This window comes from Schistocerca serialis, chromosome 6, assembly GCF_023864345.2.
Source record: "Schistocerca serialis cubense isolate TAMUIC-IGC-003099 chromosome 6, iqSchSeri2.2, whole genome shotgun sequence".
In the NCBI taxonomy this organism is placed as follows: domain Eukaryota; kingdom Metazoa; phylum Arthropoda; class Insecta; order Orthoptera; family Acrididae; genus Schistocerca; species Schistocerca serialis.
The window spans coordinates 351007406-351079494 of record NC_064643.1 but is presented as its reverse complement, the minus strand read 5'-3'; positions in this window follow the sequence as shown (position 1 = coordinate 351079494).

Genomic DNA, 72089 nt, shown 5'->3' with positions numbered 1-72089 from the left:
TTAATATAATCATTAGATAATGTAAAAATTTATTTATTGTAATTATTCTCCAACAAGTGCCCCAATAATAATTTTAATTTCAAAAGCATTTTTTCAAAAATTTTATTTTTTATTGAACTAAAGATTTCGTTGCACTTCCCATTTCATTCCACTTCTTTTGAAGAAAAATTTCAGTAAATTCACAGAAAAAAGGAATATTATTATTTGCAATGCAGTTCCTCCAAGCCGTGCGCAGAAATAAGAGCAGAAATTTGACATCCAGTTATTCTGAGGTAAGACTTTAATTCTGATTGTTTTTCACAGGGCCAAAGACCGATGTTTCGGTTTAATTGAATTTTCTTATCACTGAATAGACTTTAAATTTTTTGTGAGGAATTTATATTTGAGTCAGATTGCGAATTTCACATTTTTGTTGCCTTTGTCAGTACATTTCATTGTGGGCAGGTTACGCATAGAGCGATGTCCATTAGCATTTCTAAATAATATTGTCATTTCTGTTTATAAAATTTTTATGGGGAGGTTACGCTCGGCTCCCATTTGTATTAAGTATTGTCTTTTTCTTTTAAAATTACGGTGGGGAGGTTACAACATATATCGCAACCGACCATATCTGCAAATTACTAGGAACAGCAATAAATAAGAATTTAGAATTATAACTGAAACATGTTGCATCAATATACAAAAAGTTATTATAATAGTAATTTTTACTGTAACCACTGTAGTAAGCAATTAAAAAAATGGTTCAAATGGCTCCGAGCACTATGGGACTCAACATCTTAGGTCATAAGTCCCCTAGAACTTAGAACTACTTAAACCTAACTAACCTAAGGACATCACACACACCCATGCCCGAGGCGGGATTCGAACCTGCGACCGTAGCAGCCTCGCGGTTCCGGACTGCAGCGCCAGAACCGCACGGCCACCGCGGCCGGCAGTAAGCAATTACTTTAATGGTATTCATCAGTTTAATCACCTGTTTCTTATGCGATTTTGTATTCTGTTTAGCATTACTCTGCATGAAGTCATTTTATGGATACCAGGATTTTATTCGTTATGACATCCGTTCATGTTTCTTTCCTGTATTCATGGAATTTATGTCTGCTATTGTACCTGTTTTGCCGGCCGCGGTAACCGAGGGTTTCTAGGCGCTTCAGTCCGAAACCGCGCGACTGCTACGGTCGCAGATTCGAATCCTGCCTCGGGCATGGATGAGTGTGATGTCCTTAGGTTAGTTAGGCTTAAGTAGTTCTAAGTTCTAGGGGACTGATGACCTCAGATTTTAGGTCCCATAGTCCTCAGAGCCATTTAAACCATATGTAGCTGTTTTGACTGGTGTTCGACAGTGCACATGATTTCAATTCTTCTGCAAGATCCTCAATTCCTTGTGATTTACCATCAAATAAGAATAGCGTATCATCGCGTCTTCTATAACACAATATATTGATAAATTTTAGGGATTTTCAGTAAAAAATATACGTTCTACATTGTTAACTAAAACATCAGCAGTTAATGTGGCAAAGCAGTTGACTATAGGTAGATGTCCTGAAGGTCAATTTTATTAACAAAAATTAGTGATACAACTAGTGTTAAGAAATGAATGAACTCTTTTATTACTGATAGGATCATGTTTTTTGTTAATTAAGTTGTTTATAATTATTTATATTGTTTCGTTAACAGGAATGTTAGTGCAGAGAGACTTCGCTGTCTTGTAAATCTGAAGGTCCTTGATACGAGTACAATTAGTTAGTTTTAAACTAGTGTGTACTGAGTATGTATCTTTTTTATTAAGAGATAATGTACCACTTATGTAAATGAAACCTGTGTTTTAAAATACCTACAATCAAAGGATCGTCAAATGAAACTAAGACTTATTGTCATTTCATGGAGATAAACGACGATAACCACGGAAATATTGTCTTAAGAATATTTCTGACTGTACTGATACACATCCATCGTGCAAGTCACCTCAGCATTTGCTGACGTGACAACGTGACAGTCCATCGATAAAACTCATTACGACGCCACTACTGCCCACTGCAGCACATATTTTCCACCATATCTCAACTTCAATGGTTTTAAGAAGGTGGTGTTCCAGAGCTCATAAAAATTTGAGGAACGTCTGTTTCGCCATCAATAGCTGCTGTTAAAATTTTTTTATGAAACAAATTGTTTTGCTCCACGGACCTTCATCAGGTTAGTAAAACATTTGCACCCTAATACTAGGCGACAAAATCAATGCGTCAAGTAATATAATCAATGAATTCGACACTGTTATCGAATAGTGATTCATATCATATCGTAAGTCATGCAAATGTACCCATGTATGTGGAATGCTACGGTTAGTAAAATAAATGCAGACTGAGAATATAAACATGAAAAAGTGCACTGATCTGTACAATTTTTTGACTGACGTAATTTATATTAATGTATAAAAACAGTAATTGATTAATGGTTTTTATTATTTGACGCCATTGATTTCATTACCAAATATGATGTTGCAAGGGTTTTCTGATAAACTACATCTACATCTACATGATTACTCTGATATTCACATTAAAGTGCCGGGATGAGGGTTCAATGAACCACCTTCAAGCTGTCTCTACCGTTCCACTCTCGAAAGGCGCGCAGGAAAAACGAGCACTTACATTTTTCTCTTCGAGCCCTGATTTCTGTTATTTTATCATGATGACAATTTCTCCCGATGTAGGTGGGTGCCGATAGGAAGTTTTCGCAATCTGAGGAGAAAACTGGTGATTGAAATTTCATGAGAAGATCCCGTTGCAACGAAACACGCCTTTGTTTTAATGATTGCTACTCCAATTCACGTTTCATGACTGTGGCACTATCTCCCCTACTTCTAGATAATACAAAACGAGCTGCCCTTCTATGTACTTTATCGGTGTCATCAGTCAGTCCCATCTGATGCAGATCCCACATCGCACAGCAAAACTCCAGAATAGGGCGGACAAGCGTAGTGTAAGCAGTCTCTTTAGTAGACCTGTTGTACCTTCTAAGTGTTCTGCCAGTGAATCGCAGTCTTTGGTTGCCTCTACCCATAACATTATCGTTCCAATTTAGCGTATTTGTAATTGTAATCATTAAGTATTTAGTTGCATTTACAGCCTTAAGATTTGTGTGCCTTATGGCGTAATCGAAATTTAGCGGATTTCTGTTAGTACTCATCATCACGACGATGATCTGTCGACCGAAACTAGTTGTTCAATACAGGAACTTTAGCAGCAGCACTTAGCACTAAATCATGACATTCTTCAAACAGAGTCTTTGCTGGAAACAAATAATTCTGAAGCCTCTACCTGAAAACGAAGTTACCAAGGCATGCTCCAATTACCGGCCTAATTGCATTCTTTCGGCGCTGTCCAGAGCCTTAGAACATACAATCCACGACCAACTAGCCAACTACTTAATTACCAACAACGTACTAAACGAATAAGAATCAGGTTTCTGCAAATATCTGAGCACAAAATTTACTTTAATAAAGTATGCGACATCCTGAAGGCTGCCGTAGATGGACAAGAGGCGAATAACAAGTGCTTATTTATTTGTACATTTTGTTTAGCAAGGTTAGCAGTTCCAAGTTCAGTACAGGGTTTCGGCTCATATCTACCTTCTCGCCAGCACTACGTCATTTCCGCCGCGTACTCATTACTGACATAGGTGGTATCAGGTCAACCTCCCCCCCCCCCCCTTTCCCATGCCGCAGGTTCTGCATTAGCTCCTATACCCTTTCCACTGTATGTCAATGATGTATAGATATCTTGATTCGTTGGTGCTCCGCAGCTTTCAGATATTTATTAAAGGAAATCTTCAGCACGCCATGAGCTGCCCTACAAAACCGATTTTTGGGTTTATAGCCCACTATCACTGGTACACTACACTGAAGCGCCAAATAAACTAATATAGGTATGCATATTCAAATACAGTGATATGTAAACAGGCGGTGCGATCGGCAGCGCCTGTATAAGACAACAAGTGTCTGGCTCATTTGTAACATCGGTTACTGCTGCTACAGTGGCAGTTTACCAAGATTTAAGTGAGTTTGAACGGGTTGTTATAGTCGGTGCACGAGCGATGGGACACGGTATCTTCGAGATAGCGATGAAGTGGGGATTTTCCCGTACGACCATTTCACGATTGTGCCGTGAATATCAGGAATCTGAGCACTTCGCCCTTGGTTTTGGACTCTTTTTGTTCCCTCTTGGCACTTGTTCATATTGTATACCAGTCGTCTTTCCGTATAGCTTACCCATATTTTTCTTAGACTTTCGAACATTTTGTGCCATTCCAAACGCTATCTCCAGGTTCGAAAAGTCCTACGAACGTCTTCATTCTTTCTTAGTCCTTCTTTTGTAACGTCAGAACTGCCTCGCTGGTGATTTTACCTTTCCTAAAGCCAAACTTAAATTTGTGTGAATGACAATGTGCAAGAAGATCTTTTGCGTTAAAATATTTCGCAGTATTGTGATAAAATCTTAATTGGTTATTTTGAGAAAACTCAACTAAGTTTGTGGCAGACAATATTAAAATTAGAGGTGGGAGAGTGACTTGAAATAAACATTAACCCTTTTATTGGGAAGTAGACTTCATTATAACTTGAATTTTTGATACATTGACATTTTGGTTACGTAGGTCAGAGGAGATAGGTTTTAACGGCTATGAAGTGCTTATTATCTTTGGTTCTCTGGATTACGACAGTTGTTTTGTGAAGATGTTAAGTGCAATAAAAAGACTGTGCTACCGACTGTATATAAATCGAGACGATCAAACACATTTCTAGTATCTTATATTAATAAGGTAAACTAGGTGTGTAACAGAAAAGTATTATTTAATAGTTTTTCTGAACTGTTGCAAACGAATAACATTGCTTCTCAGAGATAGCAGTTGATAACGAAGAGGAAGGCTATAATATCTCTAGTGAACTGAAATTACGTCTACAGGTAAGCAAGTTAATTTTTACGTGAATTTAAAGGACGTGAATCATTATACTTCGATAGAGGACTGAATAAAATAGACTATTTAAAAGGGTTTACTATATCAATTAAACGTCGTCCAGTTACATATTAATTGTTAGTTTAGGAGACAGCACTGTTAGTTGTCATAGCAACGGGAATGAACGGAGTTCGAAGAGCAATGGACTGCTACAGTTTTTAACAACAGTTATCTGGTACTGACGTTGAGTTCATTTCTCACATTCAGATTTGCGGAGACAGATTTTACAACTTTGGGGCCATCCACTGTGAAATACATTCATAATGTGCTGTGAGTATAATATCTGTGGCGTGACCAGAGACCTCAGTAAGTTCCTAGCATCCATTATCAACAATGGCTTGTCTTTCAGATGATCAATATTCGCGAAAACAAAATTGACACTCGGCGCGGTGACTGATGCAAGCGACTGTAAACGGGAAATGCTTTTACGGTTGCTCCCATCAGCCACCGCGCCTCCATTCTCACACGCCTTTTGAAAATAGGCGAAATCCCGAAACAACTGCTCTAAACAAAATACGTAAAGAATTGGTTGGTTGCTGTATTTTTTAAAGTAAAGTAACATTTAATTTTCATTAGGAGAATCTTATGAACAGCACAGCCAAATAATTTGATTAGTTTGCATTATAATGTCATTTAAATTTTGTACAGTCTGATTCGCAAATTGGAAGCTAGCTGCGTTGCAGAGACACACTTCTGAAATCCAAAATAAACTCACTTTCCATTAACTTTGCGAAGTAGCAGTTATTGAAACAGAGTGTGTTATTAATGTATGTCTTTCTATCTTTCTTGTGAAAGAGTCTGAGAATAGCAGATTTCATTGTGTCGTGAAACCCTACCTGTAACGTATTGCATACGTGACTAAATGCCGTCTGCGTCTGTGAAGGACAGAAATTTAATACTTTGTTAGAGATGTTATTCATTCAGGAGAGTTACTGGATTTCAGAGACGTACTTACGTTTGTAATTTAGCCTGTTTGGTAGAGAGTGGCATGATTGTTCACTGCCTCTGCCTATCTGGCATTGTTTCATGGATTTATTCCATCGCTTAATAGCTTGAACTCCCGTATCAAACTTCTCAGCTACTTTATGGGAGTGATTACGAAATAATTTACCTGCTATAGTTTCTTATGTCGATTTTTCATTTAGGAACGGAGTCATCATATACCTTAACTTATTTCCTGAATTCTCTTTTAACTAATAGGTATAAACGTCTGATTTTATTGCGTGATTATTAATGTCAGTCATAATTCAGAAGCTGTTTTAAATTTTTAGTCACTTTCATTGGACACCTGTCGTACCTCATTTAATGTATTTTCAGTCTTACATCTCTATCTGTCCTATCTATTACAAGTTCCACTCCTATTCATGAGACATTTTGATTCCTTCTGTAATCCAAGACGTTTTTGGTGTGATTCATGTTTATGTGATCCACTTCCTTGTGATGGAAGAATAATCGATGCAAATATAATAGTATTGTTTACCGAAGTACTTTACGGCATTCATTTCTGGATTATATCCCTGATGCGCTGTAAAACTAGGATGCTTAGTGGGTGGTGATGAGGCTTCCCTCAACGTAGTTTGGCCAACAATTGCCAAAAGCAGGCCATACGCAGTTGCTGACTGCCGTCTAATGAGACACTGCTCGGGGTTAAAGTCCAAACCGATATCAATTTATTTTCCAAACTAATCAAAATAGGGATCATCATTTTCTGCTAATCGAGAGCAGTATCCTAAGTGAAGGAACGTGTTCCTTTCATACATCAACATTTTTTAATTATTATTATAAAATTGCCTATAATCACTACCATCTATCCCAAACAGTAATTAAAGTTCAGAGAGATCAAACTAATTCTGCAGAGAAGACGATGTGCACTTGAAAGATTTTTCTATGGAAATAAGAAGGGCAATAAATAATTGGCTGGTATGCACTTTTTAAGAGAAACATACATCGATATTCCGACTAGTTGCGAACCAAATTACGTGGATTACCAATTTCTATAATATTTAGTCGTCATCTCTTTGTTAGTATACACCTGTCTACCCTTGTAAACTTTTACCTCTCTTCCCATGTGGCGCATTTCTCAATTAGTCGCCCATATTTCAGGTAACGTTTCTTCATGGTCTTACAAGTTACTTTTGAATGCATACCACTGCAATGCTCATGGAATATTAATTCAGAGGATGCATAATTTTGAAAATAATTTCACTTTTCATTTGAGAACTAAATTTATTATCTTATCTTTCAGAATGAGATTTTCACTCTGCAGCGGAGTGTACGCTGTTATGAAACTTCCTGGCATATTAAAGCTTTGTGCCCGACCGAGACTCGAACTCGGGACCTTTGCCTTTCGCGGGCAAGTGCTCTACCAACTTTTTTTTCTTTTTCTTTTATCTTTTTTTTATTATTATTACTAAGAGTGTTCAGTTATGATTAGGTGGAGACAAGGCGGGCAGGGGTCGGAACCCGAGGCCTGGCCGCGATGTCTCCCCCCTCCCGTCCCTGAATCACTCCCTCAAAGTAGCTTTTATATTTATTTTTATTTTATTATCATAATTTTTTTTTACCAGGAACAGGGAAATTAGCAAAAGATCTTTATTGGTGCAAACTGAAATACAACAGAAATGCCATCCTTCCGGCGAAAATAACACAAGACATTATACTCGTACAAGGCGAGCAATTTTTTTTGTTTTTATTAACAAGGTGTAGGAAAAAAAGAATAATAATACTGATGTAAGCTAAGAGGTGTGAAGCAATATACGGTGGAGTGAGGGAAAAACCAGTGTGTTCTGGTATATTGCATAAAAGAAAGGAGGGGCGTGTCCACGCACCTACTCCACTGTGGGTTAGAATACAGAAAGTAGCGCGGGGAGTCTCAGATGTCAGCGGAGGGGGGGGGGGGGGGGGGGCGGGAGTGTTGTCGGCGTGTGGCACCATCCAACTGAGCGGGGGTGACGTAAAGATCGCATGTAGGTAATTGGCGAAGAAGGCGCGGTAGCGCGGTCGGTGTTCGACTTGACTGTGGGCGGTTTGTAAGTGCCAACTGAGCTACCGAAGCACGACTCACGCCCGGTACCCACAGCTTTACTTCTGCCAGTATCTAGTCTCCTACCTTCCAGACTTTACAGAAGCTCTCCAGCGAACTTCTTTATTCAGAAGTATTGAATGAAAATAGAATTTACACATCCCAGTACAATTATAACCATCCATAATTTTTCTAAGTGCCTTTTCGTGCCATTGTACAAATTATTCCACATCAATCTCTATTATATTGTTTTATTTTTCCCTGTTTAACACAAGTTACTATTGCACGTTCTTTCAGAGTAATCTCTGAATAACAACCGACAGTTGTCACTGGGAACGAGAGCATACTAATAGAATTTGACACAGGTACTTGCAAAGTCACAGGATTATATGGACGTGTAATATCGACTCAATAATACTGGAAGTGTGAGGAATTGTTTGAGATTATCTGAGAAAGCTAAATACAGGAAAGAAGGACACATCATTTCAATGTCGAGGGCACTAGAGAGACAAACGTAGATTTTGCTGGAATGGGGACAGCCGTGGCGTTATCCAGAGTAACATTTCTGACATCCCTTCACATGTTTGGGAAACCCACATTAAGAGATAAAAATTACGATGTTACAATTATTCATTTGATGTCAGGGGCTATAAGTAAGTAGATATTTAGAACTTTTAAAGGCAATCATGAATCATTAATTGTCAGTGCGTCACATATGACGTCTATGGATGAGTTATGAAATCATTTCAACGGCTTCCAAAAGAGTCAGTAATCGCGCTTTTTAATGTCAAGAGTCTCCTGAATGTTCAGTGAAACTGTTATCTTCGATATTTATCATCACAGAAGTAGTAAACATGGATCTGTAATGTTACAACAGAGCCGGTACGGACAGGATAGCCGCGAGCGCTAACGCGCTGCTTCGTGGGCACGGGTAGGCGCGCCGGTCCCGGATTGAATCCGCCCGGCGGATTAACGACGACGGCCAGTCTGGATGTGGTTTTTAGGCTGTTTTCCACATCCTACTAGGTGAATACTGGGCTGGTCCCCATGTCTCGCCTCAGCTACACGACTCGCAGACATTTGAAACACATTCCCCATTATTTCACGATTTACACTAGACGCAGACAGATGGGGTACACTGATTCCGTCCTGGCGGGTTATGGGGTGGCGGCAGGAAGGGCATCCGGCCACACCCTTAAAATTAACAGTGCCAAATCCTTACTTAACCCTGCCGACCCTGCGCACGTTGCGGGATAAAGGCAGTGGCAAAAGAAAGAAACAATACTGACACAGATCCTGTACGGCTCGCAATTTAAATTTTTGTTTTGTTTTGAAGTCACCCGCCTTCTCAGTACTCACCACGATGTCAATATCGAGATCGGATTGGAGTCTCTGGTCGCTGCATATCCTTGGGGACTTGGCTTCCCGCGCACCGCGAGGTGACAGAACGAGGAAGAAGCAGGTTGCTGGGTCTTGGCTCTGGACTGTGCGCGAAAGCGGCGTCGGTGTCGTAGGGCAAGGCCGCTTGGCTGGTGGGCGCCGTGGTCGCAGTCGGTTGGGCACGGAACGCCGTGGGCTCGAAGAAGATCCTAATGTGGAGGGCCGGTGTTGTCTCGATGGTGGTCATCGTGTGGTCATTCAAGGGCTGAGAAGGGATTTATTGGTTCTGCCCTTGGATTCCGACGGAGAATTACGGCAAGTTTGGTGTGTGAGGTTAACGTATGAATTCGGAAAAGGTGCACGTTGGTGACGTGTATATCAGACTTTTGTGAATGGTGTAAGCTTTGCTTCGGTACTGCAGTCTCCCGTTAGAGCGCTGCTTGGGAGGGGAGCGTTGATATAGGCATTGTCATCCATTTAGCTGCCTTAAAGTAAATGACTGTTTTGGATCGAAGGTGGCCACAAGTGAGGGACCAAATCATTGCTTGTTTTATTAAGAAATCTAAGTCGGTCCCCACCGTGTTAAACTCTGTTATCTACAATTATAACGAATAATTTGTCACTCTGTTAGTGTCCACGTGTACACTTTGGAGGTACTGTTAAGTTTTTGTAGTAATGGAAAGACTGACTGTGGAGCTCTTCAGTCGGACGCTTATGTATCGTGTTAATTGCAGTTCACTTCTTTTGGTATTTTACGGTTGTACTTGTCGTGGCGAAATCGCCTATAGTATTTTCATAATTTAGCTTGGGACATCATTCTGTGGTTTGATGTGGCCCTCCCAAGAGCTTAAAGTCCAAATATTTTCTTACTGCCTTTGCCTTGCAACAGTTACTGATTTGTCTCTTGTCTACCACACTGTACTGCTGTTTGGTGCGGTGCGGTATAGTCGAAGTGTTCAGTAGTACCGTATCTACTCCCACACCCGTTTTAAGATTAGCGAGCTGCGTCCGTGTCAAGGTATAATCAATCTTTCCCGTGCCGCATGTGATCATGAAGGACAGCACGGCGCACAATAGCGCATGACCACGACGAAGGCTAAAGATATGTACTGTATAAATATTTTGTAGCGGATGTAACCACTGAGCTTAAAAGCTGATTTGTGTGTTTTTTTTAATTTTTTTTATTTTGAAAGGTAAAGATTTACATACCTGGTCAATTATAACATCTACGCGTCATTATTTGTCATACTTCGTTGGGTGTCGTATGCCACACATACAGGGGGGAAATCACTTTGTGATACGGTGCGCACAGTACAGGCTACGGGGTTTGAGTGTCCACTTATCAGATTTTATTGCATTTAAGTTGTTGTTTTAACTTAAAATTTTGTGATTAATATTTTACTGCCTTTCGAGATCACAGGTGATATCTACGAAAGTTTAGGTATTGACATGTGGCGTTAGAATCTTTTATTTAAGCTTGAATTATGCAATTTGTATCTTTTTCCTTTGCTTAAAAAGAGATTTTGAGTTTTAAGCAATGTAAATTGGTTCTGAGAGCTGTTCTTTGACCTGTTATTATTCGACAGACAGTTGGTTAAATAATTCTTAAGGAACTTTCATTAAGAAACTATGTTGAGGATCTTACTGTCCATGATAACAAACGTTTACTTGCTATTTCAAAATAAACTTAATAAACTTGTACAATTTTAAAGGTAAGTGAAAACTTTTATTAGAGAAAGATAATCCCCACAACATCCACGTATTCAAGATATTGGCCTTCGAACGTTGTCTGATGTTTTCACCGTATCTACCCCCGCTAAGGCCTGCGGGGCTATGTCAACTACAAAAATCAGCCACTATTGTAGTCCTAGCTCTGTCTGATTGTTCAAATATTTATCGAACATTAAATAAGTAATTTCATACCTGCTAGTACTGTTCATTAGCTGTATCGCGCTCTTTCAGCTAACCGTGATGTTTGTTTTCACCATTAGGTTTTCTTTACATTTACAGCCATTCAGTCGTCAGATATCTTCCTTTTCTCTACCTTTGTTTATAGCGAAGTAAATAGCGACATCCTAAAGCCTTCATTAGTATTGAGGTTAAATGTCAGGCTTTTGTTCTCTGACGCCTTTTGTGCTGAGCGCTTATTTTGCGCCCTCTGGAGTGTCCATCTTCCTCTGTTGTACTGCTCTATCACTTCGTCAGAGAAAACATTAATTGCCTTGCTGCCAGATCCAGCCATAGCCTTTGTTTCGTGGGTCTGTGGGGCAGTGACATTCAAAGAGGTCTCATTGAAACTATAGGGGAAGTCTCCAAGCATATGTTAAACGTGCCGATGATATCTCTACCTTTGACATGACTCTTGCAATTTTCACATTTCCAGAAATACGATTGATTAATGTAAAAAAAGTTTTTCTTGGCATAATATTCCTTTTTTAATCATATGTGGCATATGTACTTTTAACTTCCACTGGAAAAAGGGAAGAACCTAATGGATATTCTACAACAACACATTGATTTCTGAATAGTGTGCCGTTACTCTTGTTAGTTTATTGATAATGAACAACACGTGATAGTTAGAAGCTATTTATACACTCGGCTAAAGCTATGCAACTCACGTTTGTCTCATACTATAGCTTCGATTCAGAAAACCTGACTAACATATTTGGTACTCTCATGTTTCTGAAAGTCCCTTCGCTAATAACACACTGTCCGCTGATTGTCATATCACGATCGTGGGGTCGATCGTGGAATGTGACCCTTACGAAAAAAAAAAATATGGCTAAAGAGCGAAATCTGCTATGCTGGATGTCAGATCTCTAATTGAAACAACGTAGGATCGCGTGTGGTTCAGGTAAGAGCAATGGAACACTTAAGCGGTCCGTGCACGACAGAGTATGGAATCAATGTGTTCAAAAAGACCCGTGCGAAAAAGTTATTTTCCAACGGGGTTCTACTGATCACAGAGATAAGGGGTCCAGTGTTTTGGGTAGCCGTTGGTACAGCAATCACTTTTATTACCATCGGAAGAACGAACATACTGTAGCTGTGCTACAGCATAGGGTAAAAAAAAAAGTGGTATACACTTCCTGCAGCGTAAGGAAATTGAGAAAATCAGTTGGTTCTTTTTCACAGATATGGTCTAGGTTGGGTTTTGAACGACTTCTAAAAGCAAAATTTGCTCGTCTTTGGTGTCTGAGAAAACCGCGAAACACTATGATTTTGCGTGACAAGAGTATCAATTGTAAGGTGGCCCATTCTGTAATTTCTACTTTTGGTAAATAATAGAAAATTTTACCCTGGGTTCTTAAGATGTTCTCGGGGAACCTTGAAACTTTTTTGTGTATCATTATCCGTTACCAAGACCCAATCGTTCAAGGATACTGTATTTATGCACGTAATACTCGATCTGAGGCATAAATGTAATTTTATCTCACGTAGTGAAAAGACAGCAAGGGTTCTAGGGTCATAGCAAGGGACTGAGGCCACAAAACTATGATTTTGGTCGCCATTTTTTCACCAATACAACTTTATGACGCGCTGTCTCAGTATAATGAGCGCTTCACGTCTATGCACACTGTCTTGGCCTGGAAATTATTCGATCGTGCCAACTGGTGGCGTACGTACCTTACAAAAAACTATTTAGTTGCATGAAATTCTTCTTACTTGCAAATTCTTCTTCGATGAGCTGTTGGCATAGCCTAAATACGTTGTGTATTTTTTGTAAAGTACTGTAAATTGAAGTTGCGTTGGACTGGAGCCGATTTTAAATTTATACAGTATTATGCCTACTTATTTGCTGTTTGTAGGTGTCAAGTCATACAAAGAAGCTGTAAAAATATTACTGACCTACAGAAATGCTTTTGTAATAGGGAAAAGACGGGAACCAGCTGAAAAATGATCTTGTCGGATCACCTGAAGGCGAATATTCTCATCCACCTCCTGCCTACCTCACTAAGAATTTTGGCATGCGCTTTTTTGTGCAGAAAGAGTGTAGCAGGGAAACACTGATGATGGGAGAGGAGACATTGCCAGTGGGAGTGAAAGGAGGAAGAGATAGAAACGGTGGGAGAGATTTAGTGGCAGTAAGGGAGATGGATGAAGATAATAGCAGTTGGAGTCAGAGACAGGAGATAGAGGTGGTCAGTGAGAGACAATGTCGATAGAAGAGAAAGAAATATGGGTGGAGATAGTAACAGTGGTATAAAAAGAGAGAGGAAACAATGGAAAATGGGGTTGGGACTGATTGGACCACCCCCATCCAGACCGGAGATTCTTAACTCGACAAAATTTGCCCATTTTCCCCCATCCGCTATACTCACGTATTAAAGTTTCCTTGTCTTGTGGTCAAAGCCTCGAGAAACTGTCCACAAGGACATGCCCGGAAAGGAGTAAATAGTGGTTGAAGACAAAGACATCAGACGGTAAGCGAGACAGAAAGAAACAGTGGCAATGTGAAAGTAAAGTAATGGAACGAAGGTAATGTTAGTGGGACAGAGAGGTAGCAAGAAGGGACGGTGGTGAGGAAGAGCGAGAGTAAGGGATCAAGACAGTGACAGTGGGAGAGACAGAAATTAGAAAGTGACAATGCGAGAAATGGGAGACAGTGGGCGAGAGACATATATAGGCAGTGACAGTAAGTGGAAGATGCTGAGCAAGAACGCTTCACTGCAAAGAGGAACTAAATAAAAGAACTCAGAAATTTCTGTGTAGAGAGCTCGAACATGTTCGCATGCCAAAATGTTTGATAAGAAAGGTGGAACGACGATTGAAGAAACTGGTTCCGCACTTTCCTGTCAAGGTTTCTCTTAAAGAGAAGCATATTCGGTTTTTTTTTTTTTTTTTGACAGGAACATGCTTTAGCTGGTGTTGCTACACATTAAGGAGGTCATATGGTTAGTGAACACCACTGAAATTGTTCATGGTAGGTGCTGTCTACATGAACGTAACGACGCTGCACGATTATAAGGGACTGAGAATGAGTTGTACGTTATGGCCATTTCATGTAGTTAATAACAAATCTTCTTAAGGGGAGCTGGAACGCCCTATCCTGCCAATGTTAAATTTAGTGACTTGGCTTCCCTATATTTCAGGAACTACTGTAGCCATTGACATGAAACTTTTACGGGACGTTAAACTGTACGTATGAGTCTACTGAACTGCAATAATTACATTACAGCCACTGTTTTCGGAAATACAATTTTTTAATTACACGGTAAAAATTTTGTGTATTTTTGCACGTTATCCTAAATAATTTCAGTTATACGTAACATTATGTTCTCTTAATTCATTATACTCACGATATGTATGTTATTACTCCCTGAAAATTTAAATACTCTACTTTAAGTGGTCTCTGAGATTTAGGGAAAAATACCACAGAAAATGTAATTTTTCAGGAATGGCTTCTTAAATTTCAAGACTGTAACTCACTTAATATGTGCTTGACGTTTTACTTTTAGTCACTCAGAATCACCCTGTACCATACTGTAGATCATCATCTTGATCTTTTCCCAAGTTTTTTCTTCTTTTCTTCTTTCTGAACTCCTTAGTGGCCAACTGTGCTGCATACTCTGCTTTATCAATACGAACCTTGTCCATCCATTCAAGTTCTCTGATGCAGTTTGCTCCAGGATGCATTCTCATATGCTGTAGCACTTTCACCCTACCAATGTTGCCATCATTAAAAGCAATAACAGCATCACTGACGCCTACTTTAGTGTTTACTTCCAACAAAAACATTTTTCGGTAAGAGAGTCAAAATAAGATTATTGAACAACTCACTGGGATTTTGAGTGTGACCATGCAGACACTTCTTCAATAATTCAGGATTTGCCAGGCCTCTGTAAATAGGTTTTATGCTATCCATGACGGCTGCTGCGATGGAATGTTTATGGCTGCATGAACTGTTTGCGTACTGGGCATTGTGGTAATTGCAGAATAAATCAGGTCCAGGAGGGCATAGGTGGTGTACTGGTTTCACATCAGTTGACCGTCAGTGGGAGAAGGTAGTCCATACTGTCTGCTTCGTTTTTAACAAATCCTCATTGTTATTTCTAATGACCATCCCATAATACTTGTGTAGTTCATTAATCATTTTGTCTGTCAGTCTGCCTCTTATGGTTTCATCATCAGAAAGTTTCTTGTCACTCAAACTTCGTTTCAACTTCTTCAACCTGGTGCCCATCCTCTTTTGGACATGACCTTTATAACACAGCGATCCACAACCTTCTATTTAAAATATTAGAGATTTTATTAGATCTCGAATTAATGCACGTAAAAATTTTAACATTTTCAGCTGGCGTAAATTGTATGTAAAAAAAAAATTTAATAAAATGCCTCCCATGTGTATTTATAAGTGATAAATATCATTTTATTCAGAAAATTGCAAATTTAATGAGATAAAAATCTGAAAATGCGGAAAAAAATTCCGTGCAAACTCCATTCAAAAGATGACATGTGTAAGCTGTTATTTAAACTTATGGGCCCTTGCAGCAATAAAAAACAAATAAAAATAAAAAGTAAAATAAATGCAGTAATGGCGGAAAGCATTAATACTGAGTACGGGTGATAGTGAATGAAAACGTGAAATTCCTACTGCTTTCATGGATAGTCTATTTGGGTGAATACAGAGGCAGAAGATCAGTTAGTGTTCCTTCGATGCATATATCAGTGCAACTGTACATGAATTTGTTTAGGTACGTGTCCATTCGCTGCAAAAGTATGGGATTACATAGTCAGTTGTGGGACCAACATGTTTCTGTTTCTATCTGTAGATAATTCACTTTTCGTAGAAAGACAGAGACTTCTCTTTGATTTAGATATGAAAGAAATAACGTGTCTTTCAAAGATTTTCTCTTCAATATTAACCTGAATGAAATTCTTTTGATTCTTCTAATATTCAGGCTAAAAGCATTAACCTCGTGGAAACAGGAAGGCAATGGGGTCGTACTGCAAGCTGCCGCATACATCACAAGCATTTATTGTAATATTAGATCCCTTATCTCTTCTTTATGGACTATTGTTTCTTCTTCTACCACGTAATGACACAAGTCGTCCCCACATAAATGCTTTCTACGTACCCTTTCCGTCTATCAGCTCTCTTCTCTGCGCCTAATAGTGGAATTCCCACTGTACTCTTAATGTTACAACCCTTGCATTTAATTTCATCAAAGGTTTTACTTTTCTATACGATGAACAGTACTTTCCTTCACTTCCTTTTATTTCATTCCTAAGTGACTTGTATTTCAGTATGCTTGAATTTCCCTGAACATTTTTGTTCTTACTTCTTTCATCGACCAACTACTGTTAGCCGTAGTTTTTTCACCATTGCCTTCATTGTACCTGTGTTTTCCTTTCCAACTTCTGAGATTGTCCTTTTAAGAGATTTCTATTCCTCTTCAGCTGAGCTGTATACTGAACTATTAATTATCACAGTATCTACAGCCTCAGAGATCTTAAAGTGTATCTCTCCATTCCTTAGTACTTCTCCATCCCACTTCTAGTCTCTTAAACCTCAGCCGGATCCTCATCGCTGCTAAACTGTGATCTCAGTGTATATCTGCTCCTGAGTACGCCTTACAATGCAGTATGTTATTTCGGAATCTCTGCCTGACCTAACTGAAATCTTACGATATCTCCCGGACGTATCCAAGTGTGCCTCTTCCTCTTGTGATTCTTGAACACTGTATTCCCTATTACCAAATGAAACTTGGTGTCGATCTTAATTAGTCTTCCTCCTCTCTCATTCCTAAGATCAGTCCCACATTCTCCCATAACCCTTTCTTCTACTCCTTCATCTACGATCCCGTTACACTCCCCCATGACTATCAGAATGTAACCTTCCTTATCGCACAGAATTACTCGTTCGATATCCTTGTATACTTTCTCTATCTGTTCATCTTCAGCTTCCTACGACAGCATCTATAATCGAATTATCGTTGTCGCTGTTGGTTTACTGTCTACAGTCGTATCACTGAACTATCCAAAGTAACCCACTATCTACCTTACCTTCCCATTTATAACGAATCGTACACCCTTTTAACCATTTTCTGCTGCTGTTGATATTACCCTATAATCATGTGGCAAGAAATCATTGTCTACTTTGCATTACACTTTAGTGACTCCCACCATATCTGGATTGAGCCCTAGCATTTCCCTTCTCAGACTTTCAAGCTTCCCTGTAACACTGAAACTTCTGACATTCCACGCCCCGATTCGTAGAACGTTATCGTTCCGTTGCTTATTCAGTCTTTCTCTCACGGTCACCTCCCCTTACCAGATCCATCCAGGAAATCCAAATAGGGGACTGATCCGGAATCTTTTCCCGATAGAGATATCATCATGACACTTTTCCAGTGACAACCCATGTATCCTATGGATACACATTATGTGATTTTAATGCAGTGGTTCCAATTCTCTGCTACGTCCAGTAAAGGGAATTTAAAAGAGCTTTGCAAGACTTAAGATGGAATAAGGCAGAAGGGATACGTAACATTCCATTGAAATTTCGAAAATGTTTGAGGGAAGTGACAACAAAACGACTATCGACATTGGTACATACAATTTATGAGAATGGCCATATATCATGAGAGTTTGGAAAAAACATTATCCACACAACTCCCCAGATTGCAGTAGCCTACAAGTGTCAGAATTATCGCATAATTAGTTTAAAAACTCATGCATTCATGCTGCTAACAAGAATAACATACATTTTAAAGGAAAATAAATTGGAGGATCTGTTATATGATAAGTTTGGCTTGTATAGGCACCAGAGGGACTGTTCTGACGTTGAAGTTGATAATGGAAGCAAAACTAAAGGAAAATCAAGAAACGTTCGTAAGCTTTGTCGACTTGGAAAAAGTGTTCGACAATGTCAAATGGTGCAACATGTTAGAAATTCTGAGAAAAACGGGGTAAGTTATAAGAAAATGCGGGTAATGTGCAATATGTACAAGAGCCAAGAAGGAATAATACGAGTCGAGGACCAAGAACGACGTAAGACAGAGACCTAGCCATTCGCCCCTACTACTTCCTTTCCATCTCTTTTAGAGAAAAAAATTAGTGTTCGACTTTTTGCTTATGATGAGGATACTACTAAGAATCTCAGTCATCCGAAACTTTTTAAATCTAACCATTCGCTGATTAACCTATTATGAAGCTACTATGTTCACAGATCTTGCAGCTGTAGAGGTTTCTCTCTTACCCTGTATACTAACGCTCCCAACCGCGCTTCCCAGTCATTTTAAGGGACTTCATTTCCCAAGAAAGGTTTCGTTTGCGATAAAAATAAACAAGACTCAAGGTCAGAGAGAGATGTGAGTGGTCAGAGAGGGGGTTGAGGGGAGGGGGATGAAGGAAATGGGCATAGAGAGCAATGGTGGAGGAAATGGTTAGAAAGAATGGAAGATATGGGATGAGACAGGAGCGTTGCGGTGATGTACGGGTAGACGGAGGGGAGGAGGTGCAAAGAGAGGTGGAAAGAGGTGAGCAGAGAGAGAGGGGAGAGGAAGGAGTTTAGGGTGTGTATCAAATTACCATATGTGTTCAGCAATTGTTAACCTCTGCCGTGTTTGCTAGTATTGTATATGATCTGTCTTTCCCCACAGATGCGTCGTAGTTTTCTCACAAGTTCAAGTATCTTGTATAATTTTACATTGTGGGACACGTTTTCCAGGTCTACGAACCCCATGAGCGTCTCTCGATGTTTGTTCAGTGTTGCTTCCATTATCAAGTGCAACATGAGCACTGCCGCTCTAGTGCCATTACCCTCCCTAAAGCCGAATTGATGATCGATTGAAGGACCCGCCCATAGATTTGTTACATTCTTCTGTATATCATCCTTGTCAGCATCTCCGGTACATGAGTTGTTACGATCACTGTGCGATAGTTCTCGCACGTATCAGCCCTTGCTTTCTTCGGCCTTACGGTCATGATTTTCTTCCGAATGTGTGATTAAACTTCCACAGTGCATTGATGATACATATTAACTGGAATAGGTGTTCAGTTGCTATTTCCCTCGATTTTATATACTACATCTTCTACTTTATTTGATTTCAGACCTTTGAATGTTCTCTTAAATGGAGACTGTTATATTCGATGCACTAAGGCTTCCATATCGACTACTTCTTCCATCAATTCATCAGATAAATCCACCCGTCGTAGAAACATTTATTTCAGTTTCACCGTAGGTTGTTTGGATTTTTCTATACGCTGAGCTCTTCCTATCTTCAATGCAACTATTTCACCTTGGGGGATTTATAGTGTTGTATTTCTGTCTTTCCCTCAACATTTTTGTACTTCCTTCCTTATTCAGCCAGTTGAAGTACTTCTGTTATGCAAGGCGTCCACGCTCTTACCCTCCTTCCACCTACGTTTCACCATCCATCATCTGCGATTGTCCTTCGTGAAGATATCCACTCTTCTTCAACCTAAGTGTTTAGTCTGGATTTCCTTAGAGCAGTATCAACACCGTTTGAGAAATTCAAATGCGCCTCATCATACCTACTTCAGTATCGCATTTTCTTCCATACTATTAATGAGGACGATTCTCTGAAACTTCGGTCGACTCATCATTATTATTAAATTGTCATCTGAGTCTGTCTGCACCTTGCTTACCCTAGAAATAAAACATCTGATTTCGGAACGTCAGGCTGACCATAAGACAATCCGGCGGTAATCTTCCCGTGTCTGCGGGCCTTCTCCAAATGCACTTTTTCTTCTTGAGATTATTGAGTAGAGTATTCGCTTATACCATGTAACATTTGTTGCATGACACTGGAAGACGGCGAAACTGACGGTTTCGTCGACGTTCACATCTTCAATTACTGATATGCGAAATGTGTAGGGTGATGTGTAAATCGAAAAAATTAGATCTGAAAATAGCATATTCCTTTACTTTTATGAAATATTGTCTAATAGAGATTGCCAATAAATGTAGTACTTCTAGACATTTTAATTCTTGAGATTTGTGTTTGACTTGGCTGGTAGTTTCAGACAGACAGCAGATCAAAACGCACCGAAGGCCACAGCAACTTTACGAAGATTGTAAAAGGTGACACCGTCAGATAGGACAGCATTCGTCAAAGGCTGTTGAGTTTACTGGACATGGTGAGGGGCCGAATGCGGACAGCAGGTCATGCCGTGGCCGTCCAGACAGATACGGAGGAGTCTTAGGAATTCTGCACGAGGCCACCTCATCTCACACTTTCCTAAAGAATTTTTCTGTGATGAACGCATTGAAAATTACAGTAAAGGTCCCGGAAGGCGGCCAACAGTCAAGTTTGGGTGGAGGATACAGATAAGACGGTGCCAGTCTGTTGATAGGAGAGCAGTATACGGGTGGACACTATGTGAAAGATAGAGTTACTTATGGATCCATTCTCTTGGCAGAACACAACGAACGAGGTGCGAGGATTCTATAAGCGTAAGACTGAAAGTTTCTCATTCTAAAAATATCTTTTCCTGTTTCCTGACAGATATAAAGTAAATAGGAATCTCAGGAGGGTCGTAGGAAACAAGATGCTGTAACAGGGTAACGCTCTCCTTTGAGACACCGACGGGACAGAGCCGAAATAAATTCTTTACTTTAGCTGTAGGCCTCTGGGCGCGAAAATGCGGAATTCCATTAGTCAGCGTGGTCTGACGTATTATTTTTTGGAAAAATTTTGGAGAAGTGGGAGGACTCTCCAGGACAATGGACAGTTGCCATTGAATGAGTCTTGAACTGCCTCCCGAAGGAGAGAAGAATATTACAAGGGAAGACAGGAGAAAATAATGAGGGGCTTCGTCCTCTACTAGTGAGAGAAACACTTCGAATTCTGCTCCCAGAATTCGGTGTGAGAAGTAGTCATTTTACTTTGCAACTCCAAGTGTAGCATGATGTAAAGCTGGCGTTAGCTTTTCAGGATTCAACTGCAGTGTATCCGACATAGCATCTACGGACAACAGCACTGGTGGGCAACACAATGTTGGTGTTAAATAAATGGTAAAATCTGCAATCGTCTTCGGTTTTTATAGGTCGCAATGTACTCAGTAAACGTCAGAGTGTTTGTGAGCAGTAAGAAGATAACCTTCTGGCATGCATAATTTTAAGAATACAAATTTTGGAAATCACTATCGTCAGATCGTGGAAACAGATTAGTGCACTAATTATGTAGTAGCCTGCCTATCGGTTCGTTGTCCTGAATCTCCACTAACCTTAGTTACCTGTAACTGTTTCAGGTTCTTTTGATAATTCGTCAGTGAACGGGATATTATTAAACATATTCGTGTTACACTTCAGGACGGCTACCGCACTCGTTTTGGGTGACAATGTCTAATATAGAGTGGAACTTCCGACAATTTTGACTTTCATTACCTGGTCACAAAATTAAATTGACACTACTACACCACCCTTTTGAACTGTGTGGGGCCATAATTTAGCGTTATTTAAAATTCTTGTGTAACAAATAATAGTTAAGTCTTCATTGGTCGCCTACATATTCATATAGGTTAATCACCCTGAGGCGTAGATGGTGGGGTAGTACATTTTGGTGAAACCGTACCACGATCATGACTATGAATGGAGATGTTGTGATGTAGTCATAAATAAAAACCTGCACTTTCAAATTCTCGGGAATATTTTATTTCCACAAGTCCGTCTTGATCACACAGATTTCTTACACTTTACTACCGGTTTCGGCATTCTGCCATCCTCAGATCTGTTCCAAAGAAAATTATTGTGTAAGCGACAGGTTCAATAAGTTAATTCTAAATCTAACAAGTCTTAGTGATACATAAAATATAAAATTGAGAGATGTTTATAGCCACGTATATCAGCCATACATAGGATTAAAATATTCTAATGTAAATCATCGTCAATAAGAATGTGAGTACATGGTATGTGCTGGTCATACTCAGATTGCGTCTGGTATTTATACAATACTGATGGCAGCAGAGGGCACTTTCTTTAGAGTGTATATTAAACCAGTGTCGCTGATGTGATGGTTATATTGCGGCACGCACAGTCATTAGTTACAAAATTTAAAACAAAACCCCGCCGCAAATCGAGCGTCTGACAATAAAACGTAACTGATGAGAAGTTGGATTCATAATTAAAATATCATGAAAAGTACCAATACTAATGTAATACAGCCACTAGCCTGACTAGGTAAAACTTACAACCTGTATAACGTAGTATAAAAAGAGTAACAATAAAATAAAATATCTAAAACCCTTCCTGCCTGACAGCTAAGTTACCATAAAAGTAATTGTAGTACAATTAATAAAATAGTAACTATACGTCAGAAGTCAAAAAATCTATAGTCGATGTTATATCCAGCGTTTGGTCTCGATGGCGACACGTCTTAGTATCCTTGTTGTCCTGTGGTGGAGCGTACGGAGGAAGGCCCAGCCTCCTCGTCGTCGGCAGTCGGCGTAGGTCAATCCGCTGTGGTGCTCTACGCTACTCTGAATACATCAAAATAAGCATTTAGATTGAACTCATTCTGTTCATTCAGCAGTAATCCCGGTTGTCGTTTTCTGTGCACATAAATGTCCATTTCTTCGAGTAGGTTCAGTAACTGTCCTTTTGGCGCCCCATGCATCAGGACGGACTTAAGAAAATAAAGTTCCAAAAATGATTGGGGACTCATTTACAGACTTTGTCTTCAATTAATAAATTTCAGGAATATGTCAGAAACATTTTGCCTAACGTAATGTTCATAGAGTAAAGAGAAAAGGAAAATATTTGACAGCTAAATTACACTGATTTATGATCACATTTCTAGGAACACAAATCCTCATTAGTCACAGAACTCCTGCTGTTGGGAATTAAGCAATCTGTGTGTGTGATATTTCAGCTTTCCCTGGTTTGTGTGGATTTTCCTCCACATCCTATCGCTCTATCAGCGTCGGTACAGCGAGAAATTATTTTGTATAGGTTTAATAATATTTTATGTACCAGTGTGTGAAGTGTTTTGACTATGCGTTCGAATGAGGACTAGGAGTAGCTAGGGAGATATTCACGTAAACGAAAGTTTCTAATATGGGGTGTTATCAACACTGGAAATTCTCAATGTATGAAAGAGGAGCAGGCAACGTTTCCCACGAAACAGAATATTCACAGTTCATCCGTGCTTCAAACAGAACACATGGGGAATTTAGAGTCAGAGGGTGTGATCAGATATGACAGGGAGAACGAGAAAGAAGGTACTACGGTCACTTCAAAACATGAGGGTGCAGTTAAAAGGATAAAAAATTACCGGTTAGAAGGGAGCAGCAGGGAAGTTTCACGAATACAGACGCATTCTCAATTGAATTCAGAAGTATCACTCATAGTAAAAGGGATGAGCAAAGTAACTCAGAACTTGCTTCATTGCGATTTTTGCAAAAAATGGAACAGAGGAGTGTGTCAGCGATAAAGTAAATGTTACATTAAATGAAGGAAACTAGGAAAGATAAAGAAAAATGGTACATTTTGATTGAAAATTTGAAAGGTGTAAAATGATTAGCGACGGATACAAAGGGTAAAAGTTCGGATACCAAGAAGGTAGCGCAATCAGCTTAACAGTAGGCGTAAGATGTAGACAAAGCACAGGAAGAAATAAATAAGCAATTACAACGACTTCCAGTCCTGGAAAAGGTATTGGACAATGTGAGCAGGAGTTAGAAAGAACAAGAAATGTGCATGGCAGAAACTGGAAGAAGATTGGAGGTGTTGTTGCTGATATTGTTACGAAATTAGATGAAGTCACAGTACTGTTAGAACGGCGCAAGGAGAAATTAATCTCACACGAAATATTGAAGAGCAGTGAATTTCCTGGAACTTCGAATACAGCTTCAAGCAGGGAAAATGAGGAAAACCAGTCTTTGGTCCAGCGGAGTACAAAAAATGGTGCAAATGGCTCTGAGCACTAAGCAACTTAGCATCTAAGGTCATCAGTCGCCTAGAACGTAGAGCTAATTAAACCTAACTAACCTAAGGACATCACACATATCCATGCTCGAGGCAGGATTCGAACCTGCGACCGTAGCGGTCGCTCGGTTCCAGACTGCAGCGCCTAGAACCGCAAGGCCACTCTGGCCGGCCCAAGTGGAGTACAGCACAGGACAGAAGAATTAGTGACGAAAAGAACTGTCGTGAGCTAGTAGCGTGACATTTGCGTTGAAAACAACACGAAAGGATTGTACTCCGCTCATCGGACGCAATTAGCTGATATGACCGAGTTTGTCACAAGCTAAAATAGTAGTGAGTCAACAACATTATAGAGACATGTTGGAGGATACATGTAGGACAACGGCAGGTCTGTGCGTCCGAAGATCTGGATACTACAAGTTATTTTATCATTACCATCATCATAGGCGTTGTAACACAAGCTAGAACTCTTGTGTGTACATTTACAAGAAGATCCGGCAGCTCGAATGAGTGAGATCGCACAGACGCGTGGCTCATGTTAGGAGATTAATGATGCTTCTCTTGCTATATATTGGTGGATAAGAAGTCAAGAGCGCGTCAAGCGGGAAACTGCGATAGACAGAGACTTACAATCATCAGAACGGAGTGGTCCAGTATAGTTTTTACGGAAGAGCCAGTACTAGGACCGCCATATAGTGCGAGCGAAATCGTATGATTTTGCTATATGAAATTACCAATCAGGTTTCAACAAGTATTAGCCGGCAGGTGTGACGGAGACATAAAAGCGTTCAAAAACATATTACAGGTGTTACGGTTCGCTTTCAACGAGAATCAGGAAGAAGGAAAAGAGGACTGAGGTGTAGAACAATAGCTGACGTCTCATATATATACTTAAGCACCAAAGGAACTGGTATATACATGCGTATTCAAATAAAGAGATACGTAAATAGGCAGACTACGGCGCTGCGGTCGGCAACACCTGTATAAGGTAACAAGTGTCAGGCGCTGTTGTTAGAACGGTTACTGCTGCTACAGTGGCAGGTTATCAAGATTTAAGTGAGTTTGAATGTGGTGTTAGTCTGCGCTCGAGCGATCGGACACAGCATCTCCGATCTCCGAGTAGCGATGAAGTGGGGATTTTCCCCTACGACCATTTCACGAGTGTATCATGCATATCAGGATCCCGGTAAAACTGCATATGTCCGACATTGCTGTGGCCGGAAAAAGATCCTGCCAGAACGGAACCAACGACGATTGAAGAGAATCGTTCAACGAGACAGAAGTGCAACCCCTCCGTAAATAGTTGCATATTTCAATGCTGGGTCATCAACAAGCGAACCATTCAACGAAACGTCATCGATATGGGCTTTCAGAGCAGAAGGCCCACTCGTGTACCCTTTAAGCCACGCCAACGCCCATAACACCGACATTGGGCTGTTAATGACTGGACATGTTGCCTGGACGAAAGAGTCTGGCTTCAAATTGTATCGAGCGGATGGACGTGAATGCATAGACCCTGCATGTCAGTAGGAGACTGTTCAAGCTGGTGGCGGCTCTATAATGCTGTAGGTCGTGTGAATTTGGAATGATATGGAAGCCCTGATACGTCTAGATACGACTCTGACAGGTGACACGTACGTAAGCATCCATTCCAACAGGACAAGGCGACCCCCCCAAACGTTCAGAATTGCTACAGAGTGGCTCCAGGAACACTCTTCTGAGTTTAAACATTTCCGCTGGCCACCAAACTCCACAGACATGAACATTATTTAGCACATCTGGGGTGCCTTGCAACGATCTGTTCAGAAGAGATCTCCACCCCCTTGTACTCTTACGGATTTATGGATAGCCCTGCAGGATTCATAGTGTCAGTTCCCCCCAGCGCTACGTCAGACATTAGTCGACTCCATGCCAGGTCTTGTTGTGGTACTTCTGCGTGCCCGCGGGGGCCCTACATGATGTTAGGCAGGTGTACCAGCTTCTTTGCTCTCCCGCATATAAAGCAGATAGGAATTTCCAAGGGTCGTAGGAAACAACCTGCCGTAACACAGCAAAGAGCTCCTTTGAGGCAGCGGTAGGACAGAACCAAAATAAATTCCTTTTTTTAGCTGTAGGCCATTGGTTAGCCTTGTCTGACGTAGTAGTTTTGGAAAATAATTGAGAAGTGATAGAACGCTCCAGGCGAATTGATAATTGTCACAGAATGACTGACCCTGAGAGACTAAGACTGGTTCTCGAAGAAGGGGCGAATGTGACAAGGGAAGACCGGGGAAACTACTGAGTGCTTCGTCCACTGCTAGTGAGAGGAACACTTCGATTTCTACACACAGAATTCGGCCCGAGAAGTGGTCATTTTACTTTGCAGCTCCAGCTGTAGCATCATATCAAGCTTGTGTTTCTTAGCTTTTCGGGATTCATCGGTATTGTATCCGGTACAGTGGCCACGGATAGAAGCATTGGTGGACAACACAAGGACGCTGTTAAAAAAAATCATTAAACATGTCGGTGTTATACTTCAGTGCAACTGCTGCAGAGTTTATGGTAACTTCGAACTTCATTACGTACGTATCTCACCTGGTCAGAGAATTAAATTACTGTGTCACTACTTCACCGCCCTTTTAAAGTCTGTAGGGTCATAATTTAACGTTAATTAAAAATCATTGTTAACAAACGGTAGTTCACAGCCTCCATTGGCCATCTACATACTGTTACAGGTTAATTGCCTTAAGGCGTAGGCGATGCTATAACAGCAAACAATTCAATTAGTCTTTCTCCTGTCTCATTCCTACTGCAAAGCCCATATTCTCCAACTAACCCCTCTTGTATCCCTTCCCCTACATACGTGTTCCAGCCCCATGATAATCAGATTTTCGTCCTCCTTTACATACTTTTACATACTGAATTACCCGTCCACATCCTTATATACTACTGTTTTTGATGCTGACATGATTACGTAAAGTATCGTTGTCCGCATATGATGAGAACAACGCTATCACTAAGCTGTCCACAGCAGCTCACTCTCTGCTCTACTTTCTTGTTCACTTTTTCTGCTACTGTCGATATTACCTTACATTCATCTGACCAGAAACCTTTCTTCTTTCTGTTTCGCTTCAGTGACGCTCAATATATTGAGGCTGACTTTTGCATTTCCCTTTTTCAGATTTTCTAGCTTCCATGCGACATTCAAACTTCTGACATTCAGCGCTCCGACTCGTAAATTGTTATGCAATCTTTGGTGACCTACCGCCTGGCAGTCCTTCCTGGAGAATCGAATGGGGGTCTAAATCGGAATATTTTGATAACGGTGTGAGATTATCATGACAAATTTTTCAGTTAGAAGCCACATGTCCTGTAGATATACATCATGTGTCCTTAGCGTAATGTTTCCTATTGGCTTCTGCATCGGCATGCCATTGGTCATATGTGACTCTTCCGATTTTTGGGCGCTGTTTCCCAGCACAAACGCAAGAGTGTGCTTTGAACCTCTTTCCACTCCACCAGATTCTTTTGATAAGGTTTAATGACAGAACGAGTGTCATTATGCCGGAAGTCGTCGGCCACTTTTGCTGAGGATTTTTGTTCAAAATTCAAGCAGTAATTTGATTCGAAACTGAGACCCAGAACGTTTTGATTACTGATTAAAGACGTTAATCCTACGCCACGGGTTACCATCAGTTAACACATGTAAACCACACATCCTGAAGGTTACCAGTTAGTATATCAGTTCAAGATCAGAGCATGAGACTGACCTGAGGATGAGCTGATTCCTGACAGAATTCATCATTGAGAAATAAGAAAAAATAAATTCATTTTGTGTTATATTATGCAATTTGAAATTCCTAGGTTATTATAACAAGTATCATCAAATTAAAAGCAAATTAGTCTTTAAACTTGTAATATTATGTTCATTAATATGTATAAATCATTTTACGTAACTTTATCAACAGCACGTACATACTGGAGCGCACCTATTATATGAGTGTAAAAGTGCGATAATGATCAGTATATTGCAACAGCTGTGACAGCGGGCGAGCTCTGGTTGTTGTTATCGTAATAATTCAACAAGGCCGTCGCAATACAGCGAGGAAGGTTAGCTTGCTGAAGCAGACAAAACCGTGCAGCAAGGAGCAATGAATATTACCACACAGTCGTTTTCGGATACTTGACTGGTACATATGCATATTCACAAGTAGCCAACCGGTGCTGGCTATGAAAGTTGTCCGTTGATTCAGCCACCCTTAATTTTGATTACCTATTTTTGCATATCGATTGAAGGAGGATTCCTTGGTATATTTTTTGACCTCTCGTTGGTCGGTTTTGATATCCCTTTGATACATGGGGAGTGTTTAGGTGAGCAACTCAGCCAAAGAACGGCTAAGACGTGGTGGTTCCACGTCAGCACATTGATTTCGAGGGAAGAAAATGAGGCTGTTTCAGGGTAGCAGTTGGAAAGATTCCGTAGAAAGCAAGCAGATATACTTAGTCAGCACGTTGTTGTCAGATTGGTGTAGTGGTTTGATTGTGAGTTTATTCGAGTAGGCCGTGCTGAGTTGAAAGAGACCTGTTGGAAGTTGATTGTCTTAGTCATGTTGTGGTGTGATAATTCTACTAACACTCAGCTGAAGCGAAGGAGTGCGTGTTATTGGTATTAGTACTGAGGGTGGAAACAATGTTGTTTTTGAGAGATCAAGCTATGTTTTTTGAACTGATTTTGACAAGCACATGTTGCTTCTGTTTTCTGCTAAGCTATCCGAAGTAAGGTATCACTGCTTTTCTTTTTCTTACGGCTTGGCGTGCATCAGGTCGTTGTGTGACTGATTATGTTTTCTGACTAACCACGTAGCAGAGTGACGAATAGGCTGACATAAAAATTATTAGTATTAAACCAGCAATCAAGATTTAATAAATCATTGTTTTCATTCACCAAAGAGATAGAAAACATTTCTGTATCTTTCTTAATATCGCCGATTCACAAATCGAGTTATTTATTAACTGTAACTTATGTGTTGTATCAAATTATGCAATGACTTGTATAGTAATTATTCTGACAAAACAGAAATTCCTTTGAGTTTCGCAAGTATTTACTATGGTCAAACTAATGCTCCCAGCTCAAGCTGCTTCTGCAGCAGTAGTCAATAAATATTTTGTGATAAAAGTTAGTTTGGATTATTAAATGTTTGCTACCTCAGTACGATGTCTATGAGGTGCCACAGTTGTATGTTTGGGTTAGTTTTATAAAGGTAAGGTACATCACACTGCCGAACGATGAATCTCTACCTGTCGTATGCTTTCTCATTCTTTTCAGGTTGTGTGAACTTGTTAGTCCACGTATGAGTAGTTCTATCTGTGATTTCTTTATTCTGAAATATAATGGTAGGGAAGGACCTGTAGTAGACTACAGATGTTTATTACTCGAGCCACAACACAACATTTCTAAAATACTGAAAGATTATACCGTTGCACATTAAATTTATTGGTGTCTGTCCAACCGTGCTTGGATTTAGTCAGACACTCATAAATGATACAGATGCCTCCCTTTTAACAGATACCATAAAACTGTAAGTATTGAACCTTTTGTGACGAAATTATTCTGGGTCTACTGTGACAGGGCGGGTGCACAGGCTGAGTTTGCAAGTGGACCTGCCAGTAGAAGTTGCCTGTTCGAAATCACAGCTTGGAATTTGCTCTACGTGCTGTGCCTTCATTAGTCACCATACTCCCACTTCCTAAGGCTTCTTAAAATTAAATAATACATCTTAAATAGTCATCTGGACAAAAGAATGAAGGTCGACTGTAGCTGTTGAAAGGAGTATTCGTATGGCAACCAACAAAATTACAGTCTTTTAGCTGGTTTTATGCTATCATGCGTCTATTCCATTGCAACATGTACTCAGTTCAAGGGGCAATGAATCCAAACTGACTGGTCAGATATACGGGAATGAAAATATCAAATTTTGCAAGACGCTAGCAGAAATTTACGTTTGGTGTTTGAGACATCGATGCGAAATGTGGCACCAGTGTCAGCTCGTAGGTTGCGCAAGTGTGTAGTGGTGTGTTCGAGCTACTACCGTCAGTTAATTGTTGGTAGATACTACGCACATTTCGATCTAACTGCCGTACCTCAAAACCCAGCGGATGCTGCCGTGCAGTGATTGGTAATTTCATTCTCTGAAGCTCTACATAACAGTCTACCTGCTAATGATTTGATTAACTGAAAGTAGTTACACCTAGAGAAAAAGAACCTGTGATAATCAGTAACACAGTGCGTATATTACTGATGTTCAAATCAAATGGCTCTGAGCACTATGGGACTTAACTTTTGAGGTCATCAGTCCCCTAGAACTTAGAACTACTTAAACCAAACTAACCTAAGGACATCACACACAACCATGCCCGAGGCTGGATTCGAAACTGCGAGCGTAGCGGCCACGTGGTTCCAGACTGTAGCGCCTAGAACCATCCGGCCACCCCGGCCGGCATTACCGTTGTCCCTCTACTTGTAGTGTGCGTTGGAAGTATATACTACTGGAAAAAAATTAGTACACCTGAGGACGTTGATTTTCATCCGATGACGGCATATGCAACCTGTGGCATATCAGAAGCACTGATTATGGTTTAAGCGTCGTCCGCCAACAATTAGCGTAGTGGCATAGCTACAAGAGCGCCAACTGTGTCTCCTCTTTAGCAGGGAATGTTCACAGCCAGAAGGTTTAGTGTGGTGCAAATATGTGAAGCAAGCATGCAACTGTACCATGCAGACACACTCCTGCATTCTTCAGCAGAACGAATGAGTTTGAAATGGGGCGAATTGTGGTCCTCAATGTGACGTGATGGTCCTTGGGAACTGCCACACAAGTTGGACATGCTGCTTTAGTTGTGCAACCATGTTCGTATCAGTGGCCACATGAACAATCTCACTCCCCTAGACGAGGATCTCGAAGTACACACAGCATAGACACCCGCCAGGATCATCGAATTGTAAGGCAGCAGTGGCAGATAGTACGGCTACCACATCGCAGATAAGAGCGCATATGAGCCCAGACGTGCCAACAGGAACTGTTCCGAACCGGTTATTAGCAGTGGGACTACAGGCATCCCCATCTCCAGCCCCTCTTCACTTACGCCACAGCATCGACGTGCACAGCTCGACTGGTGTTGTTAAAGAATCGCCTGGAAGGTGGAATGGTGTGCCTTGCTCTTCAGTTATGAAAGTAGATTTTGCCTGAATGCAAGTGATGGTCGTTTGCGAGTACGCCGTGCATCTAGTCATCGCTGTCTCGTAGAGTGCTCCGCGACGTTCTGGCTCCTTCACCTTTGAGATTTCTGGAGAGGATTTATCCGGCGCTTCGTGCCTGTAGAATGTTGTTATACCCTTTCTTCTGCCGTTCTTTGCAACAGATAGGTGACGGGTTGTTCTAACAGGATAATGCCCGCCAGCGCACTGCCCACGAAACTCAACGTGCTCTGCAAATATGCAGTAACTTTCCCGACCAGCACGATTGCCGGACTTGTCTCCAGTCGAGTACGTGTGGGACATGGTGTGACGACAAGTGACTCGTGCGACTCGTCAATCATCAAATCGTACAGAACAACGTGAACAAATCGGTCAGACGTGGCATAACATACCCCAGGACAGTGTTCGCCGTTTGTGCGATCGACTGGACACCAGAGTCAGCTTCTGCATTGCTATATGTGGAGGCTACAGCACGTAAAAATATGGGTGTTAAAACAAGGGTCAATACCTGGTACTTCAGAACCGCTTGTGCTATTGATCTATAAATGTAATCTTGAGTGAACTGGAAAACTGTTAAGGGTAGTGCTACTTTTCTCCGACACTTTATTAATTGGGCCAAAATTAGTTTAAAAAAGAAGGTATCATTGGACCAACATAGAATTATGTTGTGGAAATAAATCTGCTCATATGTACTCTAATTACTCACCATTTGGCGCTATTAATCCCTTCAGTTGCCAGAATGAAATTCTGATTCTGCAGCGTAGTGTGCGCTGTTATGAAACTTCCTGGCAGATCAAAACTGTGTGCTGGGCCGAGACTCGAACTCCAGACCTTTGCCTTTCGCGGGCAAGTGCTCTACCAACTGAGCTACCCAAGCACGACTCACGGCCCGTCCTCACAGCTTCAATTCCGCCAGTACCTCGTTAGGAGGGCTTCTGCGAAGTTTGGAAGGTAGGAGACGAGGTTCTGGCGGAATTAAAGCTAGTAGGACGGACCGTGAGTCGTGCTTGGGTAGCTCAGTTGGTAGAGCACTTGCCCGCGAAAGGCTAAGGTCCCGAGTTCGAGTCTCGGCCCGGCACACAGTTTTGATCTGCCAGGAAGTTTCAATCCCTTCAGTTGTTAAGATTTGTAAAAGCAACCCTCGGGTGCTATTATTTTATAATCAAGAAATTTGCGTAATTTACTGTAACCATTCGGACAGTGTCAAAAGTCCATCACTTCAAAACTAAGCTTCAAGCGTTCTGCTGAAAAAGTTGTTTGCCAGCCCGTTTTGCTGTGCGATGGCAGCGACATAGTTGCCCCTGACAGGGCTTGGCCTTACGTCATGGAACGCCAGCAGTCATTGGCTGCTCGGCTGCTTTCAGAAGGTCTCAAAAGCGGTTGCAGTGAGCTCACAGCCGACCGTCTCGTGGTGAGAATCGCTCCCTCTCCGCCCCGCCTCTGACCTTTACAGCTAACGCGCACTGTGCTCTGCGGAGCGGTATCGCCGCTGCGGTTGCTGCCTCCTACAAACGGATCCCCGCGCACTCCTTTGGCGCGGCTGCCTATCTCTGGATAATCGCGCCGTCAAAGCACGCCGCGGATTACCTTCAGGGCCGCTAACCATTCGCTTATGCTACCAGCGCTTCCAGACGTTGGCCACAGTCCTGTATGCTGCTGCAAGCAGCCAAGTGTAATCTTGTAGAGAGTCTTGTTATCAGTATATCTGCTGGAGCACCGCCTCTGTATTGCTTCTCTTGCATCAAAAAGCAGCTTACACCAACAGAGGTAGTTTCAGCTGTCTCGGCTCCGAGAGTTCTAATGAAGGATACTGCAGTCACGAAACCACGACACCCTTGTTGCCTTGTAGAAAGGCAATGTGCATCTTTGACAATGTTTTAAGAAGCAAACATTTAATTTTAACACGAAAGGTCCGTACTGTAAGAGTTATCACCTTTCCAATTATAAGAATGTAACAGCTGGACCATTACAGAGGCCGAATATCGTTCAGTGGATCCTTTGTGTTGGAGAAAACGCCCTGGAGCTGCGTGGACTCATGGGGAACAAATAAAGTATTACAGCAAATAAAACCAAACAGTACCTTGGAAGGTCTGATACTAAAATGATAACTGGCCTTCTCTGGTTACATCACAAGAAGACAAGATCCGCTGAACAAGATGTTAATGTAATATAAGATCGAAGGCATAAGTAGGAGAGGGCGGAAAAGAAGGAGATGGTTGTAAGCTGTATTGGAATAAGCGATGCCACAAGCCAAATGTAAGATAAGTGTGCGAGGACCAAAAGGACGCCAAAGTATAAGCCCACTAATATAGGAACATACCGGGGCCAATAAGGCAGGGGGCAACAGCTGCGAGCGAACAAAAGAGCTGATAAATGACCTCATTCTACAAACCGGTCATTGAGTGGAACAATAGTAAACCCAACAGTAGCACATAAGACTCAAAATCACAGGTAACAAAACTATAGATATGGAAAATTAAAAAAGCACTGCTCATGACATGCAGTCAGTAAGTACATAATACCCCGCATGTGACCTGGAGAATATGTCGTTTCGGGTCTAAAAATGTGGGCGGCCATGAATGTTATGCAAACGAATTGATTACAACAAAATGCACCATAAGGAAACAGCAACAAGCTCACGCTACTAAATATCAAGAAGACCTCACAACCCTAAGGGAAAACCCCTCGTACATGCGTACAAGCTTACAAAAGACCGAAACATGGCCACTATTAAATCGTGCTGTACACTAATAGTACGGAACGTTACAAAGCGAGATACAGAGAGTTGCAGAAACATTCAAGATCTGTGAGCTAAGACAATATGTATAAAATGGGGACTGTCGTATGTCACAGCCAGAGGAATCAATGCCTTACCAAAAGGTAAAATAACTCGTGCATACTAAGAATCGAGGTGAAAGATGACAGATGGAGAAAAGTGTAGAATATCGGAATTTTAACCAACCCATACTATACTGATCCAGGTATGCATAAAAGAAACGCTACAGTGCTCCACCATACTGAAATCGAATCGTCAAATTAAACGATCATCAGACTAAGGTAAAACTTAATGTTTATGATCGAAAACATAAAGGCTGACGAATAACACCTAACTTTCATTCATGAGCTGTCAGACAGACCAATTTAACAGAACCTAAAACAGATATTATTATCACGTGGCACTTCCAAACGAAGCCATGAGAATTAAACGATCGTAATTTACATTAAAACCAATGGAGAAAATATATCAGTGAAAATCCAATAATCTTTACACAGAAGACCATATCATGTAACACTTCAAAATGAATCAATGTCCATGCCAAGAAGTGTAAGATCGTAAAAAGTGAAATACCTCGGCCTAACTAGAATACGCAGGTGGAGAAACGTAGGTAAAAAGTAAGTAAAATAACCGCTCTACGCAGTTGATCATAGCAAGAACTGCCACACAGCAATAAATTACTTACGATATGCATTTCATGTACAGACGTTCCGACGTATCATTATTGGCATACTGAAGCCATCAGTATCTGGATACAGTTAATTGTACAACCAATGCACAAACACTCAGGCCTAAAGTAGTAAGTCAAGATAAACGTCGAAACCATACATATTAAATGCCACTTACCTTTAATCGAGTGCTTCCTTCAAAGACTTAACTGAGCACACCTGCAGTCCGAGGAAGCTTCAAAGACAGTACCACGGAGTCTAAGGGTAAAAGATAATCTTCGATGGCGTAGATCTATATATTGTAGCATAGTGTACGGGTAGAATCTGTAAAACACCAACAATGAGAAAGGGAAACGGACAGAGGGAAGAACAGACACTTTAATGTGATGGCCATTCAGAAACGGAAACGAAATTAACGTAAATAAACTAGTCCCAAAGTAAAGCCTCCAAAGGCCAAATATGAAGGAAACTGAAGTCATAGAGAAGCTTAAGGGAAGCCATAAGGCAACTATACAATCTCCCTCCAGGATTCCAGGAATAAATTCACAAGTTGTGAAAAACATCAAAAGAGAACTTATGGCTCTGAGCACTATGGGACTCAACTGCTGTGGTTATCAGTCCCCTAGAACTTAGAACTACTTAAACCTAACTAACCTAAGGACATCACACACATCCATGCCCGAGGCAGGATGCGAACCAGCGACCGTAGCAGTCGCACGGTTCCGCACTGCGAGCCTAGAACCGCGAGACTACCGCGGCCGGCAAAAGAGAACTTATTCTTTGATGCCGTTTGCTCATTTAAAAAGTTTTGAGGTAACAGGCGAGTTGTGGCCCCCTTAAAATATTCTAATTTCGGAGTTGGCGTGGCCGCACGGGCCGCTCGGCAAGCCGGGGCTCGTCACCAACCACGTGGTGCTGAACGTTAGCTGGAGCAGGAGGGGCAGCCCCAGTGCATGGTCCAGGGCGACCACTTGGCTGGGAATTCCATGGTGACACTGCGTCGAGGACTGTGCTTTGTGTTGATGAAGGAGATTTGTATGCCAGGAGAGCGAAAGATGGTGGACTTTGTGAAACCATAATGGCAGACATTTCACAGTTCATGTAGAAATTAATAATGGCCACAGGAATCATGATACCTTAAAAAGAAACATGTACACTAACATCATTTGCACGGCAATTCTGATGGTGTAATCAGATTTTAGATGTCTTTTTTAGTTTAAAGTTTAGTATCAGACCGTAAATTATACAAGTAACACCCAGCAACGAATTTCCAAAATCTAAACGTTTCATCCTATTTTGTCGTTAGACGTTTCCTTAGAAAGCTATTAGTGTAAACCTAAATTGGTATGAATTGCAGGCACCTAACTTGAAGAGTACATGAGTTATTGGAGGCCAAAGTGGCCAATTACCATTTTTGCGTCAGGCCCTCAGTAGCGCACAGTTACACGAAGAAACGGTAGCAGCATGCTTATTAATATATTTATTCGTCAACGTCTTCGTTTATACCCGATATACACTATTCGTGAAGAAATTGGTCAAATACTTACTGTGATTTAGAAATCACAGAGACATTAGGCAGCTGGTCTGCTTTTGTTTCTATTCCTTTGATATATGTTTATTTGATTTGTTTGTGTATTTAATAATGTGTGTTAGAGCGTGATTATTTAATTTCAAGTTATTTAAATATAGATCCAGTATTTCGCATGTGTTTCAATATGTTTGTGTGGGTGCATTGGGTTACGGTAGGCGACTACCGAAGACAATGTAGGACAGTACTGAACAGGACCGTGCGACGGATGGTCGCACATGACATGGAAGTGCTGGACGGAAAGACGCGACGCACGGTCGCGGTAAATACTTGGAGAGTGGAGCAGTTTGCGCATGTTCACGGGAGATAGAAATATTTCGTAGTGCCGATTTGTGCAATTGTAAAATTTCCGTGGTGTCTGAGTGAAGACCTAGTACGCGTTTAGAAGTGAATATCTTGCGAGCTGTGCTGTTGTTCATAACTAATTACGTGATGTAGGAATCTATTATCTGTTATTCAACTTATATTTTATTTAATCGCGGGACTATCGACACAAATAAGTGTTTTGCAGTAATAAACGGCATTCTTAAAGGTACTTCTGCTATCGTACTCATCGTTTAAAGTCGTTACAAATAGTACCTGCAGATTTTTTTTAATTGTAATCTTTCATTTTTAAATATCTATGTTACATTCAAAATTCGCAATTGCCGAGTGATAGGAACCTTCGACCATTCGATTTATTAGTATATTCATATTGTATGCTGTAGACTCAGCAGTATTTGGCTTGTAATGCGGCAACTACGTATCCCAGCCGCTTGACAACGAAACCAGCCAAAACCTTTAATGTTTCAACTCTGACGGTATATAGTTGGGGGCCGCCATCTCATTTTTATTTGAAAGCCCGCAAAGTTCATGTGCTCTTTTTCTTAAAGGACATGGATTTCCATATCTTCAAGAACATCCGTCATTCCACTTTTATCGACAATGTACAATATCTCCAGATTGCCATTCATACCAACGACCTTACGTTTTGTCATTTGTAGATGTTCCTTAAAAGTAGAATGCTTGATGGTATGCAGATCTGTGTGCTCTCGAAGTCTTTCATTGAAATTCCTACCGTTTTGCCCAATACTTATTGCACCACAGTCACTGCATTTAATTTTGTTGATCGCAAGATTCAAAAAAAGGATTATGGCTTTCGAAGGGATGGATGAGTGGCTTGGGTAATGTACTTTTTTTTGTTAAATCCAACTTCAATGTTGATTTGACGGAATACCTGCACAACTTTGTAGGAAATGTAGGAAATGGGAGCTTTAAACTCTACACTTCAGTGCTTTTTCTTACTGGTTTCAACATGGTTAAGAGTAATTCTGTGCAGCAAATTAGAAGGAGATTATAATAGCATATAAGGTTATGGACTCTCTGAAGTTGGCAAAACTATGTATACCACTCTTATTCGTAACAGAAATGTCAAGGAAATTAATTTTATCATTAATCTACTGTTCACACTTAAACTCTTATCTTTTGGTACAGGTTGATGAGAATTCTTAATATTTTTATAAAGTCCATCATCATCCCCTTTGCATAACATTATAGTACTGTGCACATAACTGTAGTAATATAAAATGTCACACGATTCGGTGTATCTAGCAAAGGAGGAGTCTTCGATGCATTTAAGAGAAATATTGGATAATGTCCCTGACGAACAAGAGTCCACAGCTGATCTGTCGTGTTGTTGGAATATTTCACCACTGACGTGAAAGTAATAACAAGAGAGAACTTATTCAAGTAATTGTACCAATTCCTCAGTTTCTCCTACATACAATCCTGTAAATCCAAGGAAAATCTTCTTGACAAGGCCTAAGGTATCCATAACAGGCACATCAGTGCATAAGTTAGTCATGTATAAGCCTATCCATTTGTTGTCAATTGGCATAATTACATCTTAAATTTTATGTACAAAATCTTACGTATTGTTAACAGAGACACATGATTCAAAGATGTAATTGTTGACAATAATTTCATTCAATTTGACACATAACTGATAGGCACAAGTACCATATCAATAAACACTGGCCTCTCAGGCACATCAACTTAGCACCTTAGTTAGTGCTCTGAGCCTATGTGTCTATGGACTCATAACCTCCAAAGTTTTAGAGACTCTATCACCAGATGAAAAAGAGATATTAATTAGAACACATTTGACCTCCTTAGAAAAATATTTGACAGCATCATGATTAATTTTGGAAATACCATTCTTCTCAAAGAATTCCTTCCCCTTACTAACATACATATAACACAACGACATATTCCGTTTATCAGCCTCTACAATTGCTTCGTGGGTTGTTAGTTTTTCACTGAAATTGTGCACAACTACCTCCACATTTACGTTTTTCTTCTAGTAATTTTACAGTTTCTGTTCTAACAGTGTTTCGTTACACAATTATTGTTTCTAGACCAGGTCACATAGTGGATAGTTGATAGTTCTTGACTGTATTTAATGAGTTGGCTTGGTTAAGTGGCAAAGTTCCAGCTTTGTGAGTTTTACTTCACCACACACCTTATGGGGACTGTTATAATGTACTTAAAATACGTATGTATTTTGTAGATAATGGAATGTAGTTTAATTAAATCGGGTGATGCTGAGGGAATTAGATTAGGAAATGAGACACTGAAAGTAGTTGATGAGGTTTGCTATTTTGGGAGCAAAATAACTGATGATGGTCGAAGTAGAGAGGATATAAAATGTAGCCAAGAAAAGCGTTTCAAAAGAAGAGAAATTTGTTAACGTCGAGTTTAGATTTAAGTGTCCAGAAGTCTTTTCTAAAAGTAATTGTACGGAGTGTAACCACGTATGGATGTGAAACATGGACGACCAATAGTTTAGACAAGAAGGGAGTAGAAGCTTTCGAAATATAATGCTATAGAAGAATGGTGAAGATTAGATGGGTAGGTCACGTAACTAGTGAGGAGGCACCGAATATAACTGGGGAGAAGAGGAATTTGTGACGGAGGTTGACAAGTAGAAAGGATCGGTTGGTAGAACATGTTCCGAGGCATCAAGCGATCACCAAAATGTTCAAATGTGTGTGAATTAGTAAGGGATCAAACTGATGGGGTCATCGCTCCCTAGACTTACACACTACTTAAACTAACTTATGCCAAGAACAACACACACGCCCATGCACGAGGAAGGAAGTACTCGAACCTCCGAGGGAGGGGCCTCGCATTCCGTGCATGTCGCCTCAAACAGCGCGGCCACTCCGCGCAGCAAGCGATCACCAATTTAGTATTGGAGGGCAGCGTGGAGGGTAAATATCGTAGAGGGAGACCAAGAGATGAATACACTAAACAGATTCAGAAGGATGTAGGGTGCAATAGTTACTTGGAGATGAAGAAGATTGCACAGGATAGAGTAGCATCAAGTCAGTCTCTGGACTGAAGACCACAACTACAACAACAACAACAACATCATCAATGTATTTTGGATTGATGTCGACATGATGGTAGCTGTGAGTTTTGAGTTCGTTGCGTGCTAATGTTGGGTGACGAATTTTACTGGGTGGCTTGAGATTGCTAGCATATTTACGCTTGTGCCAATATATTGTTCAATTTTTCGCCTTTGCTTTCCCCATCATTTGCAAGGCTTTGATTTAGTATTTTACCATTCCATGAGTGGTTTACAGTTATTATTGTTTTTGTCGTTGTGATATTCAGTCCAAAGACTGATTTTATGCAGCTCTCCATGCTGCTCTGTCCTGTGCAAGCCTCTTCATCTCCGAATAATTACTGCAACGTACATCCCTCTTAATCTACTTCCTGTATTCATCTCCTGGTGTTCTACGATTTCTAACCTACACGCTTCCCTCCAGTACTAAATTGGTGACAACGTAATGCCTCAGAATGTGTCCTACCACCTGATTCCTTGTTTCAGTCAGGTTGTATCATATATTTCTCTTCTTCCCATTCCGTTTAGTACATCCTCATTAGTTACGTTTTCTAAACATCTGATCTTCAGCATTTTTTCTGTAGTCTCACATTTCAAACGCCTGTGTTCTCTTCTTGTCTAAACTGTTTATCTATTTTGTTTTATATCGCTATATGGCTAACACAGTACAAATATTTTCGGAAAGGACTTCCTACCCTTAAATTTATAATCGATATTAACAAATTTTTCTTCTTCAGGAACACTTTTCTCGCCATTGTAAGTCAACATTTTATATTCGCCCTATTTCAATCATCATCATCGTCAATAATTTAGCTTCCCAAATAGCAAAACTCAATTATTACTTTTCTTCAACTCACAATTGTCGCCCCCATTTGTTTCGCGTCAGTATGTTCGTAAATTAGTGAGCTTGTACTTTGGTGTACTATTGGTCCTCGTCCACTTGCCTTACTGACTTCACTTGGGATAGGCCGCTGCGGTTTTTAATGTTTTGGCTGGGAATACCGGCTCAGTGTCACTGGCTGGGCTTCCATCATTATTTTCCTAGAGGATTCATACCTCACAGTACTATGCTTTATAGCAGATTCATACCAGCGTAGTCTGTCATGTGAGTGGGATACGTAGTTTATAAGCTTCAAATTGCATCACGTAATTCCCCTGCGGCGTTTTTTGTTCCTAACACTGTACTACAGATTTCATTGGGTTAGAGTAACATATGATGAATTTGTTACACTACATTTCAAAATAGTTTTTACACTGATATGGGGGATCCTTAGTGTCTGGACACTATGTGAAATTTACCGGTTTTTTTAGTATATTTTATGTCTTCATTTCGTTGTGTTCTTTGGCTTATAGGTGTTATCTTGGTTTACCTATATTTATGTACTCCATAATTAACTTAAGTTTTTATGTCTTTGACCATAATGTTTCAGATATTCTACACTTTTCTCTGTCTGTCCTGTTTTGCTTCGATTCTTAGTATGCACGTGTTAGTTTACCTTTACTGTAAGGCGTTGACCTGTCTGGCTGTGACACACGACAGTCTCATTTTTGTGAATATTGATTCATCTCACAGATCTTGATTGTTTCAGCATTTCTCTGTGTCTCGCTTTGTCAAGCTCCATACTATTCATATGTAGCACGTTTTTGTTATTGACAATACTTCGGTCTTTTGTAAACCTGTAGTCATGTACGAAGGGATTTTCCTTACGATAGTGAGGTATTCTTGATACTTAGTAGGGTGAGCTTGTTACCGAGTGAGCTGGCGCAGTGGTTATCTCACTGGACCCGCATCCGGAAGGACGACGGTTCAGTCCCGCGTCAGGCCTTCCTGATTTATGTTTTCTGTGATTTCCCTAAATATCTTCAGGCAAATGCCAGGATGGTTCCTTTGAAAGGGCAAGGCTGACTTCCTGCCCCATCCTTCCTTAATCGAATGAGCGCAATGACCTCGCTGTTTGGTTTCCTTTCTCAAATAAATCCAATTAACACAACGGTGAACTTTTTGATGTTTCCTTATGGTAAAATTTGCGGTAATTAATTCATCTGCCTACCATTTCTAGACACAAAGTAACTTATTCTCCGTATGACATGTGGGATATTCGATACTTACTGACTACATCTCATTAGTAGTGCTTGGTCAGTTTAGCACAGTTCTAGCTTTGTGAACTGTGAGTTTCAAGTTTCTTATGTGCTACTTTTTTGTTTAGTGTTGTTCCACTCCATGATTGGTTTGGAGTACGTGGCCATTTAACAACTATTTTTTTCGCTAACAATTGTTGCCCCCTCCCTTTCTGGCACCAGTATGTTCCTAAATTAGTGTGCTTATACTTTGGTGTATTGATGGTTTTCGCACACTTACCTTACTTTAACTTAATCAAAATATCCACGGGTGTGCTGCCGGTCTATAGTGTCCAACGGGCACAATATTTCGGCGATCATACATGTCGCCATCATCAGGTGAACTGACGGACTGAGCTCCTGTGAACGTGCCGGCACGGAGATCCGTACGCTATGGCTGCTCAGAGGGAACTGGGTTCGGTCGCGGCGGCGGCCGATTTAAATACCCTCCGCCCGCGGCGCGCTCCCTCCGCCGTCCGCGCCCCGCGCCACGGTCGCGCGGTGGAACAGATTGCGACGGCGTCTGAGATGACGTCGGTGTGATGGCTCTGTCCGCCGTGGTCGTCACAACTATACGTTTGCTCTATTTACTCTTGATTAACCCAATCGCTGGTTCCGAAGCCTTGCTAAGATTATAGCCACAGTCACGGTTTATGAGGTCGTCATTGGTACGAATTTCGATGGCCTCTCTAACAACGCTGACCCAGTATCTCGACGTCTGTACCAGAATCCTCGTGCGGTCATAATCCATGGCGTGATTTTCCGACAAACGATGTTCAGCGACCGCCGACTTGCTCGGATACATCAGTCGAGTGTACCTCTGGTGTTCACGGCATCGATCCTCGACGGTACGCATCGTCTGACCAATATACGACTTGCCACATTGACACGGAATCTGGTACACGCCGGCCTTCCTCAAACCGAGGTCATCTTTGGCGCTCCCCACCAGTGCACGAGTTTTATTTGGAGGACAAAACACAGTTCCGACCCGGTGTTTCTTCAGAATGCGGGCGATTTTCCCCGAGAGTGCGCCTGTGTATGGAATAAATGCAGTGCCTACCTCCTCCCTCGTGACTTCATCCATCTCAACAGGTTGTGCTGCAGTGGTTGGGCGGAGGGCACGTTGAATCTGCCACTCTGAGTACCCATGTTTTCGAAATACAGTTCCCAGATGTTCCAATTCCTGGGGTAGACTCTCTGCGTCAGAGATAGTGCGCGCCCTATGTACTAGAGTTTTAAGTACCCCATTCCTCTGTGAAGGGTGGTAGCAGCTGTCTGCATGCAAATACAGATCAGTGTGCGTTGTCTTCCGATACACCCCATGACCTAGGGTGCCGTCAGCCCTTCTCTTGACCAAGACGTCAAGCAAAGGAAATTTACCCTCCGTATCAGTCTCCATAGTGAATTTGATGTTGGGGTGTATGGAGTTTAGATGTGTAAGGAAGTCGAGGAGTTTATGCATACCATGTGGCCAGATGACGAATGTGTCGTCCACGTAACGGAAAAGCAAGTAGGTTTCCATACGGATGACGACAGGGCTTCCTCCTCGAAGTTCTCCATGTACAAATTCGCTACCACCGGTGAGAGTGGGCTACCCATGGCGACTCCCTCCGTTTGTTCATAGTATTCTCCATTAAAAAGAAAATACGTGGAAGTCAAGACATGCCTAATAAGTTCAGTGGTCTTCTCGTCAAACTTCTGACTAATCAATTCTAGTGACTTTCGCAGGGGTACCCTCGTAAACAAGGAAACGACGTCAAAACTCACCATGATATCTGACTCATCAAACCTGAAGCTATCAAGGCGTTTAACAAAATCCACGGAATTACGGATGTGATGAGGGCATTTACCCACATGAGGACTTAATATTCCCGTCAGGTATTTGGCCAACAAATATGTAGGTGCCCTGATGTTGCTGACAATGGGGCGTAATGGTACCCCCTCTTTGTGAACCTTCGGGAGTCCATATAGTCTAGGTGGTACCGGACCTTGGAGTAACAATTTCTTAGCGTCACCCTCCGGCCAATCTGCGTCCTTGAGAAGCGCCCTCGTCTTGTTCTCCACCTTCTTTGTAGGGTCAACGCTGATCTTCCGGTAGGAATCGTCATTTAGCAGGCTCTGCATCTTATCAGTGTAGTCCTTTTGGGAGACAACAACTGTGGCATTGCCTTTGTCAGCCGGTAAGACAACAATTTCAGAGCGCTCCCTCAATCACGAATTGCCGCCCTCTCTTTACTGCTGATATTTGACTCGGCTTGGATTTCGTCAACGCACGACAAGTTTCACGACGTATTTCCTCGGCTGATTCTGGCGGAAGTCGAGCTGCAACCCGTTCAACAGCACTAACAATTTCTGCGACCGGAGTGAACTTGGGGGTGGGAGCGAAGTTGATACCTTTCTGCAAAACCGAGACCGCATCATCATTTAACACCATGCCACTCAAATTGATGACAGTCTTGCACGGAACCTGCAGAGATGGTTTGTCAAGGAGACGTGAGAACTTAGCTGTTTGACGTCCCGTAGCCTTCTTATGGGCGGAATCAGCTGACACCCAGGTGACACCATCAATCCAATTCCAGGAACAAGAAGTGAACTTACTAGCCAGTTGCATATGTAGTTTGAGTAATTCCTGTGAGATAAACTCAAGGCTCCGGCTGGTGAATTGCACTCTCTCACGTATCAATGCGAGGCTGGCTCGTTTCTTGATTCTCTTAGCTGCTGCAGAATCGATGTGATGCATAACCTTAGCAAAATTTGAAACAACATTCTCGGAACGACATCTCTTTAGAAAGGCAAGAGTACTTAGCAACCGACATCTACGGTGGCGCAACTTTTCAAATTTCTTGATGCTGCGATACATATCCTCCCCGTAAAGATGTATGATGTGATTCTTGAGTTTCTCCCGTCGTATTTGATAATCAAAATATCCACGGGTGTGCTGCCGGTCTATAGTGTCCAACGGGCACAATATTTCGGCGATCATACATGTCGCCATCATCAGGTGAACTGACGGACTGAGCTCCTGTGAACGTGCCGGCACGGAGATCCGTACGCTATGGCTGCTCAGAGGGAACTGGGTTCGGTCGCGGCGGCGGCCGATTTAAATACCCTCCGCCCGCGGCGCGCTCCCTCCACCGTCCGCGCCCCGCGCCACGGTCGCGCGGTGGAACAGATTGCGACGGCGTCTGAGATGACGTCGGTGTGATGGCTCTGTCCGCCGTGGTCGTCACAACTATACGTTTGCTCTATTTACTCTTGATTAACCCAATCGCTGGTTTGAAGCCCATGCAAATGTATTCAGAAAAATAACAAATATGGACGTTATCATGTAAGTATGCTATACCGTTACTGTTATATGGGATTGCTGGTGACTGTGACTTGGTATCACGTTTCTGTAACATTAATTCACATTATTTCGGTAAATGCGATAATAAAGGAGTAAAAAAACTACCTATCAATATTTAGATTATTTAGAAGAGGCAAAAGCGAAACATTTTTTCATGTGGTAGAAGTGTCGAAGAAGCACCGATTCCCCGGTATGGGTGAATGGCGTTTTTGTCTCAAGTGATGTTCAGAGAAGGTGTTCAATCAGCCCTGTGATGAGTGTTGCACAGCGTTGTACGGAAGTCAATCATGGACTGATGGAAAGACTGTAAAGAAGATAATCAAAGCGTCTGGGATGTTGGGCTGAAGAAGGATGCTGAGAAGTATGGGTACTGGTATGATATGAGGAGGTTCTCTGTAGAATCGGCTAGGATAGGAATGCTTGTAAAATATCGATAAAAAGAAGTGGCAGAATGATAAGACTTGTTTAAGATATTTGGGAATAACTTCCGTGGAACTAGAGGGAGATGTAGGGGAGAATAAATGTAGGAAAAGACAAGAACTGGAATGTACCCAACAAATAGTTAAGGACGTTTTGTTTAAGTGAAGATGTTCTCATAGGAGAGAAAGTTGTGAGAGTCTACACGAAACCAGTGAGATGACTATGAGTCAGAATATACACTACTGGCCATTAAAATTGCTACAGCAAGAAGAAATGCAGATGATTAACGGGTATTCATTGGACAAATATACACTCCTGGAAATTGAAATAAGAACACCGTGAATTCATTGTCCCAGGAAGGGGAAACTTTATTGACACATTCCTGGGGTCAGATACATCACATGATCACACTGACAGAACCACAGGCACATAGACACAGGCAACAGAGCATGCACAATGTCGGCACTAGTACAGTGTATATCCACCTTTCGCAGCAATGCAGGCTGCTATTCTCCCATGGAGACGATCGTAGAGATGCTGGATGTAGTCCTGTGGAACGGCTTGCCATGCCATTTCCACCTGGCGCCTCAGTTGGACCAGCGTTCGTGCTGGACGTGCAGACCGCATGAGACGACGCTTCATCCAGTCCCAAACATGCTCAATGGGGGACAGATCCGGAGATCTTGCTGGCCAGGGTAGTTGACTTACACCTTCTAGAGCACATTGGGTGGCACGGGATACATGCGGACGTGCATTGTCCTGTTGGAACAGCAAGTTCCCTTGCCGGTCTAGGAATGGTAGAACGATGGGTTCGATGACGGTTTGGATGTACCGTGCACTGTTCAGTGTCCCCTCGACGATCACCAGTGGTGTACGGCCAGTGTCCGGGTGTTGGCCCTGTGTGCCTCGGTCGTATGCAGTCCTGATTGTGGCGCTCACCTGCACGGCGCCAAACACGCATACGACAATCATTGGCACCAAGGCAGAATCGACTCTCATCGCTGAAGACGACACGTCTCCATTCGTCCCTCCATTCACGCCTGTCGCGACACCACTGGAGGCGGGCTGCACGATGTTGGGGCGTGAGCGGAAGACGGCCTAACGGTGTGCGGGACCGTAGCCCAGCTTCATGGAGACGGTTGCGAATGGTCCTCGCCGATACCCCACTAGCAACAGTGTCCCTAATTTGCTGGGAAGTGGCGGTGCGGTCCCCTACGGCACTGCGTAGGATCCTACGGTCGTGGCGTGCATCCGTGCGTCGCTGCGGTCCGGTCCCAGGTCGACGGGCACGTGCACCTTCCGCCGACCACTGGCGACAACATCGATGTACTGTGGAGACCTCACGCCCCACGTGTTGAGCAATTCGGCGGTACGTCCACCCGGCCTCCCGCATGCCCACTATACGCCCTCGCTCAAAGTCCGTCAACTGCACATACGGTTCACGTCCACGCTGTCGCGGCATGCTACCAGTGTTAAAGACTGCGATGGAGCTCCGTATGCCACGGCAAACTGGCTGACACTGACGGCGGCGGTGCACAAATGCTGCGCAGCTAGCGCCATTCGACGGCCAACACCGCGGTTCCTGGTGTGTCCACTGTGCCGTGCGTGTGATCATTGCTTGTACAGCCCTCTCGCAGTGTCCGGAGCAAGTATGGTGGGTCTGACACACCGGTGTCAATGTGTTCTTTTTTCCATTTCCAGGAGTGTATTATACCAGAACTGACATGTGATTACATTTTCACGCAATTTGGGTGCATAGATCCTGAGAAATCAGTACCCAGACAACCATCTCTGGCCGTAGTAACGGCCTTGATACGTCTGGGCATTGAGTCAAACAGAACTTGGATGGTGCGTACAGGTACAGCTGCCCATGCAGCTTCAACACGATACCACAGTTCATTAAGAGTAGTGACTGGCGTATTGGGACGAGCCATTTGCTCGGCCACCATTGACCAGACGTTTTCAATTGGTGAGAGATCTGGAGGATGTGCTAGCCATGGTAGCAGTCGAACATTTTCTGTGTCCAGAAAGGCCCGTTCAGGACCTGCAACATGCGGTCGTGCATTATCCTGCTGAAATGTAGGGTTTCGCAGGGATTGAATGAAGGGTAGATCCACGGGTCGTAACACATCTGAAATGTTAAGTCCACTGTTCAGTGACACCACATATCATCACGCCGGGTGATTCGCCAGTTTGGCGATGACGAATACAAGCTTCCAATGTGCGTTCACCGCACACCGCGTAGTTGAGCGACCCACAAACCAATCATCATCGTTATCTCCGGCCAATCACGATTTTAAGAGGAAATGTATGTGAAACGAACCTTGGAAATTAGAGGTACCAAGAGGGGTGCATCAAGTCAACTAACAACAATAACTACTATTATGCCAACTGTCAATGTAGATGGTAAATTGACTGGAAAAATATTTTTTCTGCTGCCAGAAGCTGCAGATATGGGCTTTGCCCTTTGTGTGCGTAATTCCTGAAAGGACAGCAGGGAATATTTACCTTACAGAAGGCAAGAGTGGGAAAATGGACGTAATAGATCTACAGTTAAGGTATGAGCACTGGTTTCGGCTAACATCTTGTCATAATACGACTCATTTGCTTTCGCTTGTTTTCTGCTCGGTGTATAAAAATCAAACCTTTAGAGCAAACTATTCCTCCAGAATTGATATGGCAATTCATTCCATCTGAAACTACTGGGCAAATACAGCCTCTGGACGTTTGTTTTTTTTCCATGCCTTTAAAACGTATTACCACACTATCTGCAGCTACGCCTTAAAAGATAGCCAGTTTCACGATAAGCTGTGGAACAGACTGTTTCGCATTCGGTTGCATGACATCACATTCCATTAGTTCTCATCACCCAGTTACACCAAGAGGAATACATATGCATTCTTGAAGAGTGGATACCTTTCAGAACATTGTGCATGAGTCTCAAGTAGTTCGCCTTCGATCTTCACGATGCCAATCTTTACGATCACTGTAGCGCGCCGTGTTTCAGTAGGTGTTTATAGTGCAAGTTAATGGTTTGTTTTGAACATTTATTGAACATCTATGATGTCCACTTTGTGAAGTGTTATACATACATTTCATTGAAGGTTGACCTCTGGACCTCCCGGATACTCATTTTCGGTCACCTTCCTGATGCACATGGTGAGTCATTGATAGCCAGTATTTTTCCCGCTATAATTGTTAATACAACACTTTCAAATGAGCCTTAGTAGAGATTGGATTTGCTACCTTGTAATCAAGAGGTTTCTTGTGAGACGGACAATGACTAGAGTAAGCAAACAGATTTTAGACGCTTTTGGATTGCCTTACTTACTTGAGAATGGAATGATTAGCATTAAGTACGAAAATATGAAGGATATACTGAAATGAATCGAAACACTGATGATTTAAAATCAAAAGTTTTTGTGCTATACGGCATAAAGATGGTTCAAATGGCTCTGAGCACTATTGGACTTAACTTCTGAGGTCATCAGTCCCCAAGAACTTAGAACTACTTAAACCTAACTAACCTAAGGACATCACATACACCCATTCCCGAGGCAGGATTCGAACCTGTGGCCGTTGCGGTCGCGCGGTTGCAGACTGTAGTGTCTAGAACCGCTCGGCTACCCCTGCCGGCTATACAGCATAAACAATCTCTTGTAATCACAGGTGACTGTAGCCGAGGTGACACGCTTTAAGATTCGGGGAAAAGAGCTGCCTAATGACGTAGTAACATGTTCAGATAGATATACGGCGCAACGTGTATTTGCTTGTTAAACTTACGATGAACGTATTGGGATTGTAGAATAGCAGACTGTGATGTAAAGACGTTAGAAGCCCATTGGCAACAGGAGAGCTCGTGGAAACATAAGGCATTAACTCTCAACAGCGCACATCGTCGCTGCATAGCAGCGATTATCTTATCCATCTCCGTCATTATTCGTTGTAGTCGCACCGTAACAATGTGCGTTGTGTACACAACGGGATAGGTTAAGGCTACGTTCGCTGGCATTGTACTTTGTAGCCGTGTGAAAATGACGTCGACCGACGCAGGGAAGGGAATAGCGTAGACTCTCTGCATAGCCAGGTGCATCGAAGGGCGATAGCGGTAACGACTGCACGAGAAGAAGCGGGCACTTTGCCTTCACGACATCGTCTCTCTCCTGCGGCAGTTAAAGCGAACTTACCGACAGACCGGCGGTGCTGTTACCCACAGGCTCCACCAATTATCGCAGTAATTCGCAGCGCGAATTAAATTATCAGCAGTCATTAGAGTCTATTAACTGTCAGAGCACCTGGGGACACGTAAGAATAATAAGCGAGCTTTGTAACTGAACGCTGCTTCGAATGGCTCCGGACTGCTCGGCGTCTCTTCGCATAATGAGGACCTGTGCACTTGCAACTACCGTCTCCTTCACAACAAGAAAACCAACTATTAAACTGTTCCCAGGTATGGACTACGTTTGTTTCTTCTATACAGGGTACTGTCTTCGTGTGTAATTCGAACCAATTCTGTATTCGTAATACCGGAATACCTGCTCAAGCTGCTGAACCAATTAGACTTAAGTACCCTGACTCTGCTGTGTAGTTACCAGTGCTTATTTGACTATTTATCCAGCGAAGACGCGTAGCGCTTAAGACCCTGGACGCGGGAGATGCAAATCGCAAATTCCTACAAGAGTGTCTCGATGTACGAATTCCATGTTCCGGTCGTAGAACTGGATGGACAGATTAGCGAACTAGTGACAAAGTTGATAGCAATGTTCGTCTCTACGCGTAGTTGGCACAAAAAGGAAAAAAAAAGATTTTAATCTTGCAAAGGGACAAGTTGGCTGACGTGTGGCTATAGCACAGCTGACGCTTTGCAATTCGTTAACAGAATGGTAGAACGGGGTAGTGGGAATGAATTACCATTTTCCCTGGAACCGATAGACTTTTATTCGAGCAGGTAACACAGTCGTACAAAATCCGTGAAATAACGATATTTTCCGCCTGCAAATACAAAAATTTATCATATACATTGAAAAATCCCTTCATTGGCATTTCAGCCGCAGGGCACATAGTCATGCAGTAAACAATTTCTATTTCTTACCAAGTTTTCACTATCTGAAGAGACGTTATAGTAGAACTGAACAGTTCAGGAGTGGCACTCACGGTGCAACGTACTGAAAACTTCTGATGATAATCTGCTACGAATTACAAACAAACAACGATACCACCGGTGTCCGCTGAGGCTGAAATATACAACAAAATGATTTCGTTTACAAGACCATCATTGTGTTCACTTTACGCAAAATTCCTACGCTGTGTAAAGTTACACTGACATAAATGGAAAGCATTACAACATGAACATGTTGACTTAGCGCTATTGAGCTGGTGCTTTGCATTTACAGAACGAGCACCTTCCACGAAATAGTTCCAGGAAATGTGGAGGTATGAATTTCGAGAACCGATGCAACCTGTGATTTCTCAACGGATCATCTACTGATAGGTTGGCGTCGGGCTGACTGCAATGCGAACGAAAACATGATTCGATGTTTAATACCACGGAGTGCCACTAACAACATTGTTTACATTTCAAAGGCACGGGACCTAAATCAGTGACTAACAACCATGGCACGTGTCACACTCCCTTACACATCACGTCATCATTGCCACAAGCTACACTCACTGATATCACCACATGTGGTCATTGACCTTGAATGAATGACGTCATGAAGGACCTCGACACATGCACGTATGTAATAATGACTGACCTTCAACGCATGATATCATCAAAATTGCAGATGGCGGAGAAATTCAAAAACTAAATAGACGAGAAATTTAAGGAAATAACGGTAAGAGTGAATTTAAAATTTAAAGGTGATGGATGACAGGAAATTCTGAAACTGTCCTTCGGCAAGACTCAAAGCAGGTGGTTCCTTAGATACGGCCAAAGATGGCGTATCGAAATGAATTTCGGTTAAGTATCCAAAGAGTGCTAGAGTCTATACATGTTTAGGGGAAGATGACACATATTTGGGAGAAGCGGGCACAGAATGTTTGGATAGTTTTAGCACTGTCTAAAATATTGCATTGTACACGATTAGTGTAATGTATCTGATAAAGGCTTTGAACATGTTGCAGTAAAATATCTGAATATTCGCATTCTTTTAAGTATGGCCAAAAATACAGTAAGTTACACGCTTTATGTAATTCTTTAGATAACTGCTTCTATACATGGCGCAAAAAGAAATAGATTTCTGAGCATTCGGATACTGCAGAGGACAGCCAATTGTGATTGGTTGTTTCATTTTTGTTTGTATGCCCCAGTTCGAAGGCAAATATCGTTGGGCTCAACGTCTGTGAATGTTGCGACTGTTTTCTGCGTATCTTCGAACTCGACATTTTAACACATCATTTTAACAATACTCCGTGAGTGGTTGAAGTGGAGGGGAGGGGGCGTCAGGCAGAAAGCCCTCCTGTGATAATTACATTTTTTTAAAATTTTATTTATTTGTGTATTGAAAATAAAATCTGATTTGGCTGCCTCATTTTAATATTACACTGCTGAGGGGAAAGGGGGTATGGAGCACAACTTGGATTCTTTAGTTTTATGCTCTTCCCGAAATATCGCAGAAGTAACCTGAAGCTTCTCGTAGGCATATTACAGGATCTCCTCCAAACTCAGTGAGGGTTCTTTTCAGGGTAAATGCATTCTTGGCTTACTTCAGTTCACCATGACCAATATTAAATGTAACTGACACAACCTTTAAAGCGCTTATTTAAAGCTAACATGATTTGCATCCTCTTATGCGCTGGTGCGAAATTTGAATTCGATATCATCTTTCAGATGTAGAAAACTCCCAATATCTATCGTTTATGTCGCACAACTCCAACATGGGGCTACAGTTTTTTTTCTGTCAGCGTATTTATTTTGAGGTCTGAAGAAAGTAATTGAAGACAATATCTCATGAGTCAGATTCCTGTGGTTAAGTTCTTATGTTTTCGTTCATTTTCAAACGCGGATACTTCCATTGTGACTCACGAGTACCGAAGCATTTGTTTAGTGAAGCGGTCACCAGCTAAGTCGATAGTGGATTTCCTGAGAGGCAGAAAATAGTGACGAACGCTCGGAAAAAATGTTATTTCGTAATAAAGTACTTCAGGAGTACTATCGCTTTTCGGACTGTTTTGAGCGCCCAAAGCAGCATCTGAATAGTGGCAGTTCATACCGCAAATATGACAAGCAGTAACGCGCGCTAATAGGCAAGTGACTCTGAATGTGTGTACAAGTATGATTTCCAACTGTGACGATTACTGGAACGACGCTGTGATCGCCATCTCAAATCATTATGCTGTCTCAACATGTGGGGTAAATGATTTCGGGGCATGGGCTTGCACTTACGAAATTTCTGATGGCTGTGTCTTCAAAAGTTTAAACTCGCAGATGGCCCACTGGTCGCTTCATGGAAGTATTGAATCCTGACCCTTTATTCCGATTATTATGTGCAGACTATAAAGATTATTGGTAGATAGGAGCAGCAATGTAAACTGACTGATGCAAATGAAAGTTTCTTTGCATATTAATTTTCTGTGTTGTATCTATATTTCACTTCTATGTACTTGAGATTGATTTCTGGAGTTCTAGAAATCGCGAACGTGAGTAAAGGTTCTCTTTCGTAGTGAGTACAAGATTTGTGATAAGAATTATATTTACAGTCACTAATGGAAGTATTATACAAGACAAATAAGGCAAGACGTTGGTCTAATACCGCCGTCTTTCGTGTTATCTTGTCTTAAGCGGTAGGCGACAAACACATCCGCAACTATCAATTCCTTGCAATTGCAACTACTGTTCGTTAGAGAACAAAGTGCCTCTTAGTTACATTTGAAGTTCTGTTATTTTTATTGCCGGCGGGGGTGGCCGAGAGTTTCTAGACGCTACGGTCTGGAACCGAGCGACCGCTACGGTCGCAGGTTCGAATCCTGCCTCGGGCATGGATGTATGTGATGTCCTTAGGTTAGTTAGGTTTAAGTAGTTCTAAGATCTAGGGGACTGATGACCTCAGAAGTTAAGTCCCATAGTGCTCAGAGCCATTTCATTTTTTTTTTTGTTATTTTTATTCATGGCTGACCAATCATACTACCCAGGCAACCTCGATATGTGGATAATTACATTTTATACATACGAGAATATATTACCAGGGCTATCCGTGAGTGCCTTTTCTTCGAGATGGTGAAATATCGGATTCTGTGCCGCTCGCGGCATTTCCCAAATGTGAGATGGCCGTTAGCGTGCTCGCACCTGCGCACTAAAGTAACTGGTGGTTGGCATCCAACCGATACGATTGAAATACACTTTCGTTTAGGTTTTGTAAACAAAATTAGCAATTTACCAGTTATCGTGATAGTCAGGAGGGACTGACTGATACACTTTATAGTCCTCCTGTTAGCTTCCAGTTGGAAAATTCAAAAACTAAAGGTGTCAGATGCTGTGGAATTTAAAAATTAATCATGGCAGTAAATTTAAAAATCAGAGTTAACGGATGACGGGAAATTAAATAATCCAAGATTGCGGTTGGACCGGAAATTTATAAATGGAAGATGACGGGAAATTAACAAGGAAAAGAAAACGAAAACTTTGCTGCTTAGGTAGGAGAATCTCTTAACTTCGTCTACTTGTCATTCACAATTCTGGTATTAGGTTTCTCGCTGTTCTCATTTCTGCTACTTCGCATAGCTTTCGTCTTTCTTCGATATAGTCTCAGTACATAATCTGTACTCATAAGACTGTTGATTCCATTCAAAATATCCTTCAACTCTTCCTCACTTTCACTTACATTTATTTTATTTCAATAAGTGCTTCATCCATGTACAGACTGAAAAGCAAGGGTAAAAGACTACATCCCTTTCTTAAACCCCTTTTTAAACCAAACACTTCTTCTCAGCTTTTTTATATCACCCGTCATCCCCTGTAGCGGAATCCTATTAATCTCAGAATTCAGAATATCATTCGCCATTTTACAATGTCTAACGCTTTTTCCTGTCGTCAGATGCTATGAATGGGTCTTGACTTTTCTTCAGCCTTGCTTCCATTATCACCAGCAATGTCAGAACTGACTCTCTGGAACATCCATCCTTCCTAAAGCCAAACTGATCGCCATCTAACAAGTGCTTAGTTTAATTTTTCGTTCTTCTGCATACTTTTTCTTGTCTGCAGCATGGATGAATATGCAGTTAGGCTCATTATGCAATAATTGTCGCACTTGTCGGCTCTTGGTATCTTCGAAATTGTGTGGATGAAGTTTTTCCGGTGGTCTGATGAGATATCACCTGACTCCTACACTCTACACATCAATGTTAGTAATTATTTTATTCCACGTCCCATAATAATTTTACAAATTCCAATTGAATGCTGTCTATCCTTTCTGCCTCATTTGATCTTAAGTCGTCCAAAGCTCTTTTAAATTCCGGTTCTAATACTGTATCCCATATTTCTTCCCTGTCTACTCCTATTATTTCTTCCATCTCTCCATTAGACAAGCCTTCCCCTAAATAAAGTCTTTAAGCGCACTCTTTCCGCCTATCCGCTCCACCCTCTGCATTTAACATTAGAATTCCTACTACACTGTTAATGTTGATCTCACCGGAAGTAGTTACGACTTTCTTGTATGCTGAGTTAAGTCTTTCCAAGAATCACGTCTTTTTCATGTCCTTCACATTTTTCATGCAGCTATTTCTCCTTAGCTTCCTTACTCATCCCGTTTATCTCATTCTTAAGGGACTTCTGTATTCCTGAATATCTCCTAAGATTTTTGGACTTTCTTCTTTGGACGATAAACTAGAGTACTCCTTCCGCTACCCACTGTTTCTTCACTGTCGCTTTACTTGTACGTATGTTTTTCTTTCCAATCTCTGTGATTGCCCTTTTTAGAGATTTCCATTCCTCTTCAACTGAACTGCCTACTGACCTGCTCATTATCGCAGCATCTACAGCCTCAGAAACCTTCTAGGATATCTCTTCATTTCTAGTGCTTACGTATCCCACTTCTCTGCTTATTGATTCTTCGTGATTAGTCTCTTTCTGCTATTCCTCATTTCTATATTGTGATCTGAGTCTCTATCTGCTCCTGGATACGTCTTACAATACAATATCTAATTTCGAAATCTCTGCTGGCCATGATGTAGTAATCTAACTGGAATTTTCTCGTTTTTCCCAGCACTTTTGAAGTATAGCTGTTCCACCCGCGAATCTTGGATAGCTCGTTTGCTGTTACTAACTGCAATTTATTTGCAGAACTCAATTAGCCTTTCTCCTCTCTCATCCCTCTTAACAAGCACATATTGTCCTATAACCCCTTCTTTTACTCCGTCCCCTACAATCCCATTACAGTCTTCTACGACTATTAGACTTTCATCTCCCTTCATGTACTGAATTACCTGTTCAATATTCTCATATACTTTCTCCATTTGTTCATTCTGCACTAGCAACGTAGGCATGTACAGCTGAACTCTTGTAGTCAGTGTCGGTTTGATATCTATTCTGATGAGAACAACCCTATCACTCAACGGTTCTCAGTAACCCACTGTCTGCCATACCCTCTTATTCATAACGAATCCTACTCCCGCTGTACCATTTTCTGCTGCTGTTGCTATTACCCTTGTCTTCTTTCCATTTCACTTCACTGACCTCAACCAAATCTCGATTGAAACTTTGTATTTCCCTTTTCGGATTTTCTAGCTTCCCTACTACGTCCAGGCTTCTGAAATTCCACGCCCTGACTTGTTGTCCTTTCGTTGGTTATTCAGTCTTTTTCTCATGATCACCTCCCCTTTGGGAGTCCCCTGCCGGAGATACGAGGCCTACTTCTCCGGAATCTTTTGCCAAAGGAGTGATCATAACGACACTTCTCAATTAAGGGCCACATGTCCTGTTGATATAAATCGTGTGTCTTTAAACCAATGGTTTCCATTGCCTCCTGCATCCTCATGTCGTTGGTCCAGCTCTACGATGAACTAAATTTTATTATATTGGGAGTTTGAAAGTTGTAGTAGTTTGTCTTTCTGTCTAGTGGTACCAGTCCATAAACACAGTACATCGTTCACATTCCTGAACCAATGCTGAATTTGGAAATTCATTGGCTCTTACAGCAGAAATTTTTTTTCTAAGTTATCCTTGCAAATCTGCGATAGTATAGGACTGAGAGGAGATCATAAACAAGCCAAATTTCAGATAACCATGCTAAAAAGTAGGAATCTCGCAACTGCAGACCTGAATTTAACAATACCAAAAGCACATCAAAATTTTCACTCCGTAAGGAAGACAAACTGCAACCCTTGACACAGATTAGTGTGTATAAAACCACATGCCATCACTACGGGAAAGTATATGTTGATCAGTCAGGCAGAGCAGTTGCATTTAGGTTATTTGAGAAAAGAACAATAGATAACCATTCGTATCATGTAGAAAGTGAGGTGTTACATCTTGTAAATAGAAGTCGAAAGATGATCATGCCGGAAATTCTGGAAATGTACAAAGAAATAAAACGGAATGTCAATTTAGTATTAATTGATCAGACTGAATTTCCGTTTCCCCCTCTTTTAAATTAAGATTCAGTTGAAAATAATACACTGAAATTGTAAATTCTTAATTATTTGTCCTCAGTTGTAATGTTTACCTTCACAAAAAGCTTCATTTCCTTTTTTAGGTAAATTAGATGTCTCTGTGTGACAAGAAATCCAATAACAGCACTTTCCGATGTAAACATTCTACTTGTCATCAGTTTTGTATTTCTGTATCTTCTGTGTAAATCATATCTATGTAAATCTAATGTAATTTTATCTGCGTTTGTGACATTCATTTGTCACCTGAAGTGGCCTAAACAGCCGAAAGCCGGTTCATCACTTGGGTGTAGCTCTTACAGGTTCACTGCCAGGCCACTTGCAAGATTATCAGTCATTAGTTCGCTTTCTTGTTGGTTGATTCTTAGATTCAATCTTTTTTCCGAGTCATAGTTAACAAAAGTTACAGAAGCTGGTTTCACCACATAGTGCTTCCGATTATCGAGCCATATTTTCTCCAATTCGATGTGACCTGCGACGCCACTCGGTGCACTATTGCCTGTCTCCGTTTCCGTACAGTAACACATGCACTTCAGGTGTTTTGATGTTCTGTGCGGTTTGTGACCGAAGAGACATAGTTTAGCAGAACATTAAGTAGTGTTCCCGTTTTGATATGTTCATCACGTTCTGACAAGTACCAGCGAAATTTTATTAGCTAAATAATGAAATGAAGCCAGTATTTCAAAACTATGCGGCCTACGCAGGAAAATAATTTTCCAGAAGAAAGCTGCAGCTGTTGTTTACCGATGCATGCAAAAGAGTTTCTTCTTACTGGTTCTGATTTTGAAAAGAACCTATAACGCATTGTGTAACTGATGACATTATTGTATATGAGAGACTCAGAGGTCTCGACCTGTTACTAAGTTTTATAGACATCAAGAGTCAAAAACTGTCGAGACCAGAGGGTCCTATTCTGAGTGAAAGAGAACTGCTCCTGGGGATATCTGAAATAGACGAAACCAAGGACAATGACCTAAACAAGAAGGCACTGCTGTACTGGCTCAGCACTGATACAAGAAGAATGGGCAGCTATCCAAGTGCACCACAAATCGCTTATACGCTGCCTTCACGATTATCTGGATTCTCTGGATTCGCCTACCAGCTAGGGCATGAAACATTCATCGTGATGCTGTCGTATATATCTTAACAATATGTTCATCGAGAATGTGACGTTATCAGCAACACGAGAAGTTGCCATTAAGACACCTGAATCACAGCTTACGCTAACACTATTATATATTGTTTAGTTTTACTTGCAGTCAACCATATTATTCGAGGGCGCTTCAGTTAAGTAACCATGTATGAAGAAACTGTTGGTAATGTAATGCCGCAAAATGTCAAGAGTCTCAAATACAAAGATAACATTGGTTAATAGCATTTCGATGCTTCAGTAACTTGTGATAAGGTAGTTTTCGCCGAGATGGAAAATTACAATATTGTTGAATGATTCACGTTTTGCTTGCGGGTAGGAAATTGTGTGACGAGATAAATGTGAAACTAGTTCCTATTTATGGTGACCCTATGCCATCAGTGAAAGCAGATATTACTTTATGATGAAACCAATCTAAACGTGGTTGAACATACATCGTGAATGGGTCTTTCCACTAATGTCCGATTAATATGACCGCCGAAGGACAAATGCGCTACATCATTCTCGCTGATCGTCAAATGAAAATGTGCACAGTAGGAGATTGTGTGAAGTCCTTAGGATAGTTAGGTTTAAGTAGTTCGAAGCTCTAGGGGACTGATGACCTCAGAAGTTAACTCCCGTAGTGCTCATAGCCATTTGAACCATATTTTTTTACTGTCATGTTGTGCATCCTTTGTTAACACAGGATGGAGCAATTAAATGTGGCCCGGAGAAAAGAGTTACCGCGTACAAAGAAACACAGTAGAGGAGATCAAATACATTACTAATTTGGCTATAGCAGTCGTTGAAAGTGACCACTATTCGTCTCCTGACGCTTATGGGCCCTGATCAGCAAGTTTCTGAAGGCGGATCGAAGCGGGACTGCTGGAATTGCTGCAGTCTCATCCTAAATGTTCTGCTGCAGTTCATGAAACCTATGAGGACCGTTGCGATACACCTTAGACTTGAGGGCTGCTTACACAAAGTAACCGCACACTGGCAGGTCAGGTGACCTGGGTTGCCGGCTTAGGCTGCTACGAGACTGATATCTGCTAAAAATTGTCAGGCATGAAGATTGTGTAAATGTGCTCCAATGTTCAGCCAGCTGTATGGACAAAAGCCCCACCCTGTTGGAAGTAACTTAGGTCCTTTCCTCCCCCGTTAATGCTGCCAGAAATTCAGGTGAAATCGTGTCTACTCGTCCAGGCCACTTTTATTTGCCTCACCTGTATTTCACATGTAGTTATTTAATGAATATGGATATTTTCTTTAGTGCACTGTAAACTGTGAAATGTGTAGTTTATTGGTTCATGTAAAGGGCCGATAGTTTCTACAATCGTAACGACAGCACAGGAAATGCTTGATGGAAGTTCTTATGTGTAAGGAAGGCCGAAGTACCACAGGCAACGGTGAAGCGATGCGAATATTACGTTCCTTTGCAGTTGCAAATAGGAGGAAGGGCCTTGTGCGAGCTGCGTCAATGTTGAAGCAATGTCTACGTAGTACTCGTCGACTCAGGTGCAGCGCTTCTGCTATGAAAATCGTATTTTTTCTTTCATTACTTGTTGCCTCTTCAAAATGCTGACTGTTTAGTAATGAATTTTTATTTTCCTTTCCTTCATCCCCTGTTATTTATAACTTTAATAGTGGCAGCTATTTATTTACAGCTCGTACAAAATAGATATGTTTTTCAAAGTTTTGCTGACCCTCAAAGTGGTCACCAGCATAGTGTAAAACCCGTTGCCAGCGATCTGGAAGTAATAGGAGGCTCTCAGCAGTGCCAGATGCGTTGACAGTTCGAGCGGCCGACGAATTTGTAGCAGTTCTGAAGCAAACGCCGTGTAGTGTTTCCTTCAGTTTAGAAATCAAGTTGAGCTCACTAGGGCTGACGTCAGGGGAGTGCAGTAGGTGGTGGAGTACTTAAGAGCATCATCAGTCAAATAAATCAGTTACAGCTTGCACTGTACGTGCTTGAGCATTGTTCTGCAAAATGATGGTCAGGTCCTGCAGAAAGTGTCGTCACTTTTGTATCTAATCTGGTCATAGGTTGTGTTCCTAGAATGACCATCACAGAGACAGAACTGATGACACTTTCTGCAGGACCTGACCATCATATAGCAGGACTATGCTCAAGCACGCACAGTGGAAGCTGTTACTGATTTGTTTGACTGATGGGGCTGCTACGTGCTATACCACCAACTGCACTCCGCTGACTTAAGCCCTCGTGAGTTCAAACCGATTTCTAAACTGAAGGAAACACTTCAACGCATTCACTTCAGAACTGCTACAAATTCGTCGGGTCAACAGCCGCGCGGGATTAGCCGAGCGGTCTAGGGCGCTGCAATCATGGACTGTGCGGCTGGTCCCGGCGGAGGTTCGAGTTATCCCTTGGGCACACACATTTTAACATTTTTTTTGAACTGTCAACACAACTGCCACTGTTAAGAGTATCTTGCGAGTTCCACATCGTAACGGTTTGTACACAATGTTGGAGACGACTTTGAAGGTCAGTAAAACTTAGAAACACGTATCTATTTTGTACGAGATGTAGATAAATAGTAGCCACTATTAAAGTTCCAACCCTCGTATCAGTCGCAAGATGGTTAAACCGGGGAACACTTCTTCTTACGGCGAAGTTGGTTCGTGGCCTCCACAGAGCTCTCGAAACGACTAAAAGCTCTCCTAACGACTAATTTCACGAGGCGCGTTCTCCTTACTGGTGCATGGAAACGCAATGCAAAAATACTTTGACTCTATTGCAGGGTTATCCTGTTTTTTAAGCAAGAATTATTTGAACCTGAATCTTTCTTACTAGCGAGTAACTATTCACCAAAGGTACTTTTCCTCCAGGTCGATAACAATGAAGGCATTTGCAAACAAGCCTATCCCAGCTTCACACACAGTCCGAACTTATCAACAGGGATTCATTTTGCATCGGGATGGCTTTCTTGTTGCAGCAAAGATAATCGAGAAGTTCTCTCAGCATTATGTCACTGAAGATACTGAACTCACAAGTTTCGAATGAATATTAGCCACTTAACTCTTCTACAAGTGATGCCAACGCTGTACAGGCCGTTAAAAAAGAAGTCAGTCATTTACTAATGGGAGACTGTACTAGCCAGTATGAAAAATGGGTCACATAAACCTATTCCCAGAAACAAGTACTTGCTGATATACAGGGTGTTACAAAAAGGTACGGCCAAACTTTCGGGAAACATTCCTCACACACAAATATAGAAAAGATGTTATGTGGACATGTGTCGGGAAACGCTTAATTTCCATGTTAGTGCTCATTTTACTTTCGTCAGTATGTACTGTACTTCCCCGATTCACCGCCAATTGGCCCAGTTGAAGGAAGGTAATGTTGACTTCGGTGCTTGTGTTGACATGCGACTCATTGCTCTACAGTACTAGCATCAAGCACATCAGTACGTAGCATCAACAGGTTAGTGTTCATCACGAACGTGGGTTTGCAGTCAGTGCAATGTTTACAAATGCGGAGTTGGCAGATGCCCATTTGATGTATGGATTAGTACGGGGAAATAGCCGTGGCGCGGTACGTTTGTATCGAAACCTATTTCCAGAACGAAGGTGTCCCGACAAGAAGACGTTCGAAGCAATTGAGCGGCGTCTTAGGGAACACGGAACATTCCAGCCTATGACTCGCGACTGGGGAAGACCTAGAACGACGAGGACACCTGCAATGGACGAGGCAATTCTTCGTGCAGTTGACGATGACCCTAATGTCAGCGTCAGAGAAGTGGCTGCTGTACAAGGTAACTCCACTGTATGGAGAGTGCTACGGGAGAACCAGTTATTTCATTACCATGTACAGCATGTGCAGGCACTATCAGCAGCTGATTCGCCTCCACGGGTACACTTCTGCGAATGGTTCATCCAACAATGTGTCAATCCTCATTTCAGTGCAAATGTTCTCTTTACGGATGAGGCTTCATTCCAACGTGATCAAATTGAAAATTTTCACAATCAACATGTGTGGGCTGAAGAGAATCCGCACGCAATTGTGCAATCACGTCATCAACACAGATTTTCTGTGACCGTTTGGGCAGGCATTGTTGGTGATGTCTTGATTGGGCCCCATGTTCTTCCACCTACGCTCAATGGAGCACGTTATCATGATTTCATACCGGATACTCTACCTGTGCTGCTAGAACATGTGCCTTTACGACACAACATGTGGTTCATGCACAATTGAGCTCCTGCACATATCAGTCGAAGTGTTCGTACGCTTCTCAACAACAGATTCGGTGACCGATGGATTGGTAGAGGCGGACCAATTCCACGGCCACCACGATCTCCCGACCTCAACCCTCTTGACTTTCATTTATGGGGGCATTTGAAAGCTCTTGTCTTCGCAACCCCGGTACCAAATGTAGAGACTCTTCGTGCTCGTATTGTGAACGGCTGTGATACAATACGCCATTCTCCAGGGATTCCATGCGACGGAGGGTGGACGCATGTATCCTCGCTAACGGACATTTTGAACATTTCCTGTAACAAAGTGTTTGAAGTCACGCTGGTACGTTCTGTTCTATTTCATGATTAATGTGATTTGAAGAGAAGTAATAAAATGAGCTCTAACATGGAAAGTAACCGTTTCCGCACACATGGCCACATAACATATTTTCTTTCTTTGTATGTGAGGAATGTTGACTGGAAGTTTGGCCGTACCTTTTTGTAACACCCTGTTGGGTCATTTTACTTGTTTCGAGAAGGGTCGGCTCTCACTGGTGTAGTCAGTCTTCCTGCTGACTTTCACTGCTCAGTTCCTGTAGTTTTGATGCTTTATCTTGCAAAGTAGCTGGCCTCTAAACTTTGCGCAATTAATCTTCATTCCTTGTACTTTCTGAACTACTGACAAATATTTACCTACTCACAGATACATCATTTTCTGTATTATCGCCGATCGCTATGGCCGAGAGGTTCTAGGCGCTACAGTCTGGAACCACGCGACCTCTACGGTCGCAGGTTCGAATCCTGCTTCGGGCATGGATGAGTGTGATGTCGTTAGGTTAGTTCGGTTTAAGTTGTTCTAAGTTCTATGGGACTGATGACCTCAGAAGTTAAGTTCCATAGTGCTCAGAGGCATTTGAACCATTTGTATTATCGGACATGGGACGGTGGACATGTTAATTACAACAGAAGAGAGCTAATATATATTAAAGCTCACAAGCATTTTACGTATCGTGTTTTATGTCAACTCGTGTTCCATCTTTCTGTTAATGAATCATCTTATAACGTTATATCTACATGACACGTAAGATTAATTTCCCGACCACTGTTGACACGTACACTACTGACAGCTCTTAAGAGTAAAGATCTCGCTAAAGAATGTCTTATTTCTTTTGGTCTTCAGCCACTTATCTGTCGGTACGAACCGTCACACTTTAGTTTACTGTAAAACAAAAACTTTCACAAGTTAGATCTGTGCGAAAGTGATATCAATCAAGTCTGATTGTGCTCAGTGATAGCACAAAGAGTGGTTTAGTGTCAGAGTTGAAGAAATCATATACCTTTCTGAAACATTTAGCAACAGAAATTCTCGTCTGAAACATACCCCGTGAAGGACATCCTTCAGCGAACAGTATGTGGGTAGAAATACAATATCGTGCTTCCTTAGACGAAGTATTCTTGTACAGCGCGTATCGGGAATCAGTACGAAAAGCGTCAGCAGCATCATTTGCTTGTAGAACGCCAACGTGAAAATAAAATTTCTAATGACGGCTGCTATCGGTGTAGGATTCCGAAAAACTGGAAGCTACGCTCAGATTTGTTATTCACAAGCTGTTCAAAAATGGTTGAAATGGCTCTGAGCACTATGGGACTTAAGATCTGTGGTCATCAGTCCCCTAGAACTTAAAACTTCTTAAACCTAACTAACCTAAGGACATCACACACATCCATGCCCGAGGCAGGATTCGAATCTGCGACCGTAGTAGTCGCGCGGTTCCGGACTGAGCGCCTGAACCGCTAGACCACCGCGGCCGGCACAAGCTGTTCAGTCTGTTATCGTCTGTCTATATACGAGGAGTGATCAAAAAACAAAGGAAATTTTTGTATATCCCGGGCTCTATATATGCGATTATCATTCTTTTATCTTGTTGGTCTACATGTTCCTGATGTATATTTCTATTTTCATCTTATTTGAATACTTAGTTTATTCCTTGAAATGTTATGCGCGTTTTAGAGTGCTCGGTGAAATGTTACTTTTGAAAAAAAAAAAGGATCATCGAAATGGCATAAATTTTACTTGAAAAAATGGAACGAAATGCAACACTGCGATGTAGGTGTTGACTGTGGCTTTTGGTGAATCTGCCATGCGTAAGACATGAGTTTAGCAGTGATATAAACGTTTTAAAGATGTTGCCGACGATGTCAGCATATTCTTTTCCTCGTGCCAAGGCATGTTTCGGGTGTTTTGGGCATGAAACTTGTAGCAGTAAAGTTTGTTCCGAAATTGTAAAATATCTCCGAAAAACGGCGTCGCGCAGACATCTCTCAGGCCCTGTTGAATGGAGTGTATAATGATCCAGACTTCTAAAGAATGTTATAACAGGTGACGAAACGTGGGTATACGAGTATGGGTACGACGAATCCGGGCCCAAACGTCTCAATGAAAACTTCCTGAAGAGCCAAGATCAAACATTTTCGACAAGTTAGATCACATGGAAAGGTTCTTCTCACTGTGTTCTTCGATTAAATGGGATAGCGCACCATGAGTTTCTGCCTTACGGTCGTACGGTCAATAAGGGATATTGCCTGGAAGGTATAAGATATGCAACGTTTGCGTGAAGCAATATTAAAAAAACGGTAGTATTTGCAGCAAAACCACTCTCGGAAAATGCATCACGATAAAATTCCCTATAACACCTGAAAGATTGTTAGTTACTTTCTGGCAGAATAAACAAAACCCTTATGAAACTTGCTGGCAGATTAAAACTGTGTGCCGGAGCGAGACTCGAACTCGGGACCTTTGCCTTTCGGGGGCAAGTGCTGCACCAGCTGAACTACCCAAGGTCCCGAGTTCGAGTCTCGGTCCGGCACAGAGTTTTAATCTGCCAGGAAGTTTCATATCAGCGCACCATCCGCTGCAGAGTGAAAATCTCATTCTGATATCCCTTATGTCGCCTCAGCCAGCGTATTCGCTGGACGTGGCTCCCTGTGACTTCTTTCCACTCCTGAAGCTAAAGAGAACCATGAAAGGACACCGTTTTGTCACTATTGATGAGATAAACAAGGAATCACTGATGGAGCTGAACACCATAACGAAACTTAGTCGCAGATGTGCTCCAAAGATTAGAAAAAACGCTGGCACGAGGGTATTACATCTGAGGGGGGTTTCTTTCAAGAGGGCAAAGTTGATGTTGGTCAATAAATAAAGATTTTTTTTTTAAAAACGAAAATGCCCTTTACTTTTTGATCACACATCGCATCCACGTAGGTACTGTCTGTGGACAGCAACGTTCAGAGAAATTAACAGTATCAAAATCAGAATGACAATACAGCTGAAAAAGTGCAAGTTATCTATAAATACGTAATTACTCTTGCAATTCACACCTAAATCCTTGGCACTGGGTTCGTAGAATCACCATTAGACTATTTCTCGACTTATGACAAGCACTGAGGACTAATGAACACCTAAAGTTTTCCAACCCGAGCGCATATTTTCTTTTTCTTGTTTTAATTGTCGTTTGTCCCTGCGTAAATAGGAGTCAAGAAAATATACTGACATTCGATGTAGAATGTTGGTGACTGAAATCCTGTGAAACGATATTGTTGCAAGGAAAAAGGCCTTTGTCTTAACGACTGTCACCTATTTCCCTTATCACATCCTTCATACGCTATCCTTCCTTTCACCACAATACAAAAAGAGCTGGTCTTATTTGATCTCTGTCTATGCCTTCTATCAATGCTCCCTGAAAAGGTCGCACACTGCGCATTAGTACTCCAGGAGAGTATGGACAACTGGAGTGTAGGCAGTCTCTCTACTAGATTCTTGAGCGTCTTGCAAGTTCTTTAACAAAAAATACTCTATACATAAAATTCATTATCACTTACTTTTTGATACAGTTTCATTCAACGGTTTTACATTCAGTGTTGCTACATTCAGTATTGTAACTGTTCATAAAATGATTTTAGGTATTTACGTTATTTATATTTTTATCTTTTATAAGTTTTTACATTTTTCAGATATTTACAATCAAGGCAATCATCTGTTTTCATCAAGTAATGGCTTCAAGTCAATATACTTACCTTATCCAGAAGTATCAAATGTTTTTCTCTGCTGACAAAGTATGTTTTATGTTGTCTAACAGTCGAAACAGTGTGGTGGCTTCATTGACTTACATGCTGCACCGTTGCTTTGCTTCCAATTCCAACAAACATTGTAATAATCAATGGTTAACCTGTTAACAGAAGACTTCTTATACCCATTGCTCTGTGCATTATGCACCCAAGCTAAGGCGCGAGAGCACACATTTTTTACTCACAGACTGACATTTTCTGTATTTGATTTTCCATTCTATACGCCTTCTGTTAATCCACTCTGTATTATTCATGAACTGACTTTCGTACCTGCTATTTGCAGGGAAACTCGAAGTATATCATCTTGTATGAGCTATGTTCTTCATATCCTCGTAGATATTTGAAGCCATGATGTGCTAGATTAAGCTATCTTTGTCTCTATAGCACAATTTTACATGATTTCCTGAAAACATTTTTCATGTATACCCATAATGAAAGTGGATAAGAAGCGTTCCAAAGTAGCTATTCCAACTACAGTGATTTTAGCATAGATTATATTAAGTTTGTTCATTTCAACTACGACTTAATTATCGTTAAAAGATACTCATTTGAAAATTTGGTTTGGTAATTAATGCAGGTGACCAAAATCTACCGTTGCAGGATTCGCTACTCTTATGTTTAGCAACTATAGCACATTTTGAGTGGTTTCTCGAAACACACTATCATTCATGAGTGAGTAATAGGTCTCTAAATCATTGATGGCCTTCATGCATTTTGGTGCATTCATTTCAACATACTGCTACATCGAAAATCATAAAATTGGATGAATCTTTTGGAAACCAATTTGAGTTTCAAAAACTGGTTCAGATCTCTGTAAAGAGTAACAGAGATTTTCTTAACGTCATAGAAAACCGAAATTATCTTCTTTGGTTTCTTACTATCAGATTGTGGTTACGTAAGGGCAGATCCATATGGTATCTTGAATATTCTTGGGACATTCGAGATCCACTTCGAAATTGTACCTTATGGCAGAATCATCTGGCTCATTTTCCACCATTAAGGTTTCAACACGCTCTGGAACAAGCTATACAAAACTGGATATCACAAGATACTGAAACACGACGCAACTGTATAGGCTGTAGCGCATCAAACATATTTGGTCATAGAAGCGTGAAATTAGACAAAGGATTGTAGCAGTGCCAGCCGCAGGCGAGTTCGTTAGTTGTGCTTCATGAAATATCATATACCCGTTGTAGCGTTGTGAGATGGGTGAGCCTATTACTTTGAGGAAATACACTGAAGTGCCAAGATTTTCTTAAATTACTCAGTACATACTACCAAAGAAAAATCTCACCTGGTAACCTACAGAAACCTAAAAAATGTTAACCATGACGCTCTTCAAAAGGATTGCTCATACATCCCTTGGCATGATATAATCAATGAACCGACTTTAGATGGAAAAATTCGGGAATTATGTCGCAAAATTATTGCACTGTATGATAAACATGCTCCTCAACGCACTGTCAAGGTAAAGAGAGCTCCCGCTCCGTGGCTCACCACTGCATTGCGCCAGTTAATGAATAAACGTGATGCTGCACATAGGGCCTTCAAGCGTAACCCAACTCCTGAGGCGTACGAGGCTTACAGGAAACTCCGAAACAGAACCAAGCAAAGCGTGAGGAATGCCAAAATCAGACATGCCCGCTCTGTCGTATGCGGCATATCAAAAACTGCTGCACTGTGGAAAAAGCTGCGCAGTTTCGGTATAGGGAAGCGAAGATCTGACGCTGTTTATCAAGCGTCTGCAGAAGAATTAAACGATTTATTCTCAACAGCCGTAAACTGCCACGCAGCGACAAATTACCAGCCCCAAGATATCAATCTCTCGAGAGACAAGTTTTTCCTAAAACATGTCACTACCGGCACAGTACACAAGGCAATTATGAGAATCTCTTCCGAGGCAGTAGGAAATAATGGAGTGAGCATTGGCATGATTAAGAACGTCGTAAACACTATTACTCCAGTTATCACAGACATCTTCAACCTGTCTCTTGTCAGTAGTACATATCCTACTGAGTGGAAGCAAAGCTTAATTCAACCTATACCCAAGACTGACAACCCTAAGTCACCAGGTGACTACAGACCGATCAGCATACTTCCTGCAATATCTAAAGCCCTAGAATACATCGTCCATGAACAGCTGACGGATTACCTCAAAACTCATAACATCCACGACAAATATCAGTCAGGCTTTCGAAAGCACCATAATACAGCAACTGCATTAATCAAAGTAACTGATGACATTAAACATGCTATGGACAGACGTGAAGCTACCATCCTAACACTGCTTGACTTTAGCAAGGCTTTTGATACAGTTGACTTTGATATATTACTAAATAAAATGAAGCAGCTGAATTTCTCAAATAGCGCAATACACCGGTTCGACAGCTACCTCAAAAACAGAAGTCAACAAGTCATTTGTGGGTCGGAAAAGTCATCATGGAAAAACGTGCGCTCTGGAGTTCCCCAAGGCTCCGTCCTTGGTCCATTACTTTTCTCACTGTACATTAATGATATTTCTTCAGTGATTCACTCCTGCAACTACCATCTATATGCCGACGACATCCAACTGTACATAAGTGCAAGCCCCAAGAACATTGCTGACGCAGTAGCGAGTATGAACGCAGATCTTTGCTCTGTTTCTCGATGGGCACAGAACCTAGGTCTGAAACTAAACCCCAAGAAATCCCAGGTCATACTTATATCTCATCCAAAGTTAATCAGTCGGTAGTTTCGCGAAACAGTCCCTCAAATACTCCTCAATGGTACCCAACTACCATACCAAAAAACAGTAAAAGACCTTGGAATAATCTTGGATGAACACCTAAACTGGGAAGAACAGTCACAGCTTGCCGGAAATCGCTCTCCTCCCTACATGCAATTCAAAAATTTAGAAAAATATTTCCAACCCATGTTAAACAAAAATTAGTCCAAACACTAGTCTTGCCTAATCTTTACTACTGTGATGTAGTTCAACATGGTACAAATAATGAAAATTCGAGATGCCTCGAGCTAGTGATGAATGCTTGTGTTAGATACGTATGCAACATACGGTTGTATGATCATATCAGTCCTTCATACTCCCAGCTAGGTTGGATACGCCCACATAAGGCACGCGATCTCCACACGATGTGCTTACTTCATCGATTTCTTAGCCACTGGTGCCCCCAATACTTATCTTCTCACATTAAACACCTATCATCATTCCACAACCGCAATACCAGATCGGATACGTCTAGCATCTTGGCTGAACCTTTACATAACACAAAATCTTTCTCCGTGTCATTCTCCATCTCAGCCATACGACTATGGAACGCGCTCCCCTGTGATCTGCGTCTTATCCCAAACCACTCAACATTCAAGAGGGAACTTAAGACTTACATATTAGGGACGGTATAGCCACCATTGTTGTGCCCCCCCTCATCTTTTTCTTTCTCCTCTCCATCATAGCTTCGAATTTTACCATTCTATTTCTCTTCCTCTAACCTATCTACCTCTTCTATATCTCTTTCACCCCATTCCATCGTCATATGTCTCTGCTTGATGAGAATAACTCACAAGCTGCAAGAATATAACGAGAAAATTCCCAACTAGCAATAGGACTGACACTCATAAAAGAAAAATATGTTTACTTTCATATACATAGTCATTATTATTATTATTATTATCATTATTATTATTATTTTTATTATTCTTGATTGTTATAATTATTTTTTGATTGTTATAATTATCATTATACTACTTTTATAATCTCTATTTTTTTTCTCTTTAACATTAGTACTGTATAACATGTTATATGTCCTAATTTTCTGTAGATACTGAAATTTGTTGAATCTGAGTATGCCTGGTTAGGTGTAAGAGAGGGCCTGAAGGCCCTAATCTTACCAGGTAAAATAAATGCATAAATAAATAAAATAAATAAAGGAGTGTGTATTCACATAAAGAGATGTGTAAACATGCAAAAGAGGGCGCTGCTGTCGGCAACCCCTCTATAAGAGAAAAAGTGTCTGGCACAGATGTTAGATCGGTTACTGCTGCTACGATGGCAGGTTATCAAGATTTAAGTGAGTTTGAATTTGGTGTTATAGTCAGCGCACGACCGACGGGACACAGCATATCCGAGGCAGCGATGAAGTAGAGATTTTCCGCACGACCATTACACAAGTGTTCCGTGAATATCAGGAATCCGAAAAACAGTAAATCTCCGACATCGCAGCGTCCGGAGAAAGATCCTGCAAGAACGGGATTAACGAAGACTGAAGACAATCGTTCAACGTGACAGAAGTGTAACCCTTCCGCAAATCGCTGCAGATTTCAATGGTGGGCCATCATTAAGTGTCAGCGTGCGCACCATTGAACGAAACATCATCGATATGGGCTTTCGGAGCCGAAGGCCACTCGTGTACCCTTGATGACTGGACGACACAAAGCCAGACGCCTCGCCTGAGCCCGTCAACAGCGATATTGAGCTATTGGTGACTGGAAATAGGTTGCCTGCTCAGACTAGTCTCGTTTCAAATTGTGTCGAGCGAATGGACGTGTACTGGTATGAAGATAACCTCATAAATCCGTGGACCCTGCATGTTAGCAGGGGACTGTTCACACTAGTGGAGGATCTGTGATGGTGTGGGATGTGTGTAATTGGAGTGATATGGGATGGCTGATACGACTAGATACGACTCTGACAGGTGACACGCACTTAGCATCCTCACGGACTTGGGCAATTCCAGCAGGACAATGTGATACCCCAAACTTCGAGAATTGCTACGGAGTGGCTCCAGGAACACTCTTCTGTTTTTAAACACTTGCGCAGTAACCAAACTCCCCAGACATGAACATTATTGACCATTTCAGGGATGCCTTGCAATGTGCTGTCCAGAAGCGAACTCAGCCCCTCGTTCTCTTACGCATGAATGGATCACAAGAGATCTTCACCTCCTTGTTCTCTTACGGATTTATGGACAGCTCAGCAGGATTCCCTGTGCAAGTTGCCTCCAGCAGAACTTCAGAAGTTAGTTGGGTCCTTGCCAGGTCGTGTTCCGACACGTCTGCGAGCTCATGGGAGTCCTACAGGGTATTAGTCAGGTGTACCACTTTCTTTGGTTCTTGACTGTAGTTCACACAGCAGTACTCAAGCACCAAGGTGTCACAAGCATATGTACGCTTCCGGCTACTGAAGTATTTAATGCAA